Raw genomic sequence first — 53,918 nt, forward strand, 5'->3', positions numbered from 1 at the left:
ATGATCCATACAATCGAAAGCCTTTGCATAATCAATAAAGCATAGGTAAACATCTTTCTGATATCCTCTGCTTTCAGTCAAGAGTCATCAGACATCAACAATTTTATCTTTTGTTCCATGGCCTCTTCTGAATTGGCTTGAACCTCTGGAAGTTCTCTGTCAATGTATGCTTGCAGCCTGTAATTCTGTATTACCTTTAGTAAAACTTTACTCTCATGGGATATCAAAGAGATTGACCGATGATTTCCTCATTCCATTGGGTCACCTCTCTTTGGAATGGGCACAAATACCGATCTCTTCCAATCAGTTGGCCAGATAGTTGTCTTCCAAATTTCTTGGCATAGATGAGTAAGTGCCTCCAGTGCCACTTAACTTTCTTGAAAACTTGCAATTTTTATTCCATCAATTCTTGTTGCCTTGTTCTTTGCCAATTCCTTCAATGCACTTTGCACTTCCTTCTTCAGTATCATGCGTAAAGAGAGAGTCATGGTGTGATGGTGTGGTGCTGCAGGATAATGCACTGGACCTCAAGGTCAGTTTGAACCACAAGGTCAGCAGTTCAAATTCACCAGCCACTCCTAAATCCTATACAGGGTTGCTATGAGTCAGAACTAATTCGACGGCACTTAACAACAACTATATTGTTGTTGTTGTTGTTATGTGCATGGAGTCGGTTCTGACTCATAGTGACCCTGAACAGGGTTTCAGAGACTGTAAATCTTTACGGGAGCAGAAAGCCTGATCTTTCTCCTGTGGAACAGCTGGTAGTTTCGAACTGCTGACCTTGTAGCTTGCAGCCCGATTCATAACCACTACGCTACCAGAGCTCCATAACAACTATATATGTATATATATGTGTGTGTGTGTGTGTGTGTGTACATATACATATACGAGTCCTGGTGTAGCACTGTAGATTAATGCATTGGACTGCAAAGTCATTTGAACCACCAGGTCAGCAGTTCAAGCTCACCAACAGCTCCTTGGAAACCCTATACAGTGTCTCTATGGGTTAGAACAAACTTGAATGAACTTAACAACAACAATGTATATATAATGGAATATTTCCATTAACTTCTTTGAAATAAATATTTTGGAAATATTTAATATAAATATATGGAATAGGTATTTATCTATACTGGTGTGGCACTGTAGGCTATTGCATCAGACTGCAAAGCCGTTTGAACTGCAAGCTCCAAGGTTCAAGCTCACCAGATCTTGGGAAACCCTATACAGGGTCGCTATGGGTTGGAATTGACTTGACGGCACTAACAACAACAGCCTACTTCCATATAGATAACTATATGGAAAGAGAGAGAATTGGCTCACGTGATTTCTGGGGTTGGCAAGTCTAAAATCTGTGCTGGTTATGTGCCGTGGAGTCAGTTCCAATTCATAGTGATCCTGTACAGGGTTTCCAAGACTGTAAATCTCTACGGGAGCAAAAAGCCTCATCTTTCTCCTGTGTAACAGCTATTAGTTTTGAACCTTAAGGTTCACAGCCCAGTTTGGTAACCACTCTGCTACCAGAGCTCCTTCTAAAATCTGTAGGGCAGGGTTATTGTTAAAGTGACATTGTGTTGGTTCCAAATCACAGTAATCCTGTATAGGGTTTCCAAGGAGCAGCTGGTGAGTTTGAACTACTGACCTTGTGGATGGCAGTTCAATGCTTATCCTACAACATCACAGCAGGGCAGGCTAAGAAGCTGGGAATTCAGAAAAGAGTTGATGTTACAGTTTTAGGTCTAAAATCTGTAGGGCAGGACATCAGCCTGGAAACTCAGGTAAGATTTCTATGGGATAGTCTTGAAGCAGAATTCCTTCTTTTCTGAGAAATCTCAGTTTTTGTTCTTAAGGCCCTCACCTGGTTGAAAGAGGGCCATCAAATCATCAAGAGTAATCTCTTTTACTTAAAGTCAATTGATTATCATGGTAATCACATTTACAAAATACTTGTATGGCAATGCCTTTTTGTTTGACTGAAGGGCACAATAGTGTGGTGAAGTTAATACCATAAAATTCATCATCACAGATAGGTTGGATAAGGGATGTATTACCATTTGCCAAGAAGCTCCTTGAGGGCATATGTCCTGGCTTCAGTTCAATCTCCCAGAGTGCCAGACTGAATTCTCAGTAGAAGACCTAATGATGTAGTGCCACCATGGGACTCTTTCCTCTTGGTTTGTTCTCTGTTGGATTCCCTGGTTCCTCACTAAAGCTCCTACTCATAGTGATCTTATACAGACAGGGCTTCTAAGGAGTGGTTGGTGGATTTGAACTGCTGACCTTGCAGTTCCAGTGCATTATCCTGCAGCATCACACCAGGACTCTCCACTAAAGATAGAGTGAAAATTTAGAAAATTCAAAACTTTAAATACAAACTTGAGCCTTGTTCCCGACATATTGCATGGTTGATGCTTTTCAGAGATTGTAAGAGAAAATGCTTCCAATTCCCCTTTTCCTACTCTATCCCTGTTCTTCAGCGGTCCCAAAGCAGCAATTCCTGATAGTGATTTCCTCAGAAACTCCCCCAAACTAGCTAGGCATGCTCTGTGTATGTTTTTCAACCAGAATTTCCACAATTAAAAATACATCTCCAGTAACCATTCCCTCTTTTCTATTTATAATACCTGGTTTCTGGTTGGGACACCACCTTTTAATTACTCTTAGTGTTCATGGTTCTAGATGGCCTACTCTTTACTGGATCCTGGCCCACATCCGGTCATGGTGATTGGTGAAGTGTTGGGTTTGTAGGATGAAGGGTCATGAGAACTAGCCCATGGAATTTTTTTTTTTTTTAATTGTAAATTAGGTGAAGGTTTACAGAGAAAATCAGTTTTCCATCCTACAATTCAAACACGTTTTGTTTCAGCTCATTAATTGCAATCCCCACAATAGAGTATCACTTAGCCCACTTCTTCCCTGTGCTTCCTGTTTTCATTCCTCCTTTTTTCTTAACCCTTCTGGAACTTTTTTGTTGGGTAAATGCTGCTGTTTTCATCTCAAATGGTTGATTATTCTAAGGTGTATGTACTTCCTATTTATAAATATATAAACACATTTTTGTTTGTTTGTTTGTTTTTGGCTTTAGCCAGTTTGTGTTAGGTTACTGTAACTTGCAGAGGAAAGAGTTCTAAAATAGGATCACATCTGGTGCCATCTTGGTTTCTTTCTGTTATCTACCTCTGTGACTAGCATTTAGCCTTTGTCTCAAGCCAGTCTCTCTGCTGGTGGCACATTCTCATACACCTCCTTTGGTTAAGGAGCACACTTCTGTTTTATTAACAGTTGAAAATGGACTACAATATCATGTGGAGCAGAAGGCAGAGCAGGAACCAGAATGTGGGACTTCTTGACTCTGGGAATTCTGCAGCCTGGGAGCGCATTTGTTTCTGTTTGGGAGGGGCTCTCATTTCCTCAGCATTAAAGGGCCTTCCTTCCACCTCAGTCACATTCTTGATCCAGAGGTCGTAGTTAGCTAACAAAGTATAAATTCCTGGAACATTCTTAAGTCCACAGCTCTTTCCCCAGCTGATGATGCCAACCTGGTACCACTTCTTGCCAGGCCCTGGGGTGCAGACTAGAGGCCCCCCACTGTCACCCTGTGGGCAGAGAACACAGTTCAGTAGGGAGTCACAATCTAAATTCTCCATTTGAGTAGGAGATAATTCATGGACTTATCCAACTCCAGGCTGCCAAAGGAAATATTGTAATTATAGACCACTTCCCACTTGTATGCTAGCCAGTTCGCATCTCTATCCCAACCCAACACACACCTACCTTAGCAGATCCCTTTTCCTATCCCAGTCAATCTACATTCTATCCAAGCCAAAGTGACCCCTTATCCAAGTCAATCCCCATCTCTATTTTAGCTAATCCCAACCCCAGACTATTTCCACCAGGATCTAGACTCTCTGAGAGAAGTCTACTTCTGTCAGGCAGGCTTTAGGAGTTGTGGGGGAATAGAGTTTGAACATGGGCAGTGGGTAGGACAGGACCCAGAGAGAGGGAGAAGGAGGGAAGGACTGGGTGGGAAAAGATAAATCCATTCGCAAAATGGAGAGCAGGGAACAGGAAGACAGCATAGTATTGCTCAGGTTGAAGGAAGACTGGAGACTAGTTTATAGTTATCACAAATGGTAAGCTCTAGAATGGGTTGTGAAAGAATTGAAGAAAGGAAATGGGATATAAGAAGTGTTGCTAATGTTATGAATGGGCTCTCCTCTGATGTTGGTCCAGAGACATGGGAAGGATTAAGTTCCTTTTTGATTTTCATATGTATTTTCAGAGGGGCAAGTGAGTTAAGCTTTTCTGGATGTGAAATCCCTCCAAGATGGAACCCTGTGGGCTATGACATCAATAATGTTATATGTTTATATAGAGAATCTGTGTTATGTTCCTACTAGGTAACACACACATATTGGTTTCTTTTTATCCATTTTAATATAAGGGAAAGGAGGCTCATGGAAGATAAAGACTTGCTCAAGTTTATTTAGTAACTGGGTCAGAGCTGGAACCCAAGATTTCTTAGTGTCTAAGTGCATACTCTTTCTATCTGCTACAATGTCTCCCATTCAAGGAACTGAACAACTGTGATCTTCCAAGGGGAATTTCTTCAGTGGAGAGATGGTATCTCTCTCCAAGATTATAAAAAGTATGCTACTGGATATTTATCCTAAGAAAGGTCTGGGATCACCTATATCAGATACTGATAGGAATACCTAGTTGAAATCCAACCATGCAGAAACAACACACAAATGTAAAATGAGGAACATTTTATATCAACAATGACTAAAATGAACAGAATAGTGTAATAAAGTCTAACAGAGGAGGAGGAAGGTTAGCATTGCCTGGATAGGAGGTACAAGGCACAGCGTTAGCTCTCTGGCTTTGGAAGTCTGCTTCTATCCTTTCAGCAGACAGTTCAGCTTCCATTCTAACAACGGCAAAGGAGAGTCAAGGTGTAGCTGTTAGCTTCATTGTGCTTCCAAATTTATTTAAAGTTGCTTCTTTTCCTTTCAATCTAGTAATGAAATGTTAACTAAGACTCTTTGATACAGAAATCAAACACTGGAAGTGCCATAGTCAATAAAACATTGAGAAATCGAAATAGACCAAACATCTAGTGAATATGATCTTTTGTTGTAAAAACATATAATAACATTTGGCTATATAACATTTTTCACAAGTGCCATTAAATGATACCAATCACATTATTACAACCATCACCAATATCCACTGTTAAATTTTCCATTATGAACTTGGTCTTTTGAATTCTGTAAACTGTGAGATTTTGGATCTGCATTGTTTGATTCCACTATTATGACCCTCCCCATTCTTGAACAAAAAAGGTGCTAGTCTTGAACAGTGACAGCTATAAGAGCTGTCTTGATGGGACTGCCTTGTTTTTTGGGATCTGGCAAGTTCTCCACTTTTGACAAGGCACAGTCTTACCACTTTTCTATCACTGTTAGTGAAAATATTTTCATTTTCCATCTCTGACAGCTTTCCACCTTACTCAGGTTCCAGCTTTTGTAATACATTTTTACTCTAATAAATTCTCTATCAGAAAAGCAACATACCCATTGGACCATTCCCTTTAACACTACACAGGATTTGCCTCAAACTTTCTTGACATTTTTAGACCAGATAGATTTTAGGCCAGATGATCGGGTCTAAAATAAAATAAGATAAAAATTATTATCTAATTTGGGTCATGGTTATTTTGAAGCTCCATGATCTTGAAATTGGGTTACAAAGGAAATGGAAATGTGACATGACATTTTAGAACTAACAAGGACCTAAAATTTATTATGGATTAACTATTAATTAATATTCCTCCTTTAGCTTGATATTGTTATAGTTGTTGTTAGGTGCCATTGAGTTGGTTGTGATTCATTATGACCCTATACACAACAGAACGAAACATTGCCCAGCACTGCATCATCCTCACAATCATTGCTACATTTGAGCTCATTGCTGCTGTCACTATGCCAATCTATCTCATTGAGGGTCTTCCTCTTTTTCACTGACCCTCCATTTTACAAAGCATGATGTTCTTCTCCAGGGATTGGTCCCTTCTGACAGTATGTCTGAATTATGAGAGATGAAGTCTGACCTTCCTGGATTCTAAGGAGCATTCTGGCTGCACTTCCTCCTTCCACAGGAGGAAGATGAGATTTTTGTTTCCATAAAGATTTATAGCCTCAGAAACCCTATACAGGGTTGCCATGTGTCAAAACTGACTTGGTTTACACAACCACCAGCCACCAACAGTATTGCCTCTCATGAAAGAAAAGAGAAAAGAGGAGGTGGTTTAAGCAGTATTATTCAAATAATAGATGTTATGAAACCCTGAGGCATATATCTTCAGATCCCTAGAGTACTCAAAGACTCTAATCTGGACAACATAGAACCCCTGGTGACACAGCGGTTAAGTACTTGACTATTAATTGAAAAGAAAGGTCAGTGGTAGATCTACCAGCTGCTCCATTGGAGAAAGATATGGCAGTCTGCTTCTGTAAAGATTACAGCCTTGGAAACCCTATAATACACTTCTACTATGTCCTATAGGCTTGATAAAAGTCAAAATAAACTCTACAGCAATGGGTTTCATCTGGACAAGACTGCTTTAAAAGTTAAATATTCTAACTCTATAGTATTATTTGGCACCAATTCAATTATAAACACAAATGTAAAATCAAGACAACTTAAAAAGGCAAACTGTTCATCCAAATGACTCAAAATATTCCAATATTTCCCTTTGCATTAATAAAATTTAAAAGATGCCCAATAAATGAAACTTTGCTTTTAAAATAAAACAAATTTTGTAAAAATGGAAGGAATGCATCGAGTCACTCTACCAAAAAGAACTGGTCAACACTCACCCATTTCAAACATTAGTATATGATCAAGTACCAATGGTATTCAAGGAAGAAGACAAAGATGCTCTGAAAGCTTTGGCAAAAACAAGACTCCAGGTATTGGTGGAACACCAATTTGGATATTTCAAACAAATGGATGCAACAATTGACTTGCTTATCTATGCTAAGAAATTCAGAAGACAGATATCTGGCCAATCAACTGGAAAATAAATCATAGTTGTGCCCATTCCAAAGAAAGGTGCCCCAACAGAATCAGAAAATTGTTGAACAGTATAATTAATGTCACATACAAGTAAAATTTTGCTGAAGATAATTCAAACACAGTTGCAGCAGTACATCCACAGAGAATATAGAACTTCCAGAAATAAACTAAGTTCAGAAGGGGACAGGGAGTGAACATTATCACTGTTAATATCTGATGAATCTTGGCTGAAAGCAGACAATAACAGAAAGATGTTTACCTGTGTCTTATTGACTCTGCAAAGACATTCATCTGTGTGGACCATAACAAATTACGAATGACTTTGCAAAGAATGGGAATTCCATAACACTTATTTGTGCACATGCTGAACGTGTATATAAACCAAGAGGCAATTGTTCAAATATAACAAGGTGATACCGCGTAGTTTAAAATCAGGAAAGGTGAGTTCAATGTTGTATGCTTTCACCATACTTATTCAACCTATATGCTGAGCAAATAATCCAAGAAACTGGGCTATATGATAAACAACACAGCATCAGGGTTGGAGGAAGACTCATGAACAACCTGTAATGTGCAAATGACACAACTTTGCTTGCTGAAACAAAGAGGACATGAAGCACTTATTGATGAAGATTAAAGAATACAGCCTTCAGTACGGGTTTCACCTAAATAAATAAGTATATAAATTCTAGCAACTGGACCAATGATTAATGGAGAAAAGATTGAAGTTGTCAAGAATTTAATTTTGCTTGGATTCACAATAAATGTCCATAGAAGTAACAGTCAAAAAATTAAATGATGCATTGTACTGGGCAAATTTTCAGCAGAAGTTCCCTTTAAAGTATTAAAGAGCTAAAATGTCTCTTGGAGAACTATGATAAGCCTGACTTAAAACACTATATTTGCAATCACCTCATATGTACATAAAAGCTGGACAAATAAGAAAGACTGAAGAAGAATTCATGCCTTTGAATTATGGTGTCAATAAAGAATATTTAATATACCATGGACAATCAGAAGAATGAACAAATCTATCTTAGAAGATATAAAGCCAGGATGTTCCACATACTTAGGTCATATTATATGGAGGTGCCAGTCTGTGAGAAGGATATCATGCTTGGTAAAGTAGAGGGTGAATGAAAAAGAAAACCCTCAGTGAAATGGATTAACACAATGACTGCAACAGTGGGCTCTAGCATCGGAAAAATTAATAGGATGGTGCAGGACTGGGCAATATTTTGTTCTGTTGTACAAGGGTGACTATGAATCAGAGCTGATTTCATGGCACCTAACAACAATAACCCACTACTTGTCTGTCACTTTGTTGTATTGTGGTAGTTTTCATGCTTGTGATGCTGAAATCCATGTCACCCGTATTTTAAATACCAGCAGAGTCACCAATCATGAACAGGTTTCAGAGGAGCTTCCAGATTCAGACATACTAGGAAGGAGGAGAGACGTATAACTTCTGAATGTTTACCCAATGAAAACTTTATGAATAGCAGCAGACCATTGTCAGATACAGTGTCATAGATGAAAACATTTGAATAGCACTAGAAAATTGTCAGATATAGTGTCAGAAGATGAGCCTCTCAGGTTGGAAGGCACTCAAAATATAATTGGAAAATTGCTGCCTCCTCAAAGTAGAGTTGACCATAATGATGTGAATGGAGTGAAGCTTATGGGACCTTCTTTACTGATGGGGCACAACTCAAAATGAGTAGAAACAGCTGCAAACATTCATTAATAATCAGAACATGGAATATAAGAAGTCTGATCTAGGAAAATAAGAAGTTGTCAAAAATGAAACGGCACACATAAAGATCAATATCCTTGTTAGCTGAAATGGACTGGCATTGGCCATTTTGAATCACACAATCATATAATTTACTAGACTGGAAATGACAAAGAGGAATGGCTTCATAGTCATCATCAAAAAGAACATTTCAAAATCTTTCTTGAAGTAAAATATTGTCTGTGATAGAATAATATCCATATAATTACAAGTAAGACCAGTTAATTCCACTATTATTCAAATTTATGCACCAACCACTAAAGTCAGTGATGATGGAATTGCAGAATTCTACCAGTTTCTTCAATCTGAAATTGATAAAATGTGCAATCAAGATATATTGATAATTACTGGTTTTGGAATGTAAAGGTTGGAACCAAAGAGAAAGGATCAGTAGTTGGAAAATATGGCTTTCATGATAGAAATGATGATGGAGATCGCATGATATAATTTTGCAAGACCAATGACTTCTTCGTTACAAATACCTTTTTTAAACAACATAAAAGATAATTATACACATGGACATCACCATGTGGAATACACAAGAATCAAATTACTACATCTGTGGGAAGAGACAGTGGAAAAGTTCAATATCATCAATATCATCAGCTTAAGGCTGTTAAACAGACCATCTATTGCTTACATGGAAGTTCAGGAAAAAGATGAAGAAAATTAAAACAAGTCCACAGGAGCCAAAATATGACCTTGAACATATCCCACCTGAATTTAGAGACCATCTCAAGAATAGATTTGATGCATTAGATACTAAAATGTCCTGATGTAGCACTGTAGGATAAGCACTGGACTGCAAGATTGTTTGAATCACAAGGTTGGTGATTCAAACTCACCAGCTACTCCTCAGAAACCCTATACAGGGTCACTATGATTTGGAAGTGACTAAATGACACTTAACAACAACAATACACTAATGACTGAAGACCAGAAGAGCTGTGAGATGACATCAAGAACGTCATAGAGGAAGAAAGCAAGAGGTATTGAAAGACAGGAAAAAAAGAAGGAATCAAAATGGATGTCAGAAGAGACTCTGAAACTTGCTTTCCAGCATAGAGATGTTAAAACAGGTGGAGAAAATGAGGAAATCAAAGGATTGAACAGGAAATTTCAAAGAGCAACTCAAGAAGATAAAGTCAAGTGTTAATGATGAAATGTATAAAATCTGGAGTTAGAAAACCAAAAGGGAAGAATACTCTCAGTATTTCTCAAGCTGAAAGAACTGAAGAAAAGATTCAAGACTTGACTTGCAATATTGAAAGATTCTATGGGAGTCCTAGTGTGGCACTGTAGGGTAAACACTAGACTGCTAACCTCAAGGTCAGTGGTTCCACTCCTTGGAAACCCTATTTAGGGTTGTGATGAGTAAGAGCTGACTTGATGGCACACAACACAAGTAACATGGGAAAAGTATTGAATGATGCAGAATCAAAAGAAGATGGAAGGTATACACAGAGTCACTATACCAAAATGAAATGGTCAATGTTCAACCATTTCAATTGGTAGTATATGAACAAGAACCAGAAGGAAGTGCAAACAGCACTGAAGGCATTGGGGGGAAACAAAGCTCCAGGAATTGACAGCATACAAATTGAAGTATTTCAACAAACTGATGCAGCATTGGAGCACTAGAGGCGCTCATTCATCTATTGCAAGAAACTTGGAAGACAGCTATCTACCTAGCCAATCAGTTCAAAGAGATACATATTTGTGCCCTTTCCAAAGAGAAGGTGCCCTTTGGAATGCACAAATAATCAATATCATTAATATCATATGTAGGTAAAATTTTGCTTAAGATAATTCAAAAATGGCTGCAACAGTATGTTAACAGAACTGTCAGTTATTCAAGTCAGATTCAGAAGAGAATGTGGAACTAGTGGTATCATTGCTAATGTTGATCAGATGGATGTGGCTGAAAGCAGAGAATTCCAGAAATATGTTTACTTATGCTTTATCGCCTATGCAAAGGCTTTTGACTATATAGATCATCACAAGCTATGGATACCATTGGGAAGAATGGGTATTTAAGAACGCTTCATTGGTTGCTCCATAGGATAAGCCCTAGATTGAAAACCACAAGGTCAGTGATTTGATCTCACCAGCTGCTGTGAGGAAGATGAGACTCTATGCTCCAGCAAAGGTTTATACCCTAAGATATCCTACACAAGGTTGCTATGAGTTGGAATTGACTCGACAACAATTAACAACATGAGGAACCTATAAATAGAACAAAAGGCAGACATTCTAACAGAACAAGGGGATAATGGTACCAATGTTGTATTCTTTCACCATAGTTATTCAGTCTGTACACTGAGCTCTTTACAGTGTTCAAGAGCAAACATGTCAGTTTGAGGACTAAGGTGTGCCTGACCCAGTCATAGTATTTTCAATAAGGCATGTAGAAGTTGGATAGTGAATAAGGAAGACTGTAGAAGAATTGATGCATTTGAGTTATGGTGTTGGAGGAGAATATTAAAAGCACCATGGACTGCCAAAAGAACAAGTCAATCTGTATTGGAAGAAATACAACAGAAGCCAGGATGGCCAGACTTCATCTTGCATACTTCAGGCATATTGTCAGGAGGGAACAGTCACTGGAGAAGAATATCATATTTGGTAAAGTCGAGGGTCGGAGAAAAAGAGGAAGACCCCCAACTAGATGAATTGACATGTGGCAGCAGCAATGAGCTCAAACGTAGCAATGATTATGAGGTTGTCTCAGAACTGGGCAGTATTCTGTTCTGTTGTACATAGGGTCACTATGAGTCGGTACCCACTTGATGGCACCTAACAAAAATAATGCTCATGCAAAAACATATACACTAATGTTTATAGCAGTTTTATTCATAATAGCTCAAAATATGAAATATCAAATCATATAATACTGGTGTTGCTGCCATTGAGTCAACTTCAACTCATGGGGACCTAACAGAATGAAATATTACCCAGGAACAAATACACTCAACAATTTGGATGACGCTCTATAATCTTATGCTGAGTGAAACAAATGAATCTAAAAAAAATTAAATATTATATGATTCCTTTTACATACTATTCTTGAAATGACTGAATTATAGAAATGGGAAACAAAGGAAGTTGTTTGATTGCCAATAAAGAAAAAAATTATTTGGTTGCCAGTAAAGGAGTGGGTTGTTGTGGAAGGGATGTGTGTGGTTTAAAAAGAGCAATAATGGGGGATTCGTGTAATTGAACACAGTTTGAAGCACAGTTCTACTCTATTATATATGTTATGTTGTTATTAAGCGACTCTGCACAGGGTATCTGAGGAGCAGCTGGTAGGTTTGATTTGCTGACCTTTTTTTTTGGTTCATAGCCCAGTGCTTATCCTACAGTACCACACGAGGAGTCCTTAGGGTCACCATAAATCAGATTTTTAACTGGATTTTTAAATATTCTGAACTCATCACTCAAACAGCTTCAGGGAAATTTTATTTCACTCCACAAAATCCTAGAATCATAGACTTTTCGATCCATAAAATGATGTGTAAAAACACTTCATTAAAACTGTTTTATAAATGAAAAAACATACTCATAACTTATTTAGTTACTTTAATCAATCATTCCCTTTAGTATATGAATGGATCTGAAACAGTATAAGAATGTTTATAACTAGTTCATGCGTGTTAAATATTTTCATCCTATTCACTACCCTGTAAAGTGGGTTGGGCAGGTCTCACATAGCCATTTAGCAGATGAAGTAGCAGGAATTCAGAATTCGAGTGATTTGTCCAAAGTCAAATACTAGGCAGTGATGGGATCAGACCTGGAAGTCAAGTTCTGTTTCTTCACCCACAAAACAGATAAGAGTGCTCATCTGGTACTGTTATCTCACAGTGAGGAATTGGGGAGACTCTTATGAACTGTATAATTCTCACAAGACAAGTCTTTGGTTATCAGCATTAGCCATTAGGACAAAGCCCCTCAAAGGTCATTAATGCCAAGTTCCTTGTTGTCTGTGGCCAGAGCCTCCTTAGAGGCAGTCCTTGCTTTCTTTCCAAAACTAAAAACCAAATTCAAGCGACCCTGTAGGTCAGAGTAGAATTACTCCTTAGGTCAGAGTAGAATTACAGTTTTTATACATCATTTACAAAACTGTGTAAATCTTATTATGAAGAAATCTGAAGAAAATTGAAAACTGCATTCATGAGAAAAAGGCCAGAAAAGTTGCTCTGGGAAATTTTTTTCCATCATGACAATGTACCTGCTCAATTGTCAAAGGTAGCAACAAGAATTTTGTGAGGAAACTTTCCCTATCTACCCTATAGCCTTGATTAAATGCCCTTTAGACTCTGGTAGCGTAGTGGTTACGAATCGGGCTGCGAACCTTAAGGTCAGCGGTTCGAAACTACCAGCTGCTCCGCGGGAGAAAGATGAGGCTTTCTACTCCCGTAAAGATTTACACCCTCGGAAACCCTGTACAGGGTCGCTATGGGTCGGAACCGACTCGACGGCACTTAACAACAACACAAAGACTTATTTTTGCTTTCCAAACTCAAAGAACAATTAAAAGAATTATGATTTGAGTCCTTCAATGATGCCAAAATGTAGAGTAAATCAAAGAGCACAGAATTCTTAGAGTTGGTTCCAACTCAGCAACCCTATACAGGGTTTCCAAAGCTGTAAATTTTTACGAGGGCAGAAAGCCTCATCTTTCTCCCACAGAGCAGCTGGTAGTTTCAAACTGCTGACCTTGTGGCTCGCAGCCCGATTTGTAACCACTATGCTACCAGAGCTCCTTAGGAAAAGGATTAGGGAGATGGAATTGTCATCTTCAGAAATATATAGACCTAGATGGAGGATACGAGTATGTTGAGAAACAACAACTTCACACTTTGACATTTCTGTGTAATAAACATTTCCATCGTTTTGTAGCAATAATTTTCAACTTACCCTTACACAGCAACATTTATAATGTGGTTGTTGTTAGGAGCCATGCAGTTGGTTCTGACTTAGTCGGTTGCATAAAAGAGTGAAACACTGCCTGATCCCACATCATCCTCACAACTGTTGTTACACTAAGTCCTTGGTTGCTGCTACTGTGCCAATCCATCTCATTGGGGGTTGTCTTCTTTTTCACTGACCTTCCACTTTACCAAAAATGATGTCCTTCACCAAGGACTGGTCCCTCTTGATAATATATCTGAAATATGAGAGATGAAGTATTGCCATCCTGGTTTCTAAGGAGCATTCTTGCTGTACTTTTTCCAATACAGATTTGTTTCTTCTTCTGGCAGTCCATGGCACTTTCAATATTCTTCTCCAACACCATAACTCAAATTCATCAATTCTTCTACGGTCTTCTTTATTCATTGCTCACTTTTCATATGCATATGAGGTAATGGAAAATATCATGACTTGGGTCAGGCTAAACTTAGTCCTGAAACTGATATCTTTACTCTTGAACACTCTAAAGAGGTCTTGTGCAGCAGATACTCATTTGATTTTTTGACTGATGCTTCCATAAGTATTTATGGAGGATCCAGCAAAATGAAGTCTTTGACAACTTCAATCTTTTCTCCATTTATATGGACATTATTTATTGGTCCTGTGGTAAGGATTTTTTTGTTTTATTTACATTGAGATTCAACCCATATCAAAGGCTGTGGTCTTTGATCTTTATCAATAAGTATTTCAAGTCCTCTTCACTTTCAGCAAGCAAGGTTGCATCATCTGCATATCGCAGGTTGTTAATGAGTCTTCCTCCAATCCTGATGCCATGTTCTTTTTCATATAATTCAGCTTCTTGGATTATGTGCTCAAAATACAGATTGAATAAGTATATGAGCATAAGCATTAATTTATCTGAACTAACTGCCCAAGTGCTCAATTGCTGGTCTATAAGGCAAGGCATATGAAGAAACTCCCAAACTGTTCTCCAGAGTGGTTGTACCATCTTAAATTCCCACCAGTAATGTGTCAATGATCCAGTTTCTCCACATCCTTGCTGTAATTTGTTTTGTTATTGTTATTGTATTGACTTTAACAAGCAAATTTATCCTCTCACAGTTAGGAGATAGAAGTTGGATTTCAGGGTGCTAGCTATAGGGTAGGGAGTCCTGGTGTGGCACTGTAAGGATAAGCAACACAAGGTCGGCAGTTAAAATTTAGCAGCTGCTCCTTGGAAGCCCTGTACAGGATTGCACCTAACAGCAACAACAACAAGCTATAGGGTAAGCCTTTCTCTGTTAGCAATCTTCATGTGGTTTTCTTATCAGTTATTATGTTTTTATTTTACTCATTCCAATAGATATGTAGTGATATCTCACTGTGGTTTCAATTTGCCTTTCCCTAATTTTTAATGATATTGCCTATCTTTAATGTGCTTAGTTGCCGTTCATAAATACTCATCACCGAAATGTCTCTTTGTGTCTTTTGCCCATTTTCTAACTGGATTGTTTATTTATTTTTATACGTTGAATTTTTAGAGTTCCTTATAGATTATAGATACAATCTTTGGTGGATATTTTCTCCCACTCTGGTGCTTGCCTCATCATTATCTTAACAAGGGATTTTCACAGGGCAAACGTTTTTAGTTTAACTAAGGTCCAGTTTTCCCATATTTCTCTGTATGGATCATGCTTTAGTATAAACTCTAAGAACTTTTCACCTAGCTCTACGTTCCAAATATTTTCTAGGTATTTTTCCTAAAAGTTTTGCATTTTATTTTTTTCTTAAAAGTTTTGCATTTTATTTTTTTCCTAAAAGTTTTGCATTTTGTATTTATAATTAAGTGCATGATTCATTTAGCATTACAATTTAATTAGATTGTTTACCTTAGGCATTCAATTAAAAAAAATAACTCTGTACTCTTAATTTAGATTTTTTTTCTTATTCCATGTTTATAACTAAATTGAATGCATGTACCCTAGTACAACTCTATTCTAAGTATGATATGCCTCTAGGCATTTGGACTATTATGAGATTCTAGATCTTGTTTAAATTTTTGTTTTAAGGGACCTTCTGTCTGAAACTAGAACAAGGTGATGGGATACTAACTCTTTATTGCTAGATAGGCATAGAATTTCCTACTTCCACTGATGCTAGGGTGGAAGGGAATGGTTCTTTATTACAGTGTGGTGGTGGTGTGTTGTGGAGTTGGTTCCAACTCATAGCAACCCTGCACAGGGTTTCCCAAGCTGTGAAGCCTCATCTTTTTCCTATGGAAATGGTAATAAATAAATATATAAAATACTCGCTTCCTTCTTGACCTCCTCTGACCTCATCCTGCCAGGGAATAGGAAGGAAGGGTGTCTCTTCATCACTGGTCAAGGATGGAAATCTAGACTCTCCACTTGGCTTTTGCTGAGGGGAAGAGGGGACTGTGGGTTCTTTATTGTTGTGTTGTTAAGTGCCATCAAGTCAGTTCTGACCCATAGTGACCTTGTATAGTGTTTTCAAGGAGCAGCTGGTGAACTTGAACCAACCTTGCAGTTCAAATGGCTTTGCAGCCTGGTGCATTAACCCACAGCACCATGTGGGTTCTTTAGTGGTGTTTTTCTGCAACATTTCATGTCTTTCTATATTACCTTCTTCCTAGTTTTTTGGCAAAAGAAAGCAGAGTTGTTTTTGTTTGTTTTGTATATATCCATTGGCATTTCTGGGTGGTGGGCTTCTCCAACATCCTGTCTGGGATATATAGGAGGCAAAAAGAAAACCTCAAAACTCACCACTGTGTTGTTCCTCAAGTTTCAGGGTATTCAGTCAATCCATCATTTTAGCCCCAACTTTCTGTTTGTTTTATGCTATCATGTCCAAAGTTTTTAGCTATACTTAGTGGAAGGAATAGGGAGATGGTCCTATTCCATCTTGCCTGGAAATCAGAAGGTCCAACTCTCTTTTTTATTTTTATTTTATTAAGAATGTGAAGAAAACACAAGGTTCACATGACATTGATTTTCTCTGTTTGGTCCTCACTTTGTTCTCCAGATTAATGACTGTTTGTAGGCCGGTAGCCATGTGGCTGTAGTTCACATCTTACTTCATAGTTCTCCATTCTCTTCTATTTCATTACCCCCAGCTCCTATACAAAAGCTCCCCATATACAAGGCCCCACTATCTGAAAGCCTACCAGGGAAAACTAGCAATATCCTCACATTAAAGAGTAATAAAGAATATGGTAGATAAATACCTTCTCATCCCCTTAGACAGACTTTTAATTGTTTAACCTCTCAGTGAATGGTGCATTTACATTTGTAGTTTTCCTCCAAGGAGAAGACCGACTCAGTTCCCACACAAGAGTAGAGACTTAACTTTCAGCTGGTATTAAGTGGGCTCATCAAAATGGCACCTCCTAAGACAGAGTTTTTGAGCTTTAAAAGTCAATCTCCTCATGCATCATTAAAGCTAGATGAAAATAATTTCTGAGTTTTTTCTATTCTCCTAACAACCAATCAAAAAAGTTTTTCTTCTTAAATTGTTTGTATTCATTTTATTAGACAGAAGCTAAAATATAAGACTGTGAAGCTCAAGGAGTCTTAGCTTTCTTATCAATATATGAAAGGAGCTCTGGTAGCGTAGTGGTTACAAATCAGGCTGCTAACCTCAAGGTCAGCAGTTTGAAACTACCAGCTGTTCCATGGGAGAAAGATAGGGCTTTCTGCTCCCATAAAGATTTGCAGCCTTGGAAACCCTGTGCAGGTCTCTATGAGTCAGAACCGACTCCATGGTACTTAACAACAGGGGTCCTGGTAGCGTAGTGGATTATGAGCTGGGCTGCTAACTGCAAGGTCAGCAGTTCAAATTTACCAGTCATTCTTTGAGAGAGAGATGAAGTTTTCTGCTCCCATAAGGATCTGAAGCCTCAGAAACCCTGTATGGGGTAGCTGTGAGTTGGAACTGATTCAACAGCACACAACCACCAGAGGTGCAGTGGTTATGCACTTGGTTGGAAACCCTATGGGGCAGTTCTACTCTGTCCTATGTTGTTGTTGCTAAGTGCCATCAAGTCAGTTCCAACTGATAGCTACACTATATATAGGGCTTCCAAGGAGGGACTGGTGGATTTGAACCACCAACCTTATAGTTAGCAACCCAGTGCCTATCCATACCAGGACTGCCATGGAGTTGATTCCAACTCATTGTGACCCTATAGGATAGAGCACAACTGCTCCTTATAAGGGGTTCCAAGACTGAATATCTTTACAGGAGCAGACAGTCTTATTGTGCTCCCTCAGAGCAGCTGGTGGGTGAGTTTGAACAGTCCATGTTGTGGTTAGCTGCCCAACTTGTAAACAATTGCACCAAGTAGTTTACTTGTCTACTGCCAACCCATAAAACTGTGGGTTCCTATAAAGGATGAGCCTTATCTCATTCACGGCTGCATTCCCAAGTCCTAGTATGCAGTACCTATTCAGCAAAGGTTACTAGATGAATGAATTAAAACAATTCATTATAGGGATCTCAAATCCTTGGCTTTTTTGTTCTTTTAGAATTCCAAGAAATAGGAAAAACCTTGGGGCCCTATTTACCTAGTGGGCCTGGAGAAGATCAGAAATATTTGCTTAGTGTTGCTGCATGCTCACTCCCATCAGAGTTGCACTCCAAGGGTGCAGTTCACATGACGAATCTCCAAAGACTCTGCTGTCTGTATCCTTTTTCTGTGACCTAAGACCCTGATTCTCACACATTTTCCAAACTTTTAATTAATCCCAGCAGAAATAAATGCATTTACATTGGCAGCCAGGATGGGATAAGGATCTGTTAGGTAAGGGTGGGGCACCCTCGAATTACCTGACAAGCATCATAGCTCTCATTCTTGTATCCAGCACACAGCATATTTTCGGTAAGTTTTGAAAACTTCTTTGAACATTCTTCCCAATCCAAGATGATCATTGGTACTTTCATCAGATCCGTTGTCATAGAGTATTTGTTGTCTGGCCCACAGAGAAAGCACATTAGAAAAGTCACCATTCAGCGGGTCCTGCCACACTAAAACCAAGCAAAGCCACCCACTGCCAGCTAGTGGAGTCTATTCTAACCCAGCAGGATCCAGGACTGATAATATAACCAACCCTCCTCTAAAACCACTCTTGCACATCTTCTTGTCCCACCTGCCACCAATCCTGGGCTTTCCTTCTTCACAGCCACCTTCTTCTATGCACAAGTTCTATACTCACCCACCCCCAGACTATTCCAAACAATCTCCACTTTCTTAAACGATCTCCCTCATTCAAAATCAAGAAAACATTCAGATTGACACCAGTCCTACTGATCTGACATCTTCCTAGAACTAGCTATAGACCATTTCTGAACATAATTCAACATTTTCACTTATATTTGCCTATTTTCACTTTTTATGATGTGAGTATGGCACTTCCCTTACACAGAGCTTCTGAAAGTTGGATTTTACTACTGGTGGGGGAGAAATCAATGAGAAAAGTCCAGAATCCCTTGCAAGAGCAAGTTGGCTAAAAGTCTTTGGAAGGACTTTGTCCTAGGTCCTTCTGGGCTTCTGTCTATCTCATCTACTCTGACTATGCAGAAATTTCACAATTATCCTTATTAAATCTTTTTACTCTTGTAAACACCTTTCTTGTCCACTCCATCTACTTCTAAATTTTAAGTGGTGCTAACAGTCCAGAATCAATGTTCCATCCAATTCCTCTGGTTGCAGAGCACTTGAGACACCTACCATCTTGGATGCTCCAGCTTGTTAAAAAGCATGTTTATGGATTTAGTCTTGTTCACACTTGAGACATTACTATGCTATTCCCATATCCTCCACAACTTGTTTGCTGTGGTTTTTGTCAAGTTTTCTTTTGGGACAGTTAAGGTGGGACTTCATCATATCTTTCTGTTCTGAAATGCTTTTGTTTCTATTTTGGCCAAGTAACAAGCAACAAGTAACAACGGATTCATTCCTACAAGAACTACAGGGCTATGCTCCAAGACCATCAAAAGCCTAGGCCTGTAGGAACTAGGTATGAAACTTCAGTGTGTGAATCAAGGGGGATGCTAGAGAATTAAGATTAGAAGGGGCCTCTGGCAAAACAAATTGGAGAGTGTGTAGACTGCCTACAGATATTTGAATTCAATTATATAAACAAAACTACTCTGTACTAACTGAAGAAAACCACACCTGGGAACTGTATCTGACCTGACATCTCAGTTTACAGCTTTTGGAAGATGCTTCCTTGGCACTTGGAAGAAGCTGAGATTAGGCCTCTACCATGCAGGGATTTGATCCAATGCAAAGTCTTTCTCTCCTTCCTTCTTCTTCACTTCTCTCTCCCTTTCATCCTCCTCCCCCTTCTCCGTCAGATATAAAGGCCCACTCTCAGCCACACATTACTCATGACTCTCCCCCTCCCCCAGCCCAGAGGTTCTCAGAAGATGCTGAGGAGTCACATACCACTGCTGGTCTGTCCCCACCCTGCCACCCAGCATTCATGCCAGGTGGAGGGGATGGGTTGCCTGGGCAAACAGATGGGGAGTTTCTCATCAGTGAAGGTGATAGGTGAGCCTAATAGGAGCAAAGCAACATCATTGTTCATGTTGACTTTTTCAAAATCCTTGTGAAGAATTATTTTGGTGACCTCCTTGATTTCTTTATGTGGACTGATTAAGTCATTGGTTCCGGCCACAATATTCAGGTCTGCTGGACTGGTGGCATAGACGTGAACAGAGAGGAGAAAAAGGGAAATTCACAAGTGGGAAGAATTTGTTATTCCAGGAATACCTAAATCCTATATAATTCTAGGGGTATTGAGAATGGAACCTATTGGGTTTATCACTCAGAAGATGTGAGAATTTGGAAGAATTTGAGGATGGCATAATAATCAGTACTGGAAACCACAGCTACGCCTCTGTTCCATCACAGGTTTCAGAGATATGCATGAAATACACCTTCCTAGTAAAATAAGGCTGCCTTTTAAACTTTGAGCAATTGGAAGAGTCTTCAAAAGACCAAACTAGCTTTAAAAATAGATATTAGTATATCTGTTTTATACCAACGTGTTTACCAACAATTTAGTGAACCCAGGAGCACCATTTAACCTAGATCTACCACTGACTGAGCAGAAAAGATCTTCAGTAAGAGGTCAGCATCCAGGCCCCACCCCAGCTGCGGCTGAATGGCTATGAATTTTCCATTTGCCAATTTTTAAATATTCTATGGGAAGAGATCATACAATGTTCCCTGGTTATGTCATTACAAAACACTCCCAGGACTTTTTGATGAACTCTTGGAAGTCTTTAAACCCTTTCTGGTGATGTTACAGTGAAAAGCACAAGGCTGGGAGCCAGAATTTAAGTTCTATCTCTTTCTACTAGTTGTGTGCTTCAGGTGAGTTACTCAACCTTTTGGGACCTCAGTTGTCTTATTTATAAAATGGGTTTTTTAGTTCTACTGGTCATGGAGGGTTCATTGTAAGATTACTTAAATGAATAAAGTCTAAGTAGATATTCTTAACAGAGTCATTGACACATAATTAGTAATCAGTAAAAGCTAGATTATCCTGAGAATACTCTACAAGAAGCAGGGCAATAAAGTCAGGTGTCCCAGGAAACCAGACTTCCAGAATCAGGATCATTTTCTCCTAGAAGAATGTGTAGGTCCTATGAGAGGCTTATTAACTAAGTCCTTTGGAGAGTCTCAGGGTGGCATGGGAGTAGACAACAATAGAAGTAAATAAGGATGTGTGCTTGGGTACTTACGATAATTGCTCATAATGAAAGCAATGAGCAGCAGTTAGAATCCACCACTTGTTCAGGATTGTACCACCACAGAAATGTTCATTTCCCAACTGAATACTCACCATCCATGGAAACTCACCAAACCCAGCCTCCACCCCCTCTATGATTCTGGAATGCTGAGCTCCTCCCTCAAAAATAGGTCTCTCACCGCATCCTGTCAGAAAAGGAAATGGAAGGTATCATTCCTAGACCTTGTCAACGGTTGGCAGACAACTGCCTCTGAACTCTTCAGTGTGGTGGAAGGTAAAGGATTCAATATTTTGTTAATATCTATTACTACTATCACTTACTACCTACTACTACTATCAGCATTGGGAAAAGGAGGCTTGTAAATAGATACCATTGTAACTATTCTACAGATGAGGATCCACCTCTTGTCTATTAGTTTATTACACTATGGAAGCTTATGTATTGCTGTGATGGTAGAAGCTATGCCACTGGTATTTTAAATACCAGCAAGATCACCCATGGTGAACAATATTCAGCGAAGCTTCCAGACTAAGACAGACTAGGAAGGTGAGGCAGACTACTTCTGAATGTTTAGCCCCTAAAAACCTTATGAATAGCAGAGGACCATTGTCAAATATGGAGCCCTGGTGTGGCGCTGTGGGTTAATGCACCAGACTGTAAAGCCATTTGAACTGCAAGGTCAGCAGTTCAACGTCACCAGCTGCTCTTCGGAACCCCTATACAGGGTCTCTATGGGTCGGAACTGACTTGATGGCACTTAACAACAACTACTAAGGAGCTCTGGTAGCGTAGTGTTTACGAATCGGGCTGCGAACCTTAAGGTCAGCGGTTCGAAACTACCAGCTGCTCCGCAGGAGAAAGATGAGGCTTTCTACTCCCATAAGGATTTACACCCTCGGAAACCCTGTACAGGGTCGCTATGGGTCGGAACCGACTCGACGGCACTTAACAACAACAACTGTCAAATATAGTGTTGTAAGATGAGTTCCTCAGGTTGGAAGACATTCAAAATATGATTGGGGAAGAGTTGTATCCTCAAAGTAGAGTTGAATATAATGATGTGAATGAAGCATAGCTTTTCTGGACCTTAATTTGCTGATTAAGGAGAGAAGAAACAGTTGCAAATATCCATTAATAACTAGAACACAGAATGTGTGAAGTATGAATCTAAGAAAATTGGAAGTTGTCAAAAATGAAATGGAACATATAAAGATTGATATCCATTAGTGAAATGAAATGGACTGACATTGGCCATTTTGAATCAATCATATGGTTTACTATGCTGAGAATTATAGATTGAAGAGGAATTGCATCACACTCCTTGTCAAAAAAAATCAAGATCTGTCTTGAAGTACAATGCTGTCTATGATAGGAAACTATCCATATACCTACAAGGAAGAACAACCACTAAACTCAGTGATAACAAAATTGAAGAATTCTACCAACTTCTTCATAGTCCTATTGTGGCACTATAGGATAAGCACTGGACTACTAACTACAAGGTTGGGGGTTCAAATCCACCAATCAGACTTTGGAAATCCGATACAGGATTGCTGCAAGTTGGAACCATCTTGACAGTACTTAACAATAACAAAAACAACAACCAACTTCTTTAATCTGAAATTGATCAAACATGTAATCAAGATGCATTGATAATTACTGGTGATTGGAATGTGAAGGTTGGAAACAAAGAAGAAGGATCAGTAGTTGGAAGCTATGTCTCGGTGATAGAAATGATGCTGGAGATAGCATGACAGAATTTTGCAATACCAACAACTTATTCATTGCAAATACCTTTTAAACAACATAAAAGGTGATTGTACACAAGGACCTCACCAGATGGAATCCACAGGAATCAAACTGACTACATCCGTGGGAAAAGATGATGAAGACGCTCCATATCATCAGCCCAAACAAGGCCAGGCTGTGGAATAGACCAATTGCTCATAAGCAAATTCAAGCTGAAGCTGAAGAAAATTAAACAACTTCATGAGAGACAAAAGTTGACCTTGAGCACATTTCAACTAAATTTAGAGACCATCTCAAGAACAGATTCAATGCACTAGAAACTAATAATCAAAGACCAGAAGAACTGTGGGATGACATCAAGAATTATCATACAAGAAGAAAGTAAAAGGTCAGTGAAAAGACAGGAAAGAAAGAAAAGACCAAAATGGATGTCAGAAGAGACTCTGAAACTTGTTCTCCAACACAATATGCTAAAGTAAATGGAAGAAATGAGCAAGTAAAGGAGCTGAACAGAAAATTTCAAAGGGCACCTTGAGAAGACAAAGTGAAGTATTAAAATGAAATATGCAAAGACTCCAAAAATGGAGTTAGAAAAACAAAAGGGAAGAACACAATCAGCATTTCTCAAGCTGAAAGAACTAAAAGAAAATTCAAGCCTTGATTTGACATATTGGCAAAATATTGGCCAAAATTCAATATGGGCAAAATATTGAATGATGCAGAAATCACCAAAAGAAGATGGAAGGAATATACAGAGTCACTGTGCCACAAAGAAATGGTTAATATTCAGTCATTTGAAGAGGTAGCATGTGACCAATAACTGATGGTACTGAAAGAAGTCCAATTTGTTCTAAAGACGTTGGTGAAAATTAAGGCTGCGGGAATTGAAGGAATACAAATTGAAATGTTTCAACAAACTGACGAAGTACTGGAGGTGCTCACTCATCTATGACTAGAAATTTGGAAGACAGCTACCTGGCCAACTGATTGGAAGATCCATACTTGTGCACACTCCAAAGCAAGGCAACCCAATGGAATTTGGACATCATTCAGGCAGTTTAGAAATCGAGGAGAAGGGATTTGAGCAATCATTTGTTTTCAGTCTCCTTGTATTGGACACTTGCAGTGGGGCACTTGTTGTTCTCCATATTCTCTCCCCACACTACACACTAACCTCTCTTCCCCAAACACACCAACCCAAGGGCACATTGAAGAATGACAGTTGAACAGTAAAACATGGACTTTTGAGTCAGATCTGCTACAAATTCTTGTGTGTCTTTTAAAAAGTCCTCAGCCACACTGTAAGGCTCAGAATTCTTCACTCATAATCTGGGACTAAGAGCAAAACCCCTACAATGTTGTTTTGGACATTAAAGGTAGGAAAGTACCTGGCCCATAATAACTGCTAAACCTCCCAGTTTCCTTCCAGCCACTTGCTCCCCCTTGGAAAGAGACATGACCCATCAGGGAGCTTTAAGGAGCTAACGGTTAAGAACAGAAACCCCATTCTTCTTCCTATGGGTACTCTTAAATGTTCTGAGCTACACTTACACTCTGTGTCTCCAATTCATGAGAAGCTTGGTCATGACGCCCATCAGCTATAATAATCAACTAATTCTGAACACATGTTTCTGGGAGCTCTGTTAGTCATTCAGAAATAAAGTCTCAGGTTTCAAAATAAAAATTCAAGGTTATACAGGTCAAACTTTGTATTGGGGAATAGAGGAGAAGAGAAGCGATTTCAAGAAGTATGTGGAAGAACATAAAGCTACTGTACATTTTCTTGTGAGTTATCTAATAAACTAGCTAATTAAATGAATGAGCCAGCTAATCAACTCTCCTTCTACTTTTGGTGTTAATGCTGACCACTGACTGGATGGACGGGAGGGAGGAGGGTGATTGTCATGCTCAGTCCCCACCAAGAGAGGAGTCCACATACCAAGATGCTTGCTCTTGGCTCCTGACATGAGCAAAAAAACTGCTAACAGGAACATGGCCCTTGATTTTGCTTATGGACTTGCTAGGAGGTTATGGAGGCCAGGCTGGAGGGACTGATACTGACAAAGTCTCTCTTCTTATAACCAGATCCTGGTGATGTCACAATGGGCTGTGGGCTGGAGAATACAGACTGAAGGCATGTAGATTAGCTTTCCTGCCACTTTGTTTCTAACATGGTTGTACAAAGGGACTTCCTGTGAAGTCTTTCTTGTCAGAACTTCCCTTCTCACTAGCCTAGGAGGGACTCGCCCTTCTGTGGACACCTTGTTTTGACCTCTGTCACATTCAGTGTTTATGGTGTTCCTTCTTAAGACTCAAATGCCTTCTCTTCCAATGAGCCTTTCTGGCTCCCCTAAACCTCTCTCTGATCTTGCTCCCAGCTTATTCCCCAGGAAATATTGTCACCTATGGTTTGTAATCAGCTATTGTTATAGTTGTTAGGTGCTGTTGAGTCAGCTGCTAACCTAAAAGTTGATTGTTTGAATCCACCTATGGTTATCAATCAGGCTGCGAACCTTAAGGTCAGCAGTTTGAAACTACCAACTGTACTGTGGGAGAAAGATGAGGCTTTCTGCTCCCGTAAAGATTTACAACCTCAGAAACCCTGTACAGGGTCGCTATGAGTCGGAACCAACTCTACGGCACACTACCACCACCAAGATAAAGTGTCCATGGCTTGGTTTTGGCTGCTGGTCATGAGGCATGAGGAAGAGTACTTTTTCACCTGTTATACATGAGTCCCTAAAAAGAATTTACATGTAGGGTGGTGTTGTCTTGTGGAGGATTAAATTGTGTCCTCCCAAAATATGTGTTGTAAATCTTAAACCCCTGTACTTCTGGATGTAATTCCATTTGGGAATAGCATTTTCATTTTTATGTTACTGTGATCCTATCAGTATAAGGCATGTCTTGAATCAATAGCCTGTGAGAAATAAAAGGAGCAGATTAGGTACACAGAAGGAGCTCTGGCAGTGTAGTGGTTACGAATCGGGCTGAGAACCTTAAGGTCAGCAGTTCAAAACTACCAGCCGCTCCACGGAAGAAAGATTAGGCTTTCTACTCCCGTACAGATTTACGCCCTCAGAAACCCTGTACAGGGTCACTATGGGTTGGAACCAACTTGATGGCACTTAATAACAACAGCAACAGGTACATAGAAGGAAGGACAGAGAGAAAGATAAATGCCACATGAAGATCACCAAGGAACTGAGCAACAGAAGTTGAAAAGAGACGAAGATCTTTCTCCACAGCCAACTGAGATAGAAAATCTTCCCCTATAGACAGTGCTCTGAATTCTGACTCCTAGTCTCCTAAACTCTGAGGAAATGAATTTCTGTTTATTAAAGCCACCAATTCTAGTCCTGGTGTAGCACTGTGGGATAAAGGACTAGACCATAAGGTTGGTTTGAACCACAAGATCAGCAATTCAAACTCACTAGCCACATCTTGGGAACCCTGTACAGGTTGCTATCAGTCAGAACCAACTCAATGGCACTTAACAACAATAGTATTAGCACTAGATACTCGGATGAATGGAAGGGGCAGCAAGGGTGGGGTGTGGAGTGTGAGTGGAGAGAGGAACAGCTAGAAGATGAGAGGCTGATTCTCTGTCTGGAAGAACAGAGGATCAAGGAAAAGAGTCTTTGACAGGGAGGATGGGACTGTTCCAGGGAGTGTTTAAAGCATTTGACAAGAAATAGGGTCAATCCTCAGAACTGACACTGAAGTTCTAATGCTATGGTGAAGGTTTGTTTCTGCTATTTGTCATGAGAGAAAAAATGGTGTAAAACAGTGAAGGGGCAAAAAAACAGAAAATGGTGTAAAACACTGAATTTTTATGTTTGGAATCCAGATAGCCTATGGAAGACAAAGGTAGAGACCCAGGAGCTTGAGAGGATAGAACCCTCAGCAATTCTCTGATATTGGGGTACTTTAAAATGTAGAGAATTGGGAGGTGTGAGGAAAATTTTAAATACAATTACATACCTCAAGTTTTCTGGGTCTTTAGATCTAAATAATATTCCTGTAGATACATATCTTCCTTGTTACTTCCCTTCCCTGTGTTCTCTTTCCCTTCCCTTCCTCTTCTCCCTCTTCCCCTTTCTCTTTCCACTACTTAGAGGCTTTGGAGCCAAACACATACTTTCCCATCATCTCATCTTCATCACTAATGGTTAGGTACCATTCAGTCTCTGACTCATAGCAACGTAATGTATAATGTAATGATGCCCAGTCCTGAACCATGTTCACAATAGTTGTTGTGGTGGTGATGTGCCGTGGAGTCAGTCTGACTCATAGCGACCTTCTACAGAGTTTCTGAGGCTATTAATCTATACAGGAGCAGAAAACCCCACCTTTCTCCCACGGAACAGCTGGTAGTTTTGAGCTGCTGACCCTGAGGTTAGCAGCCCAATTCGTAACCACTACACTACCAGAGCTCCTTTATGAATAGTAGGTTTGAGCCCATTGTTGCCGTCACTTTGTCAGTCCATCTTGTTGAGGGTCTTCCTCTTTTTCTTGGATTCTACTTTACTAAGCATGATGTCCTTTTCCAGGGACTGGTCCCTTCTGATAACAGGTCCAAAGGGAGTGAGACAAAGTCTGGCCAGCCTCACTTCTAAGGGATATTCTGGCTGTACTGCCTACGGGATAAATATGCTCATTCCACTAGTTGTTGTTGTTGTTGTTGTTTAGTGCTGTCAAGTTGGTTTCAACTCTTAGCCACCCTGTGTAGGGTTTCCAAGGAGTGGCTGGTGTGTTTGAACTGCCAACTTGTGGTTTAAACTGACTTTGTGATTCAGTGCTTATCCTACAGCTCCACACCAGATATAGTCCATATTTGTCACCAACACTATAATGCAAACATGTCAGTTCTTTGTTCATCCTTTTTCACTGTTCAGCTTTTACATGAGTATGAGGCCATTGAAAACACCGTGAGTTGGGTCAGGCTCACCTAAGTCTTTCAAAGTGATATCTTTTCTTTTTAAGATTTTAGAAGTTTTTTGTTTGTTTGTTTTTTGCAGCATATTTGCCCAATGCCAAGTATCCACATCACAGGATTGGAGTCAGGATTAAATGATTAAATGACCTAATACTTATGAAGTCCTTAGAAGACTGCCTGGTACACAATGAGTACTCAGTGTGTTCTGACTATTATGATGAGACCTGTTGTAGGTGGGTTATCGGGATATATGGCGCCCCGTAACATATGTCGATATCCTAATTCCTGGAACCTGTGAACAATCACTTGTTTGGAAAATGTCTTTGTAGATGTAATTAAGTTAAGGCTCTTGAGAGCAAAGATCATCCTGGCTTATAAGGGTGGGTTCTAAATCCAATGACAGGTGTCCTTATGAGAGAAATGCAGAAGGAGATTTGAGACAGACAAGAAAGGAGAAGACAGCCACACAGAGGAGAAGGCGACATGAAGACGTAAGCAAAGATTGGCCACAAACTGAAAAGCCAACAGCCACCAGAAGCTAGAAAAGTCAAGGAATGGACAGATTCTCCCTAGAACCTGTATAAAGAGTGTGGCCAACATGACGCCTTAATTTTGGACTTAGGGCCTCTAGAACAATATTTCTAACTGTTTCAGCCATCCCACTGGATAATTTGTTATGGCAGCGACAGGAACCAGTATACTTCATTGATTGATCTCTCTGGGCAGGAAAGGTCTGTTAGCAGGGAAATCCTTTTATCTTTGTATTCTCCAGAGTCCACGGAACAGCTCCTGACACCTAGCAGTGATCAAGAAATATAATAAGTAAATGAAATACCTTCATGGCTGGCTCAGCTGTTATTTTCTACACTGTTCTTCCTTCTTGTTCTCACCAGCATGGTTTATGTTACAGCCACCTGAAACTCTCACTCTGCCTCAACACATCAAGCTCTTCCACACCTGCCACCTAGAGTTTGTATGTGCTGCTCCCTCTGTCTGAAGTGTTCTTCCTGCTCTAGCACCTTCTTGTTTGATAAGCACTGGTCCTCCTTCATGACCCTGAAAGGAGGGGAGGATGCCTTTGAGAAGAATTGGTCTGCGTCTTTCTCCCCTTGCTGCTCCATAGGAGAAAGAAGAGACTATCTGCTCCCATACAGATTGACAGTCTTGGGAACCCTACATAGGCTTGCTGTGAGTTGGAATCAAGTCAGTGGTAGTGGTTTGGGTTTGGGTTTGGTTTTATGTTGCTCAGTTGTTCAGGTCTAGGTTGGTCACTTTGTGTTATTTGCCTACAGGTCCCACCCTCTCATTAGAAAAAGCACTCACAGAGGGCAGCACTTGTGTCTCATTTGTCCTTTTGCCTTCCGTGAGTTGCTCCATGTCTGTGAATGTGTATGTAAAGTCTGATAGAGAGATTTGGGGGTGAGGGTGGGGAGGAAGAGCACTAGGAGGCCCGAAGCCTCTCTGGGCACTAACATCCTGCCCCCATCACTCCTGATCAGCAGGTAACAATTCCTGCTTCTACCACTTCCTTGGTTAATTTCTCATGGTCTCCAAATCACCAGATAGTCCCCGATCCATTCCTAAAGATGAAAGGATCTGATTCAGAAATGGAAATGCTCAGCCCATGACTGTACCATATGTCAGGGACTCAGTCATGGGATTTGTACCTTCCTTTTTATTTTAACCTCCCAGTGCACTGACTTAGGTGGACTTTGCCCAAACACCCATTGGCCAGGACAAGTGGTTGGAAGTGAATTATGTACTAATTTCCTTTCCTAATGCCACCTCGGGTAATTTTTCAGACAGCAGTGTGTGCCTTGACCAATCTTGATCCCCCAGTTTTCTCATCTGCAGAACAGAGATAATAATGTTGACTTCAGTAAAGGCTGTTATGAAACTCAAAATGAGTTCATTATGACTCCAGAGGTAGACTTTTCTTTGCACTAAGGGTGTGTCTTCAAGTACTTACTGGGCAGAAGAAATTCTGGACATCTGTGAAGAATCCTGCTCCTGGTTAAAAACCTATATGTGATTTTCCAGGCCTGACCATAGGCAACTACAATGGCTTTATTTTACGTGGCAGGTCCAGAGGCTGCATAGACAATGCACTGAAGTCTCTGAAGGGAGTTGCTGTCAAGGACTTCAGCCCCACAACCATGCTCTTTCATATGTTTGCATTCCTAGCCCAGGTACCCCATGCAAAGGTTCTTTATCAGAAGCCTTCTGTAGGTCCCTTCCTCTGCTGAAGCCTCCTTATCATGAGGAAGGGACAGGAACAACAACCCGGAAGATGCTTTCCTCACTCTGATTCAGTACTCAGTGTGTTTCCACTCTTAGACCACCCCATATCCCCCTTTCAACCCTACAAGAGCTTTTTATTGTTTTGTTTAAGGTCTGTGAGTAATGAGATGGCTCCCCATGTTTGCATTGTTCCTGCCTCATACTGGTGGTGTTCCTGGGGAAATAAGGAAACAGGGGAGTTGGTGCCTACTCCAACTTTCTCTTGTTCTATAACAGGAAATACTACCAGGCTTGGCTGCTATTTTCATTTGGGCTTGTTGTCTTAGTCAGTTACTCTGACACCTAGAAGTTCAGTTTAACTGTTTCATCTCAACTCCCTGACAATTTGCCTTATTTTTTATCTAGCCAAGTGGCTTCCTGAGGCAGATGCTACTCACTGCCCATGTGTCCATTGAGTAGACAGCCCTGTCTCCACCAGTGTCTGAATCATGTATCATCTCCCTGTTCAAACAAAAGATACCTCAGTTCTGATGAAAGCTGAAGCATTTCTTTACTGCTATTCATGTAAATGTTCCAAACCACACAGAGTCATCACGGCCCAGCTCTCTCTGCCTTGCTCTTCAGGGTTGCCTTGTTGAGAAGTTCCTGTCATTCCCTCTGTCCCCTCCTTTTTATTCAGTCCTCTTCTTTTTAAATATTTCCCATCAGGTGTCCCTAAGACTGCCCTCCCCTAGACCTATTGTCCCTCTCACCCACCTGCTGAATGTCGATGGTTTTCTTCTTTGCTCTGCTCTGTTTGTTCTGGGGTGAGGATGTAGAGGGGAGGAAGAGGGAGGCTCTGGGCCTGGTTACTCCAGGAATTGGGAATTGGGGGAATGATGAACGATAAACAGTCTCACTGATGGGGAAACAGGATGAAGGAATCATTTACCATAAATTGCTGCTGATTTATGATGAAGAGATCTAAGCAACAACATAAATCACTCATTTCCTCCTGAAGATCATCCTCTGGAGTCTATCCCTCCTACTAACATTTCTTGTTAAATACTCATCCACTGCCCAGCATGTCTGCAATGCTTCTTCACAATAACAAAGGGTTGCACCATGCCCAAAGTGGTACAAGGATGGACAAAGTGGGGACAGAGAATACACATAGCACAACTCCAGAAGGAATGGTTACCCTCAGACAGGGCAAACATGGAGACCTGAGGTAGAGAGATAATTTTTAACACACCCTGCTCTATATAATGAACATGTAGAAATTCAAAGAGGAACCAAGGCACATGATGATGTAGGAATGGTCCTACTTGCCCAGGGTCTATTAACTAGCTACTTCTCAGTAGGCTTTCTGGGATGCCATTAACTTGGTGGCTTACCACAGACCTGACCAGTAGTTTTCTAGCTTTGGTAAGCCTGGGAAGCTTATTCAGTACAGATTAGAGCTGTCATAGTAAGCAAATGAAAATAAAAGACACCCATTAAATTTGAATTTCAGATAAATGATGAATAATGTTCTAGTATAATTATGCTTCATGCAAACCTTCAGACATACTTATATTAAAAAATTATTCTTTTATCTGATATTCAAAGTTAACTGGGCATTCTCTATCTTATCTGGCAACCTTAGTGCAGACTTCCAAACTTCTTGTTATGATTACATGTTCTTGAATAGGTTCTGAGTCATAGTGTCCCTATATAAGGTTTCCAAGGTGGGTTTGAACTGCTGGTCTTGTGGTTAGCAGTCCAGTACATGGGATGGGACCTGGATCTCAGCACTTTTAACAACTTCTCCAAGATGATTCCAATGCATATCTTCTCTGGACCACTTTGAGAAATACCCTCCAGGCCCAGCATAGACAGCATCCCTGGTATGTATCACTTGGAAGCTGTGGAATGAAGTCTGACTCACACCTGGGCAATCTAGAAAGCAAGAAAATGGCTTACCAATCTCTTTGGTTCTAGGGATGCTGCTGTTGAGGGACTAATCAGAACTTCCTGGGATTGTCCTTGGATACAATGTAGGTTGCCCCGGGGGAGAGGGGCATCATGGGGTGGTCTTAAGATCTATTCCATAGGAATTCCTGGAAGGGGCAAAGAGACTTCCAAAGAAAGAGAATGGAGATATACCACCAGACGCGCAGATTGAGAAAGAGCAGGAAGTGACCTCTCAGATAGAGATAACACCACCTGACTCAGGAAACTGCAGCAGAAAGAAAGAGACTTAGCAGTGCATTGAATTTGGGTCTATCTCACTGTGATGATAAATGGTGTGTGTCAATTTGGCTAGCCTATGATTCTCTTTGCTTTTGCAGCCATTGGACTGATTGTCTTCCACAATGTAATATAATAGTAATCAATTCCATAATGGGCTGAATCCACTGCAAGAGAAGTTCCTTAGGTTCCTTAGTATGACCTATCTCTAGTATATAAGTTGATGTTCTAGCAAGGCTTGTTCTCTTCAACCCTGCACTCATTATCTGATCTCTCGTTCTGGGGACATGAGCCTCCAGAAGTCTTCAGTCTGTCATCTGACTTGTAGATTTTCAGTTCATCAACCCCTGCACCCACATGAGCCAGCAGATGCCTTCAGCCTGACCCAAGGATTTGAGACTTACTAACCTTCATAATGATGTGAACTGTTTCCTTGAAGCAAATCTCTCTATATTGTATATATACACGTCACTGGAAGGAACCCTGGTAGTGTAGTGAGCTAAGAATTGGACTGTTAACTGGAAGGTCAGTAATTCCAAACTATTGGCTACTCCATGGGAGAAAGATGAGGCTTTCTGCTCCCATAAAGATTTATAGCCTTGGAAACCCTATACAGAATTACTATGAATCAGAACAGACTCCACATCACACAACCAACCAACCACACTTCACTGGTTTTGCTCCTCTTGGGAACTCAGACAAAGACATTCATCTCTACTCATGTTTTTCCTCCAGTTTTGATCCCTGTCCATAGCAAAAATAGAAGATAGAGTTGGAGGAGGATGAGCATAGCCAGAGTGGGAAAAAAAAAAAAATCACACCCCTTCAGTGCTGGGCCCAGACTGAGGGAATGAGATTTCACAGTGAGTGAAATTCAGAGTTTGGAGGATTACAAGGGTTTTGAGATTCTAATGCCTAATTGAAACTGGAGTTACTGGGTAGGTCAACATGCCTTGACTGCTATCTGAAATTTTGGAGGCACCTTGGAAGAAAGGCTTGGTTATCTACTTGTGAAAAATCAGTCATTGAAAACACTATGTAACACAGTTCTACTCTGACATACAAGAGGAATCCCTGAGTTATAATTGACTCAATAGTAACTGGGAAATTAAAACTGAGTTTGTGACTTAAGTGATTTATTGGATTCTTAGTTAAAAATAATCAGAGAAAGTCACAGTCCCCTTTGAATAGGTTATCTAGGCAAGAAAAATCATGTTCACTGAATGGAATTTAAAGGACAGTAGAAGACAGGCATACAGCTGTTTTGATCACAGTCCATGCAATGGACTTGTTTAAACATAACACTTGCATTATGCATTCTATCTTTCATTGCCTTTCCTGCAGAGTTTCTCTTTAAGACCAGTGGGAAAGGCGTAGCTGAAACTCCAAGATTTCTACATTGACAACATTTTGCTAAACAACACCTGTGGAAATTTTATTAAATCTTACAAGCACAGACAAGTCCTCTATAAGGCAGTCACCTTGCAGGTGGCAACATCTGTTATAATTGTCTTGACTTCCCTCCCCTAGTTCTTATGACAGATGTGGCTAATTAATAATAACTCCTTCCTGATGAACCAAGAATTGACCTCAGAATCTTTTATCCTTTTCCACATAGCAATTTAGGCAGCCAACACCAACTGATCAAATGAAAGTCAATTGTCATCACTAGACTATGTCCTTATTTGTACAGGGGTCTGACCAAAATCCAGGAAGGATAAAAGACCTGACTTTGTAATACATTTGATCTTTTCTATGATGTTCACCCAGAGCCTTGCTACTCATAAACATTGTCACTCTGTTTACATGGTATGCATTATTTAGGAGGTAGTTTGCATGTTGCACTCCAGAACATGTGTTCTGGAGTCAGATATGTTGTAGCTAAGTGCATGGAGTCAGTTCCGACACACAGTGACCCTGTATAGGGTTTCTGCAGAATGGCTTGTGAGTTTGAACTGTTGACTTTGTGGTTCAAGCCGACCCTGCTGTCCAGGGCTTCTCCTACAATGCCACACCAGGACTCCTTCAAATCCTGGCCCTAGGGCTTCCCATTTAGGGCATTGCACAGGCTATTTGATTTCTTAGATCTTCACTTTCCTTTCAAAGGGGGTTACTAACTCTATTTCCTAGAGTTGCTATGAGGATCAGCTGTGACCAAGTGACTGTGACACAGTAGGTAATCCACACCACATGTGCTGTGATAACGTGGCGCTATATGATGTGTTGCCCAGTTTACCATTTTTTACCATCAAGTGTGCATCTTCAGTCAGTAACAGTTCACAGTCACAGACTTATCTCAGGCATACGGGATCTTGGAGGTCATCTTCCCATCTGTCTTGGTCATCTAGTGGAAATATAACAGAAATTCATTCTCTCACAGTTAAGGAAGCTAGAAGTTCAAATTCAGGGCACCAGCTCTAAGTGAAGGATTTCTCTCTGTTGGCTCACAGTTTAAGAGTCTGGTGGTACTATAGGATAAGCCCAGGATTGGTAACTGGAAGGTCAGCAGTTCAAACATCCAGAGAAAGATAAAGCTTTCAGCTCCTGTAGAGATTTACAGTCTTTGAAACCCTATACCGCAGGGGTTGTTGTTATTGTTAAGTGCCGCTGAGTCGATTCCGACCCATAGTGACCCTCTATAGAGTTTCTAAGGAGAAGCTGGTGAGCTTGAACCACCAACTTTGTGATTCAAACTGATTTTGCAGTCCAGCTCATTAACCCACAGCACCACCAACAGCAGGGGTGAAGAACCTCTACTTTGCCAATGGCCATTTGGATATTTACAACATCATTTGTGAGCCATACAAAATTATCAGCTTAAAAATTAGCATGCTATATTTGGACAAACATTTCATTAACTCACCCTTAATGTGATGGCTGGAGTCCTGGTGTGGCACTGTGAGTTAATGCACCAGACTGCAAAGCCGTTTGAACTATAAGGTCGGCGGTTCAAGCTCACCAGCTGCTCCTTGGAAACCCTATAAAGGGTCGCTATGAGTTGGAATCCACTCAACAGAACTTAACACAACAAATGTGATGGCTGGAACTGTGATTGTTGTGGTAGGGCCAGATGAAATTATTTCATTGGCCTTATATGGCCTAAGGATTGGGCGCTCCCTACCCCTGCTATACAGGGTCAGAATGGACTTGATGGCAGGGGGTTTTGTTGTCTCTTTTCAGTATCTGGAGGCCTAGCATCATGTGTCTTGACAACAGTCTTTCTCTAGGCCTAGGAGCTTCTCAGCACAGGGACTCCCAGTCCATAGTACACACTCCAGTCCTGAATCTTCTTTCTTCATGGTAGGAGGTCCCTCTGATCTCTGCTCACTTGTTTAATCTCTTTTATATCTCAAAAGAGATTGACTCAAGCATCGACAAGTCCACTGTAAGGTAGTCCCCTATTGCAAGTACAATCTAATCCTGTAGATTGTATCCTGATTCCTTAATATAATTGCTACTAATTCTGCCTGATTAGCATCATTGATGTTGTTGTTGTTAAGTGTCATCAAGTCAGCTCCAACTCATAGCACCCCTGTATGTGGTTTCCAAAGAGTTACTAGTGAGTTTGAACCACCAACCTTGTGCTTAGCCATCCAGTGCTTATCCTACTGCATCCTAGAGGCTAGGATTTACAACTCTTAGAATAATTACATCAGATCACAAAATGGAAGGCAAATATATAATACTGAGACTCAAGCTGCCACATATTCATTGAGAACACATTCAATCTGTAACACCATCTAACTTTCTTGGATTCCAAATGAGACAGCAGGGACACTAAGGAGGAGTCATCACATTTAGTCTTCAATATAACCCTGTGAGCTAAAACAACTATGCCCCACATTCCATTTTAGACAAAAAAAAAAAAAAATGGCCCAAGATCACACAGTTGCTGATGATTCATGCTAGGATTCAGTCCCAGTCAGCCTGGTTCCTGCAATATGCTTTAAGATCATATAAAGTTGATCCCTTATGTTAGTTTAGTTAATCCTCTCAATAAGCCCATGTTGGTGTTGTTAAGTGCCGTAGAGTCAGTTCTGACTCATAGAGACCCTGTATAGGGTTTCCAAGGAGTGGCTGGGGGTCTGAACCACCAGCCTGGTGGTTAACAGTCCAGTGCTAATCACCACACCAGGGTTCCAAAAATTTATGAGAGGAGAGGGAACTCATAGGATTTAAATGACTTGCTCAAGATGATATAACTTGTCTGGAGTGGAGCCAAGACCAGAACACACGTGTGCTTCCCCTCGGGAGCATTCACAGCTCCCCCACCACCAACCTGAGTGTGAGATAAGCTGCTTCTTATCAGTGGCATGTTTCATTCATTCAACAACTAACAAGTGCCATTAGGGTCACTATGACTTGGAATTGACTCAGTGGCAGCGAAGTTTTTGTGTATTTTTTGTTGTTGCTGTTGTTTGAATGTGTTCCAAAAGGAGTCCCGGTGGTGCAGTGGCAAAAGAGTTCAGTTGCTAAAAACTTGGCAGTGAAAAGCAACCAGCTGCTTCATGGTAGAAAGATGTGACAATGTGTTTCCTTAAAGAATGCAGCCTGTGAGATCCTACGGGTCAGCTCTGCTCTGTTTTTTAGGGTCACTATGAATCAGAATTGACTTGAGCACATTGTGGCTGTGATTGAAAGGAAATAGGATGCTTATTGTTAAGTGCATTTGAGTCAGTTCCAACTCATAGCGACCCTGTTTAGGGTTTCCAAGGAGCAGCTGGTGGGGTTGAATCACTGATCTTGTAGTTCACAGTCCAGTGCTGATCTTACAGTACCACACCAGGAGTCCTAGTGGTACCTGAGGGTAATACAGAAAAGACGGAGGGCATTTAAAAGCTTATTGTCTTCAGATGAAGGTATTAAGGTGAGTACACTAATGAGGAAGGTGTGCAAGAGGAAGGGAGGGTGAAGCTGAGAGAAAGAGAGGGGTTCATGTTAAAGTATCAGATTTCGGAGGAAGTAGGATGGGTCAGACTCAGAACACACATGGAAGACTTAGGCTTGAACAGGAAGCAGCTCTCCTCCTTGGAATACTCATGTCCTGTTTCCTATGACACATTTTTTTCCTCCCACTTCTCTGGCACATGTCAGACTCCTTTAGAATCTGTACATCCTCAGTATAAACTGTAAGTGCTGCTGGGAGTTCTCCAGGGCCCTCTTTGCTTCTCTCTCCACCTTTTTCTTCCTGGGAAATCTTATACATCCACGGGACTTCAATATACTCATGACTGACCATCTGATATTTATACTCCAAAAATTTTCCTCGAATTTCAGGTTTGTGTCTGTACCTCCTACTCACTCCAAAGATACAGTTAACCACCAATATCTCTATATTTGACGTCTTTTCAGGAAACCAGTTGCCACCAAATCAATTCTGACTCATTATGAACTATGTATGTCAGTTCTTAGAGAATTGTGTTCCATAGGGTCTTTAATGGCCAATATTTTTTAAGTAAATCACCAGGACTTTCTTCCAAGGTATCTCTGCATGAACTTGAACCTCCAACCTTTCAGTTAGTAGCCAAACACGTTAACTGTTTGAACCACCCAGACTCCATTCAACTTCTTTTAGTATCCCTGACTTCCCTCTATTTCTCTGTACCCCACACTGGTTTCCAATATTAGACCATTATCACCTTTCATCTGTGTTGTGTCAGCCACTTTCTAAGTTATTTTTCTTTTGTCTGGTTTCATCCTCCCAAAAATAAACTCCAAACTTCACTCAGAGTTATCTTTTAGTGCAAATGTGAGCATGTGACCCCTTTAATTCTATTCTGCTTTCCTCTCCCCACAAATAACCTCATGATAATGTCCAAATCTCCTAACAAAGCATATCAGGCTTTTACAATGTGGTTCCTGAGAGTATAAAAACCCGGATCTCTTTAATGCCAAACAGACACTAAAATACATGGCTCTCTGAGTTGCTCAGAGTCCAGTGTGGGGGTGACTATTCAAACAAATGTTTTGGCTAAAATGTTCATCACTACTAAAGAAACCTGACATAAATATAATCCTTAGGGAGGAGGTGGGGGCTCCTTTAATAATCACTGCAAACTTAACCCTTCACCTGCCTGTCAGTTTGTTGAGCTGTGATGCTGGAAGCTATGCCACTGGTATTTTAAATATCAGCAGGGTCACTATGATGGACAGGTTTTAGAGGATCTTCCCTAAGCTAGACTGGAAAGAAAAGCCTGGCAATTTACTTCTAAAAACTAGTCAGTGCAAACCCTATGGATCACAAGAAGAATAGTGTCTAATATGGTGCTAGAATACGAGCCCCCTACGTTGGGAGGCAAGGGAGCTCTGGTAGCATAGAGGTTACGAATCGGGCTGCTAACCTCAAGGTCGGCAGTTCGAAACTACTAGCTCTTCCATGGGAGAAAGATGAGGCTTTCTGCTCCCATAAAGATTTTCAGCCTCGGAAACCCTTTATAGGGTCACTATGAGTCAGAACCAATATCATGGTACTTAACAACAACACTGGAAGGCACTCAAAATCCACAGTGACTGTAACAGTGGACTCAAGCATACCAATATTTATGAAGATGACCTAGGGCCAGGTAACACTGTGTGTGTTGTATCAAAGCTCCCAAGAGTCAGAAAGGTCTAGACAGCCACTCACAACAGAAGCCACAGAATTAACACAAGACAGTTAAGGGTGGGCTGTGCAAACTCAGCTAAGCCAGGGTGACATGCACCCCCTGCTTCCCCATTACCCCCCAAGGTTTACTGTGATGTCACCGGGACCAGCTCTGCCATGCATTTGTGATGGCCCTACCTGAAGCAGCTGCAGCTGGTATTTTATAGCTTTGGGCGGAGGGAAAGGTTGGATCATTCTGGACTGGAGTGAAGAGAGCATGTTTCAGCTTCTAATTCCACTGCTCATGGTACTCAAGGGATATGTCCAAGAAGATCCAGGTCTGTGCCAGGCTAGCTCAGGGCAGTGTTAGGGACATGCCTGAAATCTTTCACTTGGCTCCTGCAGAACAGACTTAGAGGCTGGAAGGGTGCTGAGTTAGCGCTAATGACTCAGGAAAAGAATATACAGGAATCTGAGGCGATTAGTATTGAGTCATCAAAGTAGGTATATTGAGCTCAGTGAAATGCTACTACATAGCACAGTGGTTTTGAATTGGCCTGTGAATTGCAAGATCAGCAGTTCGAAACTACCAGCTGTTCCATGGGAGAAAGACGAGGCTTTCTGCTCCCGTAAAGATTTACAGCCTTGGAAACCCTGTAAAGGGTCTCTATGAGTCAGAACCGACACCATGGCACATAACCACCACCACCACCACCACCGCTACCATTGGGCCACATAGCAGGAAATAATTGCGTTGAGTCATCCAGGAGGGAGTCACAGAAAAGGGAATTTTTTTTTTTTTTTTACTTTTTATTGTGAACTGAGTCAAGGTGGCACTGTAGGATAAGCACTGACTGATAACCACAAGGCTGGCAGTTCAAATCTAATCAGGATTGCCATGAGTCAAAATAGATGCAAAGGCACTTAACAACAACCAAGAGGGACCACAGAGCAGGAAATAGTTGCCTTGGGTCTTTCAGAAGGGAGTCACAGAAAAGGGTAGTTCTTTTTCTTTTTAACTTTTTACTGTGACTTGAGTGAAGGTTTACATTCAGCAGTTGGTACAAATTTTGCTGCATCTTATTAATTGTAATCCCCTTAATGTAACATCACTTATCCAGTTTCCTCCCTGAGTTTCCCATTTCCATTTGTCCTTCTTCTCTAATCCTTCTGAACTTTGTCCTTGGGTAATGCTGCCATTTTGATCTCAAATGGTTTATTATACTGCTATGTGGATAACCTCACTAGTGTTGTTATCCCCCTATATACCTTTCTACTGCTTGGCTGAAATTTGAGCCACAGGATTGAATTCAGTTCCAGACATAAAGGGTAACTAAAAGTCATAGTCTCTAGGTTCCATCAGTCTCTATTTGACCAGAAAGCCAGGTCTTTTTTATGATTTTGAGTTTTGTTCCACATTTTCCACCCTATCCAGGACTTTCTAATGTGATCTCTTTCAGAGTACTTGGTGCAGTGTTAGCCAGATACCATCTAGTTCTTTTGGTCTCAGCATTGTGGAGATTGATGTTGGATTAATTAATTGTTTCTACATGTCTTAGGTATTCAAATCTTTCTTTCCTCTGGATAAGGAGAGACCAATAGTTACGTCTTAGATGGCCACTCACGAGTTTTTAAGACCCTATTCACTGTTCACTAAAGTAGGATGTAGAACATTGTGTTTGTGTACTATATTATGTCAACTGACCATGGAGTCCCCTGAAATTATGGTCCTGACTTCCCAGGCCTAATGACTCATTCCCTCAAGGTGTTTGGTTATGCCTAAGAAGTTTTCATAACTTTACCCACTGTATGTTCTACCACATTCATGGATATATTTTAAGCAATATTAATATTTTTAAGCAATATAAGTATTTTTCTACAAATGTCCTCTGTCAAACCTTTATATATTCCCACTCTCCATTTTATACCCATTCAACTTGTGGGTTTATCCATGCATCTATTCACAGCTAACAGTATTTACTTCTATTGCCTTTAACTTTTGCACTCCTCCCAGTGTCTTCCCATGTGGTCATCATTGTTTTGCCAACTAAATGTTGTCTAGTTGGTTATGATTCATAATAATCCTGTATAGTGTTTCCAAGGAGCGACTGGTGAGTTTGAACTACTGACCTTGCAGTTTAAACCGACCTCGTGGTTCAGTGCTTATCCTACAGGTCATAAAAGAATGTTTCTTTTACTGTGAAAACCTTTTCTTGATATTTTACAACAATGGTCTCATACAATATTTGCCCTTTTGTGACTGACTAATTTCACTCAGGTTCACTATTGTATGAGGTGTTTCACAGATCCATCATTATTCTAGAAAGCAAGAGTTCTTGAAAGCTATGTAGTTCACAGGTGGACACACTATCTAAGGCAGGGAGAGAACAAAATGCAAAGTTATGGAGGCAAAGGAGAAAGGTAGAGGGTTTCCAGGGAAAAAATAATTAGGGATGGTTTGTATCAGTGTGAATCATATAGGGTCGCTATGAGTCAGAATTGATTTCATGGCACCCAACAACAACAACAAAAAAGGAATTGTGGCTAGAAAGATAGGCAGGAAATAGCTAACATAGAGTATCCAATGTCATGTTGAGAACTTTAACTTTGTCCTATTTGAGGTCAGAAGGAGTGTTTTGAGAAAAATTTAACAAGATCATGTTGACATGTTGGGAAGGTAGCCAAGACAGTCATGTGGGAGGTGGAAGGAGGGACGTGGGATACAGAGAGGTATCAGAGCTTTTCACAAATAAATCTTTCCTTAATCAAAGTTCATTTTCTACTCAAAGTTTTATAGATTTGCCTTCACATTTATGTCATTAAATCAGCTGGAATTGATTTTATGTGTGGTGTAAGGTAGAGATCCAGTTCTTTATTCTTTTATAAATTTAGGTAACCAATTATTCCAATAACATTGATGGAAAGCTCCATTCTTTCGTGACTGATGGGCAATGGAAGACCTGTCATAAAATGAATTTCCATAGATGTGAGGCTCTTTTTCTGGAGTCTCTATTGTATTATAATGGTCAACTTGTCTATCTCTTCATCGATAGCATATTGTTTTAATAACAATTCTTCATAACTTTTCTTGATATCTGCCAATCTCCTCATTTTTTTTCAAGAATGTTTTATCTCTTCTTGACCCTTTCCTATTTACCTATTATAAAATATTTTTTCCAGTTTCACGAAAAGTTAATAATAAGGGTTGGGATTTTGATTTCGGTTTTTTAATTCTATGTATCCATGGGAAAGAAGTGTAATTGTTGATTGCCATCAAGACAGTTCCAACTAATAGCGACCCTATGCACAACAAAATGAAACATTGTCTGGTCCTGTGTCATCCACACAACTGTTTCCACGCTTGAGATCACTGATGCTGCCACTGTGCCATTGCATCTTGTTGGGGGCATTCCTCTGATTTACTGATCCTCCATATTACCAAGCATAATGGTCCCTCCAGGAAAACATGTCTGAAGTATGAGAGATGAAGTCTCACCATTCTGGTTTCTAAGAAACATTCTGGTTGTACACAGTTCAACACAGATTTGGTTGTTTTTCTGACAGTCCATGGTACTTTTAATATTCTTCTCGAACATCATAACTCAACTACATCAATTATTCCATGATCTCCCTATTCATTGCCCAACATGCATATGAGGCTATTGAAAATACCATGACTTGGGTCAGGCATACCTTGGTCCTCAAACTGCTATCATTGCTCTTGAACACTTTAAAGGTGACTTGTGTGACAGTTATCCTAATGCAATGAGTCATTTGATTTCTTGACTGCTGCTTCCACGAGTGTTGATTGTGGATCCAAGCAAAATTAAGTTGTTGCCAACTTCAGTCTTTTCTCCATTTTTCACAACGTTATTTGTTGGTCCAGTCGTGAGGCTTTTTTATTTTTTTACATTAGGACATACTGAGGAAGTGTCATACTGTTTTCCAGAGTGATTGGACCATTTTGCATTACCACTAGAAATGTAGGAGAGTCCCAATCTCTCCACATCCTCTCCAGCATTTATTGTCCTCTGCTTTTTTGAAATTTGCTTATTGCATCTCTCTAATGGCCAATAATTGTGAACATTTCTTTATATGTTTGTTGGCTGCCTGAATGTCTTCCTTGATGATGTGGCTGTTCATGTCCCTGTGCCCATTTTTTCATTGGGTTATTTGTCTTTTTCTTGTAGGGGTGTTGTAGTTTCCTATAGAATTCAGATATTAGTCCCTTGTCTGATACGTTGTTGCAAAAGATTTTTTTCCCATTCTGTGAGCTCCCTTTTTACTCTTTTGGTGGTCTTTTGATGCACATAAGCTTTTAATTTTTAGTATGTCCCAATTATCTATTTTGTTTTGTTTGTGCAATTCTCACTATTTTTGATAGTCTATGTGTGACCTGTGTTAGTGCCCTTAAAATTGGCCCTATTTTTTCATTGATGACCTTTATAATTCTTGTATTCACATTTAGGTCTTTAATCCATGCTGAGTTGGTTTTTGTACACGGCATGAGGTAAAGATCTTGCTTCATTCTTTTGCATATCAATTTCCAGTTTTGCCAGCACCATCTGTTGAAGACACCATCTTCTTCCCATTCAATGCATTTTGGCCCTTTGTCAAAGATCAGTTGGTTGTATGTGGATGAGTTAATTTCTGGATTCTCAATTCTGTCCCATTGGTTTGTGTAGTTTTTATCGTACCCTTCCATCTTCTTTTGATGCATTCTGCATCATTCTATATTTTGTCCATATTATCCTTCTATATTGCAAGTCAAGGCTTGACTTTTTTCTTCAGCACTTTCAGTTTGAGATATGCTGAGCATGTTCTTCCCTTTTGGTTTTATAATTCCAGGCCTTTGCACATTTCACTATAATACTTTTTGTCTTTTCAAACTACCCTTTAAAATTTTTCTCTTCGGCTCTTTGACTTCCTCATTTCTTCCATTCACTTTAGCTTCTTACAGTCAAAAGTAATTTTCAAAGTCTTTTCTGACATCCATTTTAGTCTGTTTTTCCTTCCTGTCTTTTAATGACATTTTGCTTTCTTCAAGTATGATATTCTCGATATTATCTCACACCACCTCTGATTTTCAGTCACTAGTGTCTAATGCATTAAATCTATTCTTGAGATGATCTCTAAATTCAGGTAGGATATGTTCAAGGTCATAAGTTGGTTCTTGTGAACTTGTTTTAATTTTTTTCCTCTTCAGCCCGAACTTGCATATGAGCAATTGATGGTGTCTTCCACAGTCGGTGACTGATCATGTTTTGTTTGTTGATATTGAGATTTTCCACTCCACAGATGTAGTCAACTTGATTCTTGTATATTTCATCTTGTGAAGTCCATGAGGATAGTCATTTTTATGTTGTTTAAAAAAATATTGGCAACAAAGAAGTCATTGGTCTTGCAAAATTCTATCATGTGATTTCTAGCACCATTTCTATCATCAAGGCCATATTTTTTAATTACTGATCCTTACTCTTTGTTTCCAACCTTCTCATTTGAATCACCTGTAATTATCAGTACATACTGTTTACATGTGTGGTCAATTTCAGACTAAAGAAGTTAGTAGAATTCTTCAATTTTTTGATCACTGGCTTTAGTGGTTGGTGTGTAAATTTGAACAATAGCGATATTAATTGGTCTTCCTTGTAAGCGTATGGATATTATCTTATCACAGCCAGAACTGTACTTCAAGATAGTTAAAATACTCTTTTTGATAATGAATGAAATACTATTTCTCTTGACTTTGTCTTTCCTGGCATGGCAAACCGTACAATTGTCTAATTCATAATAGCCAGTACAAGTGCATTTTGGCTCACTAATGCCGAGGACATGGGTCTTTATGCATTCCATGTTATTTTTGGATAATTTTCAATTATCCTAGATTCATGTTTCCTACATGTTCAGATTATTATGATGTTTGCAGCAGTTTCTCCTCATTTTGAGTTGTGGCCCATCTGCAAATGAAAGTCCGCAAAACTTTACTCCATTCCCATAATCACTGTCAACTCTACTTTGAGGAGGCAGCTCTTTCTCAGTAGTGCCTTCCAACAGGGGAATTCATCCTCTGGCAATATATCTGACAATGTTCCGCTGCTATTCATCAGGTTTTCAGTGGAACATTCAGAAGCAATCAGCCTCATCTTCTTCTTAGTCTGTCTTAGTCTGGGAGCTAGCTGAAACCTGTCCATCATGGGTGGCCCTTCTAGTATTTAAAATACCTGTGGCATAGCTTCAGTAACATGGAAGCTGCCACAGTATGACAAACTGACAGATGAGTGGTGGATGTAAAGGTGTAGTGATATTTTAATGAAATTGGATTTTCCAGTCATGATCCATTAATCCATTGGACTAATTGTTTCCATGCATCTTTGATTTTCTTCACTCTTCTTTCCTCCAGACAGGAGAAATCAAGAGTTGTGCTATAGAATTGACTTTAGTTCTGCCATGTCCAACTATGGTAGGACTTTAAGTTTATGACCTTGCTTTACACAGTTCACCTAGAAAAGTTTGCCGATTCCATGGCTTTCATCAGTAATATCTTCACTATTTTGAATCACTTGTTTTAGTTGAAAAATCTTCAGGAGGAATGCCTTACATCAGTTCTTCATTGAGGCCATTAGAAATAAGCATGGTCAGTAGCTTAATTATCACAAGGTTGCAAATGTACAACCTGCACATATATACAGAATTCAATAGCTTTGAGTAAGGTATCACAATTTTCTATAGCACTCTAACATATATAGATCATTTTAGCCAACATTCCATTTCAGCACTCCAATCAATGGCCCTTGAAATTATGGCAAAATAATATAGGAAGTACCATGATTCTCTTAGTAAAAAGATTTCATCAGAAATTCAGGTTAATGAGACATGTGTCATTCATAAATACATATAACTATCTTATCTCCTCAAATTACTGGTACCAATAGTTACTTTGCCTTGTTGTTATTAAATGCTGTTGAGTCAGTTCTGACTCATAGTGAACCTATATAGGGTTTCCAAGGTGGGTTTGAACCACTGACCTGGCAGTTAGCAGTCCAGTGCTAATCCTACAGTGCCACACCAGGACTCCTTAGAGATTTTTATTAATGGTCTGTTATTAATTAGTAGGAACTCAGGTGATGTAATGTTTAAGCACTTGGCAGTTTGAACCTACCCAGAGGCTCTGTAGGAGAAAGACTTGGCAATCCATCCCTGTAAAGGTTACAGCCTAAAAAAACCACCATGTTACTCATTGCATGGGATCGTTGTCAATCAGAATTGACTCAATAGAACCTAACAATGTTGTTGTTGTTGTTGTTAAGTGCCGTTAAGTCAATTCTGACCCATAGCAACCCTATAGGGTTTCCAAGGAGAAGCTGGTGAGATTGAACCACCGGCCTTGTAGTTCAAACGATTTTGCAGTCTGACACATTAGCCCACAGCACCACACCAGGACAGGAAGTAGGCAGAGAGAAGTATCAGTTTGATGGTAATTAGCATAATGATGTTATATAAATTAATGGTTACAAGCTTCAAATAGCTTTAATATAGATTAAGTGTTGAAATCAAAACAAGAGGCTATAAGTTTCAGTTAGCAGATAATATTGTTAGGTGCTAACTTCCTTCTACTATATTCTCTCTGTTATTGAATGGTACCCCCATCTACTTAGATGCTCAAGTCAGACACCTGGGAGTCATTCTAGTCTCTTCCCGCCCATTGTCTTCCAGATACAGCCAGTCATGGATAATTAAAAAAAATATCCATCTTCATCTCTTCATCTCCAGTGTCTCTGGCCCAGACCACACCTCTTCACCTCTCTCACGGACTGTCAATAGTTAGCTCCTCTTTACTGCAGAGTAGTATTCTATTGTATGGATGTATTGCAGTTTCTTTGCCTATGTACCTAGTGGAGAGCATTTGAGCTGCTTCCCGTTTGTTGAGTTGGTTCCGACTCATAGTGACCTTATGCACAGCAGAACTAAACACTGCCCAGTCCTATGCTTTAACCTGTTGTTCCTGCCACTGTGCCAATCAATCTCGTTAGGATTCTTCCTCTTTTTTGCTGACCCTCCACTTTATCAATCATGATGTCCTTATCCAGGGACTGGTCCCTCATGACTGTATAGCCTAAGTATGAGAAATGAAGTTTCCAATTTGGGGAAATAAATAGTTCTGCTACACACACTCATACTAAAATGGTTAAAGTAAAAAATACTGGTAAAACCAAGTGTTAGCAAAGATATGAAACAATGTGAATTACCATACATTGCTGGTGGGACTGCAAATTGTGCAACTTCACTGGAAATCAATTTGACAGTTTCATAAATAAACACACACCAACCATATGAACTCAAGGCCAGTGGTTCAAGCTCACCAGTCGCTCCTCAGAAACCCTGTATAGGGTCATTATGGGTCAGAACCGACTTAACAGCACTTAACATCAGCAACAACCATATGAACTAGTTCCAATCTATATATTTATCATAAATAAATGGAGACACGTTCACACAAAAACCTTTCATGCTTTTGATTCTTCATTTTAAATTCATTTTCATTGCTTTCCTCGATTATATCTTCCTTATCCCTTACTATGTTCCTTCTCTAATTAGTCTCCCCTAGTATGTTCCCCACTTGCTATAGTATACAATTCTTTAAATTAAACATTCCCTGTTCAAATAATGTGTGGTTTCTGTCTCCTGTTTGATGCTGCACATCTTTGGTGCCTCTCCTCTGCTGTCCACACTCCTACATGTTTCTGATGAAGCTCTTCACTGATTTCCACAGACCACTTTTTGAAGGTGAGACTTAGACACTAAAGGATGTGTGCTTTGTTATGTTTTCTTATGTTTATCCTGCCAGTTCTGTTCACTTTACTTCATTCAAACTGCAGCAGTAGATTTAGCCGAGAATACAGGATAAGTAGGCTTTCTCCGATCTTCTCACGTACAAATAGCACCTTTTTTTTTTTTTTCTTTCAGAAAAAGTTCAATGTGGCTACAGACCTGGCTTTTCAAACTCATCATGGTTACAATTTTATGAATTATTTGAAGTCCAGAAAGGTGAGTTTCCATGGCAAGTGAGTATCCAGATCTCTCGGAAACACCTTTGTGGAGGCTCAATTATACATCAGTGGTGGGTTCTGACAGCTGCACATTGCTTCCAAAGAACCCTGTAAGTTTCTGAGACATTGTCTTACATTACAATATGTCTCTCCAATGTATTGTCTGGGTTGGTTAGCTTAATTGGTTGGCACAAAAGACTTAAGAAATCATGGGCTCTGCAGCCATTCTGTTCCAAGTCTCTGCTATACAATCAGTATCTCCCCTTTACTTTGTTATCCATAGCCTAATGTCCACCAGCTTTGGAAAATCAGTATAACAGTTCCTGCTTGTCGTTTGTATATGCAGACAGTACATTATATCCATTCATTCTACACACACTCATTGAATACCAAGAGCTGTTTAACTTGGGGATAGAGCAGTAGACAAGACAGCCAAGTTCCATGTCATCAAAATTTGCATGTTGTTCCCTTTGATGGGTTCATTACACTTCGTTTGGCCTGGAATTGACAGGATCGGAGACTTTCCTGAGTCCTGTTCCCTAACTCCTGCCTATCTTATCTCTCTAGTCACTCTCCAGGCCACCATACTACCACTACTTTGAACATCTCAGTATTCAGTAGTAAATTCAAATGTTTGCAAATGTGTTTACAAATGTGAAATACAGTATAACTATCATTAGCACTGGTGTTATTATATATTTAATCTTTTAGATTAGAAATGCAAGTAGAGAATGTGACTGTAGTCATGGGAGCCAGAAAGCCAAATGATGTCAGCTTGGAGAGAAAGGGAGTGCAGAAGATAGTTATTCACAAAGACTATAAACCACCCCACCTTGACAGTGATCTCTCGCTGCTCCTTCTTGCCACACCAATACAATTCACTCACTTCAAAATGCCTATCTGCCTGCAAGAGAAGGAGTGGGCCTGGGACCGGTGTTGGATGTTAGAGTGGGTAACAGCTCACGAATATGGTATGTACCTTCCCTTTGTAACCCATAGAAGTTCCCTGTTTAGGTTTCCCTGGACTAGACAGCATAATGCTTTTACTACAAGAATGCTTGGGTCTAGTATTGGCTCTAGCTTTGTGATCTCAGATGAGCCTATTAGCCTTCTTGAGATTTGGTTTTCTTATCTATAAAATGACAGCAATATCTCCCACAACTAAATAACATAAGCAAGGTCTCCATTAAATGCCTGGAACATAGTAGAATCTCAAAACATGACAGCAATGCTAATTTTTAAGGGTCTAAGAAGATCAATAGGAAGTCAATTTTGACTATCCTGCTGTTTGTACCTGAAGATGTAGACTCCCATCTTGAGATGGCTCTAAGCCACTCATTCCTCACCAACAATCGTTACTCATCAGTCAATGAGAACAACAGGGTGGGTGGAAAGTAGAGTGGGGAGAAGGTCCTCTATCATCATGGTGATTTTCTTTCTACAAGATGTCACTTCCAAGTGTGTAATTTTCCTGTTTTATTCCATACGGACTGGCTGAGACACAGGATGCCACTGCTCAGAGGTCAGGTTCTCTTTACAAAAAGGACAAAGCATGGCCATGGAGGAACCATGGAGACAGTTTGTGATGGTTCCCCTGAAATAGGCTGAGGGTTGGGGCTTGATAGGCTACTTCCTGAAAGAGTGAGCTTCCCAAATGGAGACATATAAAAGCAGAGATGAAGTAAACACTTATTGAAGATACTAGAGATGAGATTGAGTGCCTTTCCAATCTCTTCTCTAGTAGATTTCCCTTTGAGTTTGTGATTTGCTTTTGAAGTCTTCCAGGGCTTCAACCTTGATTATTTGTGGGTTCATCACTCTCAGTGTCTGACACAGTATTCATTCTCACATTGGCTTCCCTATTTTGCCAAACAAATATGGTGATTTAGACATATACCTGCAAAAGCTGAGAGTGGTGCAGATTAACCGGAGAGAATGCAGCAAGAGGGTGGACCAGCTCTCCAGGAACATGCTTTGTGCCTGGAAACAACCAGGCACCAAGGGAAATTGCCAGGTACTCAGCCCTTGCCCTAGTTCCTCCCTCACACCTGCCTTCACTACCACAACCACTTTCTAGATTCCTAAGAGATTGCCCAGTAAGGAAACCCCTGGTTCACATCACTACCCTCCTCTCACTATCCTTTTGCTGAGGGTGATTTTTAAATTTTTGAAATTTTATTGTGAAGTTTATATCATCAAGCATAGCTCATCAGCTTTGTATCCAACAAATCACACACTTTGTCTCATCTCAATGATTGCAATCCCCTCCATGCAACAACAGTTATCACACTTCCTCCCTGTGCTTCCTATTTCCATTCCAACCTTCTTTCCAATCCCTCTGTACCTTGTCACCAAGTAAATGTCACTCTTTTGATCATCAATTGTTGATCATTCCATGATGAACCTACTTCACTATTGTCTCCGTTAATATACCTATCCATGTTTGGTTGAACATTGGCCTACGACTATGAATTCTGTTCCAGGCCTGAAGGGTGGTCAAATGCTATAGACTCAGGTTCCTCTTGTCTCTTTGTGACCTGTAAGCCTGGTCTTTTTTATAACCTTGAGTTTTGTATCACATTTTCTCCTACTCTATCCGGAACCTTCTAATGTAATCACTGAGGGTATTTTTGATCATTTTCAGATGAATCCTTTTTTTTTTAATCTTTTCATTCCCAGGGAGACAGTGGGGCACCTATGGTCTGTACTACACATGGAACCAAGAGGCTCTTCCAAGTGGGTGTCTTCAGCTGGGGCATAAGATCTGGCTCCAAGGGAAGGCCTGGTATGTTTGTGTCTGTGGCTCGATTTATCCCATGGATCAAGGAGGAAACAGAAAAGGAGGGAAAAGCATACACCATCTCAGGAGCTCTGAGAAGCTCCCTGACTCATGTTCCACAGTACCCCTTATTGCTAGGTTTGGGGTCTCAAATGTTGTTAACAGTCATGTTTACTGGTGATAAATCAAACTACTAAGTTTGGGCCAACTCTTTCCTTTTCTCTCTCTCCATTCTCCTTTCCTGCCTCCCATCCTTATACAAATTCTTTGTTGTTGTTGTTGTTGTTAAGTGCTGTCAAGTCAATTCCAACCCATAGTGACCCTGTATAGGGTTTCCAAGGAGCGACTGGTGAGCTTGAACCACCAACCTTGCAGTTCAAATGGCTTTGCAGTCTGACGTATTAGCCCACAGCACCACACCAGGATTCCATACAAATTCTTACAGAGTACTTATTACAGCCTAGAAAACTCTATGGAGTAGATCTACTCAGTCACACCGAGTCACTGTATGTTGAAATGGCCTCAATGGCACACGGCAACAACAACCATGGGTAAACATCCATACCAAATTCTGGGGTTAGACATACGCTCAGTTCTTCTAAATCTCATAGTCTAATGAAGGAAGATCAAATGTAATGCTAAAAAGAGATAATGCACAGGGTCTCCTAGGAAGAAACAATGACCCCTCACAAGCATTGGAAAATCAACTTTGAGGAATTACTTCATGTTTCTGAATTTGAGTTTCTTCATCTATGAACAAAGATATGCAACCAGTCTAGCTTTAAGGATTTTCCAAAATTTTGTAATGCTAAGCAAATTCTTTTCTTTCTCTCATGAAACACATCATTAGCTAGCTAAAGACCAGCTTCAATTATATCAGTTCAGTGCTTACCATAGACCAAAACACAGGGGCAGATGCTTTCATCTACTGTGCCATTCATGAAAGAGAATCTATGGCAGAGCTTGGAACAGGACCTTCTCATTCAGTTGGGCCTTGAAAATGGGGATATTATGACTTGGGACTTAGAAGCCACACTTTATTTCCTTCCTTTTAATTTATCCAAATAAAAAGTCAGGATAATAAGGTGACTTGGAGGAAGCAGTGATATCTGCCCAACTCCAAATATGCTGACAACTGAACAAGGACTGCTGTAAAGTGGCCACAGCCACTATGACCTATCAGTTGAAAAAGTATAAAAATGCAAGGACAAGAAAGTAAAAGTATTCTTACTGAAAGGAAATACCTTATGTGACCAAACTGAAATACACAGAATGAAAGTGTGTATTTTTAAAAATTGTGCAATATTGTTTAAAGATCAATGTTATAAAGTAAATCAAAACCAAAAAACCCACTGCCATCAAATCAATTCTGACTCATAGCAACCCTATGTAGGTAGGTTTTCTGAGATTATAAATCTGTATGGAAGCAGTTTCATATTTCTCCCACAGAACCACTGGTGGATTTGAATCATTGACCTTGCACTCAGCAGCCCAATACCTAATCCACAGTGCAACTCATTAACTATTGTTTGACTCTTTCCTTGGTCCTTTATTGGTTAAATCTACATGGCATAGGTACAATCTGAAGTTAGAGAATGCAAGGGAGACAACTAGTCATAGGAGGTCCCATGTTATTGTTGTGTGCTATTGAGTCAGGTTCCACTCATAGTGACCCTGTATAGAGTTTCTGAGGAGCAGCTGGTGGGTTTGAACCTACCACATTGCAATTAGCAGTACAGTGTTTATCCTATAGCAGCATCACACCAGGTCCCCAGAAGAATACTTTAAGAAAAAAACAATCCATTCATAGAATTAGATAACGATGTGAACGACGCATATGTATCAGGCACTGTAAGAATACATACAGGGTAGAAATACCTTTGGAGTTTAATGTAGCACACGCCAAATATTAAGTAGAAAAAGGAAGATGAAATTCCCCATATCACTAAAGCATAGCTTTTCTTGGTGTTTTTTGGGAGTTTATTATCATGGATTCTTTTCTCTCATACCTTTAAGATAGGATTCCCCATCCTCTTTCTAGACCTCTCAGACTTCCCTTAATAGACTGCTTCCCTTGGCCAGCACTCAGGTTTACTTCATACCTGGATTATTGTAAATCCTGCTGCCCACATTTTATGAAAGTGTTTTATAAATGTGCATTACATTATCTGGATGCTTGTTAAAACAACAATAATGTCAGGGTTATAGAAGGTCCAGTTCATTGACACAAATAAAGTCTTTAAGGCATTTAAAAATTAATTTAATTTTTAACAACCCTATTAAGATATAATTGATGTTATGGCTTGAATTGTGTCACCTCAAACAATAAATTCAAGTCCTAACCTTCAACATCTGTGAACATGACCTAGTTTGAGGATGCTATTAGTTAACATGGGTCATACAGGTTTGAACCACCAACCTTAGTAGTTCAGTGCATATCCTACATTGCCACACACATATAGGAATAGGGTGGGTCCTAATTCCATCTGAGTGCTGTCCTTATAAAAAAGAAGAGACAGAGTCACAGAGGGAGAATATGGCCATGTGAAGATGTACCACAAGTCAAGGAATGCCCAGAAATTACTTGTGCTCCAATCAGCTGGAAGAGACAAGAAGGGAAAGAACATGCTCTTGTCAACACCCTGAATTCATACTACCAGTCTCCAGAACTGTGTGACAATAAATTTCTGTTGTTTGCGCCAACAACTTTGTAATCCTTTGTTATGGGAGTACCAGGAAATGAATATAATCAATATACATTGTACATGTGTAAATTACACAATTATATATATATATAC

At 40.0% G+C, this 53,918-nt stretch overlaps 2 protein-coding genes across 2 annotated transcripts in view; one reads left to right on the top strand and one right to left on the bottom strand.

Moving 5' to 3' along the window:
* Positions 1–3,296: 3,296 nt before the first annotated feature.
* Positions 3,297–30,417, bottom strand: PRSS55 (protease, serine, 55). The gene is made up of 5 exons (XM_006864428.1): positions 30,336–30,417; positions 21,563–21,755; positions 20,259–20,509; positions 18,638–18,780; positions 3,297–3,599 (listed from the first exon to the last, which is right to left on the bottom strand). The coding sequence occupies exons 1-5, from the start codon at positions 30,415–30,417 to the stop codon at positions 3,297–3,299; spliced, it is 972 nt and encodes a 323-aa protein (XP_006864490.1).
* An 18,642-nt stretch (positions 30,418–49,059) lies between these two features.
* The window catches only part of LOC102842497 (serine protease 52-like), a 38,093-nt gene continuing 33,234 nt past the window's right edge, over positions 49,060–53,918 (top strand). The window contains exons 1-3 of the mRNA XM_006864429.1: positions 49,060–49,312; positions 50,231–50,355; positions 51,021–51,126. Of these exons, the coding sequence (XP_006864491.1) occupies positions 49,060–49,312; positions 50,231–50,355; positions 51,021–51,126 (484 nt within the window). The remainder of the gene's footprint in view (positions 49,313–50,230; positions 50,356–51,020; positions 51,127–53,918) is intronic.

Source organism: Chrysochloris asiatica, unplaced genomic scaffold (assembly GCF_000296735.1).
Source record: "Chrysochloris asiatica unplaced genomic scaffold, ChrAsi1.0 scaffold00064, whole genome shotgun sequence".
NCBI lineage: Eukaryota > Metazoa > Chordata > Mammalia > Afrosoricida > Chrysochloridae > Chrysochloris > Chrysochloris asiatica.

Excerpts from the sequence above, each read along its gene's own strand:
- PRSS55 (XM_006864428.1), bottom strand. The coding sequence starts at position 30,417 with ATGGTTGTGGGGCTGAAGTCCTTGACAGCAACTCCCTTCAGAGACTTC. Across the intron at positions 21,756-30,335 it reads GCAGCCTCTGGACCTGCCAC|GATGCGGTGAGAGACCTATT; the intron begins GTAAAATAAAGC and ends CTTTTCTGACAG. Across the intron at positions 3,600-18,637 it reads AGAGCTATGATGCTTGTCAG|GGTGACAGTGGGGGGCCTCT; the intron begins GTAATTCGAGGG and ends CTCTGCCCACAG.